Here is a 71,615-nt window from a genome sequence, read left to right on the forward strand (position 1 = left end):
GGCATTAGATATTAAATGAAAAATATGTCACGCGAGCTGGCTGGTAAAATAAATAAAACAAGTAAAAATAAATAAATATATAAAACTCAGTAGGCTATATAATATTGCATATATATGTACATATACATATATATATATATATAAATTTTTTTTTTTTTTTGTTACCTCCAGACCAAGAAAAAATAGGAGAACTCATTTATAAAAGGAAATATCGAGAAACCATCTTATTAAATAGAGAAAGCAAGACAATAATGCATGGCCTCTTAAGATTTCCGTATTATTAGCTATAAGTTAGACGAAATAATGCAAGTTCACATGACGTGAGAATATGAATTTGCCAAGAAAACAATTTCTGAGCCAGAAATTATTACATACATACGCATATACCATCATAGGCGATACAGGTAGGCTATGCTTTTCGATAAACTGTATCCATCTAATAAGAACAATTTATAGGCCAACCTGTACCCTATGAGTAGTTTAAGATCGAAATGAGAGACTGATTTTTTTAGTTAGTTTATGATTTATTGTTAAATTGTTAGTCTAATAAATAAATTCTTTGAATCCTGAAACCCAAACTGTAAAGAGGCACTAGACGCAACAAACAACTCCACTTCAATGACACAAAACATTCCTTTTTACTTGTTTTGTTAATTAACGACTACATTTATATTATGACGTTGTACCTTTCAAACCTAACAGGGAAAATGTTTCTTTAACAAACAGCACATTTGTCTTATATAATATGAACAATATTTATGTAAGTAGGCTATACTTTATTACTGTAATTATGATTACTATATACTAATTTGTAATATTTTAATATGATTTTTTTTGTGTGTAAATCTTACAAAAATACACTGTACCAAACTAACCCCATTCACACCCCTTTCTTTCTTAAAGGGATAGTTCACCCAAAAATGAAAAATCTGTTATCATTTACTCACCCTCATGTTGTTCCAAACCTGTATGAGTGTTGTACACAAAAGAAGATATTTCGAAGAATGTTGGTAACCGAACAGTTGATGGATCCCATTGACCCATAGCTTTTGTTTTGTTTTGTTTTTCACTATGGAAGTCAATGGCTACCCTCAACTGTTTGGTAACCAACTTTCTTTAAATACATTTTTTTTAGTCCAACAGAAGAAAGAAACTCCCTTTAAAAGATGTCAGACAGCCAACGTCTCTCTTATCGTATTATTACAGGCCTCCAAATATTAAATTAACTGCTTAATTGACTTTCAATATCTTGATATCAAGTTCAACGAATGTGGGTCAAGAGGGCAAACATTCAGATGTCACACTTTTGCATATCTTTTGATGCAATCTGTGAATTTCAGCACAAAATAACTTTCTCTCCCACGGGTACATGTTGTTGTTGGCACTTTCTGAAAGACTGTGGGGAGCTTGATGCAGTTTATCTAGTCCTTTGAGACAGGAAAGAGTGATAGACGGCTCTGCTCCTCTCTTCAGTCTCACCAGAGCCTTTGTTCTGTGAACATAACCCTGTCTCACCTCCTCTTTTCTGAGTCTCTTTGCACCAGATTTCAATAATGGTGTATTGTATCTGCATGCATTGTCAGAATTATATTGTCATGTAATACAAGTCCAATTCAGTACTCCCTCTATGATGTTTAATTGGTTTGATATGTTTTAAACTAGCCGTTTGATTGAGAATACTATGTTGTGGTTTATGTACTTATAATGTGCATGTACTAATAAATAATGTGCCATTATAAGTATGCATGTGATAAACCGCGCTCTCCTCACTAGGTGGTGCTATGGATCAGAAGTTTCATATTGTTCCCGACTAAATTGCTTAGGCTCAAGGGGTCATGGTAGCCTTTTAAACAGCCATTTATTCTGACTAAATAAATGTTCATGTGGTGCCATTAGCCAGTCAACATTACTCAACATACATTAGTCAACATACTGTCATGAATGTGGATTTATGGTTCAGTCGATTAGCTTAAAAGCAATTGTGTCCGGAATTGAGCCATGAACAAAGGCAACAGATTTTCATATTGCATGCTTGTAGTGAGTCTCACTTTCTTAGCTAGTCAGATGTAGTTGTGGGTCATCCAGATATTCCGTGCAAGTGATTTACATATATAATTGCATAGTCATAGGGCACCATTTGTCACCATATACAAATACCTTTGATATATCAAGAAAAAATAACTTCTGCATTGTAAACAGTTTTCTGTTTATTTATTACACTTTTCATAATATTTCTGCTATTTTATAAGGTATTTTTATCAGGTGTATCCAGCATTATTTTACTTGTAGTACAGTATATCTATGATGTTAGTACAGGTGTATTTTACAAATAAGGCAGTCACCATCAGCACATTTTGCACATCCTTGGCAACAAATTCAATCCCAATTATGGGACACAACATTGCAATACACACATTTTGCATCTTCCTCCTTTCCTGGTTAAACAATTTTTTGGTGGTTTTTTTTTTTTGCCATTGCTTTGAATTTTAGCTTCTTTTTTTAAAATATATGTCTATATCTTTTCAGGAATTATCATTAACTACATAATTCAACAACTTCTTAAAAAATATAATAAAAAATATAATATTAGAAAAATTACCCCAACATCCACCTCTGGACATATGTAAGTCCCATTTTACATTTTGTGTGGGTAAGTTAATTTGGGTCTCTATTCAGTCATACTGGACACGCATTGAAGTGAAGATGTAAATGAAATCCAGCTCAAGAATAACACAATACTATCTGGATAAGAAACTTATGTTAATCCCAGGTGTAATGGGGACCAGAATGTCTTTCTTAATGTGACAGAAACCTTATCTCTTTTAATATAAATTATAACAAATGCAAGATATTGTATGTGGACTTTGATAATAGTCACTGTAATCTCATTTCCATGTGTTTTTGGCTGCTGTTACCATCCTCAGTGGTAACAAGCCTTCCACCCATTCATTGGGAGATTCCATCATTCTCCTCCATAAAGTGACCTCCTCTGCTGTAGAGTCCATCCAGTCCACCAGTACTCCATAACTCCTGCCTGTAAAACGAGATTGACTATTAAATGCATATATATTTGTGTTAATATGTATTTTATGCGTTTATGTTTGTAGATCTCAGAACACATAAAGATCCCAACACTGCACCTGTGCCCATGCCGAGTCTCAGGCCTCCAAGCGAGTGATTGGCTAGACGGTCCCGGTCCCAAACAGTAAGCTCCACACAAGCCTCTTTTAGGTCCTCTGCCTTGAAGCCATCATACACCATAGTGTGATTAAATATGGGGTTGGCTGTTCTCTTCAGCACCCGGGTCTTCTGACGGCTCTTTTTGCTGGTGTCGGGGAGTACAAAGCTGTGCAGAGAATTCAACAATTACTTAGTGGGACCTTGAAGATGTTTTCACATCACAATAATACAAAGCAATCATATTATAATACCATTTCACATATGGGTCAATAGTTGGACTTCTGATAAGTGGGAGATTCTTGCAGTCTTTGACCCAGATATGCACTTCACCAGAGCCAGGAATGTTCTTTGCTGGATTGAAAAAATAAACACTCACACAGATCAATTGATAAATCTGTGACATTTTACTTTATTTTTGACATAATGTGCAGTCTTCGGTATATAAGCTGCATGTATGTGAATTATAATCAAGTGTAGAGTCAGTTCTGGCAGGTCACGTTAGTAAGGCTCGCATCGGCTGATCCACGTCTACCTATATGAATACGACGCCTATCGCTGTATACATACACTCACCTAAAGGATTATTAGGAACACCATACTAATACTGTGTTTGACCCCCTTTCGCCTTCAGAACTGCCTTAATTCTACGTGGCATTGATTCAACAAGGTGCTGAAAGCATTCTTTAGAAATGTTGGCCCATATTGATAGGATAGCATCTTGCAGTTGATGGAGATTTGTGGGATGCACATCCAGGGCAAAAAGATGCTCTATTGGGTTGAGATCTGGTGACTGTGGGGGCCATTTAATACAGTGAACTCATTGTCATGTTCAAAAAACCAATTTGAAATGATTCGAGCTTTGTGACATGGTGCATTATCCTGCTGGAAGTAGCCATCAGAGGATGGGTACATGGTGGTCATAAAGGGATGGACATGGTCAGAAACAATACTCAGGTAGGCCGTGGCATTTAAACGATGCCCAATTGGCACTAAGGGGCCTAAAGTGTGCCAAGAAAACATCCCCCACACCATTACACCACCACCACCAGCCTGCACAGTGGTAACAAGGCATGATGGATCCATGTTCTCATTCTGTTTACGCCAAATTCTGACTCTACCATCTGAATGTCTCAACAGAAATCGAGACTCATCAGACCAGGCAACATTTTTCCAGTCTTCAACTGTCCAATTTTGGTGAGCTCGTGCAAATTGTAGCCTCTTTTTCCTATTTGTAGTGGAGATGAGTAGTACCCGGTGGGGTCTTCTGCTGTTGTAGCCCATCCGCCTCAAGGTTGTGCGTGTTGTGGCTTCACAAATGCTTTGCTGCATTCCTCGGTTGTAACGAGTGGTTATTTCAGTCAAAGTTGCTCTTCTATCAGCTTGAATCAGTCGGCCCATTCTCCTCTGACCTCTAGCATCAACAAGGCATTTTCGCCCACAGGACTGCCGCATACTGGATGTTTTTCCCTTTTCACACCATTCTTTGTAAACCCTAGAAATGGTTGTGCGTGAAAATCCCAGTAACTGAGCAGATTGTGAAATACTCAGACCACTCAGATAATTGCATTAATGAGAAATTGAACAGGTGTTCCTAATAATCCTTTAGGTGAGTGTATATAAGCTCCTTCACTATTATCAGCAGCTATCGCATTTCTCAGGAGCGAATTACCCTCCTCCATCCCCAGCTCCTCCTCTCATCAGTCAGGATTTGGCATTCTGATTCCCCTCGAATCAGAATAAATTCTCGAATTATGTTGTACTTTAAAATCTTGAATTAATGATATCTGCAATACATTCATGTTGGTTCTGTTCTGTTTACCCTAAGGGGGGTTATTGCTGCTCTCCCTGCTCTTATTCATGCTAGGCTGCAGGAATGCGCAGGGAGTTCTCGCCCAGACCGGCACCATACCGCCAATCCAAACTGTATGCTAATTGTCAATCATATTTGACGATAGTGGTCCTGACAGAATTGTAATTAGTAAAAGATTGTAATGGTGGAGCCTTACAGTGGGAGATCTGAGGCAGGAAACGTATGGCCAGTCTCATCTGTCCTCTTAAGTCAAATGGCTGGAGGCTGTTTGTGGTCTGTGAGAAGAGATTCTGAAATCAAGACAGATTTGTATTTTCATGTATTAAATATTTTAACTTTTAAAATTGTATCACAAGTTTCACCTAAGAGAAATGATGGACACATTCATACCGTACCCTTGGTTTAAGAGGCAAAAGCTTCATCTCTGTGTCGTTAAAATCCCACAAGGAGAGGTCAAGCTCTATCTCACCCAGAAAGCTGTTACGACCAAATGTGTCATTGTGCCATGCTGAAAGGTTGAGAACCTGGGACATCAGGTACTCCATTCGGACTCTGTACTGTATGCATCAAATAATTAAATTAATGGAGATTATTTGGTATGATGCATATAGAGGACACTGGGGCTAGTTGTCACTTATTAATCCAGTGAATATCTCTCATGTTAGGGTTATTTTTCAAGTACATTTTTGTATAGACACATATATTAAAGTCGTAAAGCCTAAAATTCCACCGTTCGCACAGGAATGAGTACAGTAAATTGAACACACCCAATAATGAGGCATGCTGTCACACTATATGGGGCAAGTTGTCACAATTGAACCTGCTGTTAAACAGCCTATTATAGACATTTCAGCTCAAAATCAACAGCAAAACAATTATGAAAAATCAACGGTGTGAAATGTGATGTGCATATTTATCAAACCATTTATTTGACGTTATTGAATGTGTACAACACATGATTGCTTGCTCCAATAAAAATGTGAACACTGGCCCTGACTTATTCTGCCAGTGATTTCCTTACCCTAAGAATCTCATTGTATGTAGGATTCAGTGTTTTCTTCTTCACAGCGGTTTTTCTTTTTCCCAAATTGGCAGAATCAGGTATGAGGTAACTCTTAACATACCTAGAAAACAAAGCACAAGTTCTCTATGGAGAAAATATCTATTTAGAGGAGAAAGGGGTGGGTGGTATTGAGATCGCAGTCTTACGGGTCAGATCGATTCCTCTTCTTGTCCACTGCTGCCAGATTCTGGCACTGAACAACAAAGATATGGAACTCCCGCAACTTGTGCACATAGTTTAGTGAAAACTGGATGCTCCCTTGAACGTCAACGCTGCTATAGTCACTACTGTACACGCTTGCAACACTGCCGCTAACCTGAAGGTAATGGAAATACAATATTTAATCATTCCCAGTACATCAATGTGCTTAACGTCAAATTAAATTGAACCCTATTTGATTTGAAAGTAAATGTTCTGGTTTTACTGTGATCAATTCATCACTGTGCATAAGCAAAATTGTTTATATTCATAATCAGGATAAAATAAAGCCCAACATTACTTTTGTTCTCATTGAATATCCTGTTTCATTTGGATTCTGTCCGATTACGGATGTAAACTTGGCTGTGAATGGTGCTTCATGATTTATATCTGAGGCAAATGGGATAATTTGCTGGGTACATTTGCCTATGTATATGGAATATATATACTACTGTATATTATCTGACAGTATATGCTTGGTAAAGAACTTGGTAAATAATTTAGTATATAATATACAGTATATGAACATACAGAGGTGGAGCCTGAGTAGTTGCTGAGGTTAGTAAATTGTCTGTTATTCCACTGTGGGACGCCACTGCGGGAACTGCTCTCCGAGTCACTCTCTCCTCCATCACTCTAAAAAGACAGGACAGCGGCAGACATTTTGAGCATTTTGACCTGGCCTTTTATCTTCGATAAAAATGACAAATGAACCAACTTCTTTTTGTAGAAATGAGGGCACTGATTTGCTGAGTTGCTTCAGGTGCTCTGGGTCTGAGGTCGCAAAGGAAGTCTGGGCAACTGAGACTGAAACAAGATGGCAGAAGAAATCAAATAAATGTGCAAATATGATGCCAACAAGATTAGTGTTTCACAATAATTATAATTAAAACTGAATATAAAACATATGAGAAGTTAAGTTTGAGACTTGCCATCATAGTTGTCCTGCATGTAGTCATTTGTTTGTTTAAATTTTTGGTCTTGTCCTTAGAGAAGAGATCACAATGACAAAGTAGAACAGATTCTGTTGTCATGTGAACTCTCCATTTAAAGCCAAACAATTTAGTGTTTTACTCTGGAAGAGTAAAACTAGAAGTATACTATGAAAAAGACAGCTAAATATGGATATGGTATTTTTTGTTGAAAAACTAATGACAAAAAATATATAAATTATTTTCTGTTACAGTTTAAAGTGTTTGACATAATAGAGAATTGATGCTCACTAGGAAGAAGGCTAATGTCTTCCATGCTCTTATGGTACACAGGTCTAGATGAAGCTTGTCTCAAAGCTTTCAGAACGGGACTCTCATTTTCACCTGCAAGATTTAACAGTGGCAGTTTGATCCAATAAAGGTATAAAGAATTAATACAACAAGCAAGAAGAATGTGTTCATGAGAGAACTTGTGTTTCCTGTTCTTGTGCCATTGTGTAATGTGAGCACTTATATCTGTTTGATTTAACACTTGAAAGGAAAGCTGTGGAAACCTATTATACAACACTGATGTAAATACACTTAACTACATTAATTCATGTTAGTTAATCTTTTATGAATGCACATACATGTTTCTTGCTTATGGTTAGGAACTTTTTCTAAATCAATAATCCTAAGTATAACATTTATTATTAATTTTCTAAGCTTACAATTTACACCTAGCAGTTGATACAACTTTTGTTCCTGTTGCTTAAACAATAGAGCATGGCCATAGCAACACCAAGGTCATGTTCAATATCCAAGGAATGCATAGCTTAAATGCAACGCAAGTAACTTTTGGATAAAAATGTCTGCCAAATGTGTGAATGTAAATGTAAAATGTGTATTATTATATACATTCATGGCATGCATTTGACATACACTTTTATTTTACATTGGATTCCAAGTATTGATGAAAGGGGTCTTTGGTTAAAAACGTTTGAGAAACCTGTACAGTATGATAAGAGAAAAAGCTTCAAACTTACGGTTTGAATTCCCCTTAGTGGCATTTCCATCAGTTTGTGTGGTTGAGTGGAGTCCCAGGCTCCCTTTCCTGGTTTGGAGGTCGGGGGAACCCTGTACTGGAGTACTGGTTTTTACTGGGGAACACTTACAGCTACAGTTTGTCTCTGGAGATGATGTAAATGAAGTGCAGATAAAATTATCAACCTGCTCTGTAACTGGAGGTGGAGTGTATATACTTCTGTCTTCTGTAATTCCAAGGTAATGTTGGTAGTCCCGTGGGATGAAAGATCTAGCAAGAGGTTGAGAGTCTGAATCCTCTGAGGTACGTGATGGTCTTCTCTGAGTATTTTTGTCTCTGTCTCTCCAAGAGATTTCTGGGGATGTTTTTGGCATGGTATAGCTAGCTTCTTGTGTTTTCCTGGTCTGTGTAATGCTAGCTTCTGGTGTCTTCTTAACCTGTTGCATATTGGGTCCCTGAGACTTCTTGGACTGAAGATGTAAGTCCTGGCTTTGCTCCTCAAACGCAGAGTTCACTGAAAACATGCTGGTGGCACGTCGCATGGCACTTGCTTTTCCATTTAGACTGCCTTTGTTGCTTCTTCTACACTGCTGAGGTCTTGACTCTTGACCAGCCTGAGGTTTAGGTACCATTGTGGCTTTTGAGTTGTTCTGTGAGCCTTTCTGTGCCTGAAGAGAATGAGACACTCCATGGGATATTGCTTCGCCCCCATCTGACTGATCGTTTTTTGATTCTTGTCTTGACATAATCCTCTTCTTTGAGGGAGACTGGAATGCTCTAGTTTTGGCTGGTGAGGATGTTTTACCATTCTGGCTGTCATTAACAAAGTCTTTGACATTGGCTCTCTCTTTTGGACTTTGTGGACTTAAGGATCTCTGAATTCCACTTTCAAGGACCGGTGACCTTCGTCCAGATTTTGTAGGTGGTCCTCCCCAGAAGTCACGAAGGTTCTTAAACTGTAAAGTGCTCATACCATCCATCACAACTGGCTTTTCCTTCCGTTGCACAGGGAAATTAGGAGACAGTCTATCTCTGGCTGAAGAACTGTCCTCATCATCATCATCATCATACTCTGTACCTATTGTACTGAGATCAAACTCAGACTTTGTAAATCTTTGGTTCAGTCGAGCAGTAGTAGTCGATCTGATTTGAGCTGCAGATGTTTTAGATTCTTTCTCCCAGAAGGACTTTAGTTGCTTGATCCTCTCTGCCATGTTCTCTTGCTGGGAATTCTGCTTAACAAAAGGCACTTGATTGGTTCTTGGTGTAGTTCTTGATTTTGCCTCTAATTCTTTTGGAGAGGTGTGATCTGCATCACTACTGTGTGTGCTAACTGTGCCTCCCATGCTATCACTATTTTGACCCAATAGCAAGGATCCACTGTCAAGTGATGGAGAAGATGATTTTAAACGTGGAAGAGAACCTACTTTGTCTAAGAGAGAGCTTGCAAGTATTTGGTCATTCTTCTGATTAGCATATATCAATGGCGGATTTGAATCATCTGTAACAATGGGTACTTGTGGTTTATAGATGGTGTTAGCACTCTCCATATGCTCAAGGTCTAAATCTTCCTCAACTGTCTCTTTTTTCTGATGTCCTGGAGATGTTGCTTTCAAGCTCTGTTCACTTCTCTGTTGGTCCTGTACACATTCAGTCGGCTTTCTGCTAACATCACTAGGGATTAATTGTTCAGTTATACCAGGAGCACTAGATTTGCTGATCAAAATCTTTGGACCAATGTTTTCTTTCTCCCAGAATGATTTCAAATTGGCAATTTTTGGTCGCTGGTTCTCTTCAGCACTTGGTCTTTCTTTTGGCAGATGCCGAGTATGCTTGATGTCAGTGTTTTCAAGTTTAACTTTGGTCACTACCTCTCTCTTGATAAAAGCTTCTGTTTTGTTCTCATTTTGACTTAATTTCCCACCTACAGAAATATTCACCTCTGGGATCTTTGGAGGAACATTGTTTGCAGTAAGAGCAGAGTCAATAGAGAGATTCCTGATGAGAGGTTCTATATGAGAGACAGATTCAGATCTTCGTTCTTTTGGAATGTTTTGGGTAGGCTCATCAACACTCTGTTCCTTTCCCCAATCAGTCTGTTGTAGAAATGTCGTATCGACTTCTAATGGAATCTCTTCACTCTGGCATGGTATGATTAAGTACACATTATCCCTTGGTTTGGATCTCTGATCAACCTCATCTTCAAAGTCTATGTCATCGATCTTGGTGTCCTCCTCCATGTCCTCATGGGCATTGCTCTCTATATCAAGCCTATCACTGCTGTCTGAGCTTCTGCTAAACCACTCAAGAACTTTGGCAATGGAATCTCCATGTTCATCAGTAGGTGTCGGAATGTGTTCATCTGTCATGACCTCTAGTTTGGCATTTTCCTGTTTTGAGTTATTAGTCTTTTGTTTTATGTTGAAGACAAGGGGGTTGCTGCTAGTCTCACAGTCAGAAGAGGCATCTGTCTTATTGAATGTATCTGTTATGTTGAGGGATCTGGGAAATTGTTGACCTGTAAGACAAACAGCATAGCATTGAACGACCAAAGCAGAATCTAGGCATTTTAAATTTCAAGTAACTATTGTAAGCAATAATTTAATAAAAATATATATATAATTTAATTTATTCTAAATTTAAGATTATTTCACCCAAATATGAAAATGATGTAATTTACTAACTTTTGTGTCATTTCAAATCTGTATGTCTTTATTTCTTCTGCAGAACACAACAGTGGATACACACAGGTGAAAAGTTGATTAATATCTAGTTGGGTGAATATTCCATTTAGGTGGTAGTATCTTGAACACTGGGGTATGTTGAAGCGGCAGAAGCAGGTGAACATTTCCACCAACTACTGGACTGGAGTGTGAAAAGCTGGATGAATGTACAATTACTTGAATATCAGGTTGTTTTTCACCAGAACTGATCGGCACACTTGGAAAATGTTTGGTGAGACACATGTATATTTAGCTGACATACTTGGGTGATTTATTAAGCATTAAAGTGAGTCACAGTGTACTGCCATTATACTGTTTTTGAATTCACCCAAAATTCAACAAGATTGTCATTCATTTATCTAATTTGTGTTCTGCAGAAGAAAGTAAGTCATACAGTTTGAAAAGAGGATGGGTAAATGACACAATTAAAAAATTCTGGCAAACTACTCCTTTAAAAAAATATGGATCATACCAACAGCAGTTTTCTTCATATTTTCTTCAGTTCTTATCGCTTCCAATTTTGGAAACTGAGCCACATGATTTTCCACAATCTCAGATTTGTGCAGTGTAGGTTGAGGGGCAATGATCTCATCCAGTGGCTTTTTAGAGTTGTCAGTCAATGCAAACATTACATTCTCACGAGGAAGATATATTTCACCAGAAATGTTTTGCCCCTCCAATTCCATACTTGGTGACTGAGGAAGGCAACTATTTGTTTCTCTTCTTTGTTTTAGAGGTTCTTCTACTTTCTTTCCATCGTCTGCTCTCGTGATAGAGTTCAGACTTAGACGTGGTTGTATCTTTGGCTTCTCTTGTAAGCCCCGAGGAGGGTTTATCAGTTGCGATGACGCTCTCACTGGTAAACGTGACTTTGGCAACTTCATTGGTGAAGGGGAGCTAAATGCCTCCTTGTTTTCAGTTTTGCTACTTGATTCCTCTGTATTTCCCAGAGAAAGTCTAGATTCTTCAGGATCCTTTCCTTGGCTGGTGTTTTTGCAAACATGGCTTAGAGATACAACTGGTTGGCGCAGTTGGCTCTTGAGAGTTGGCTCATTTGAGCTGTGTTTGCGGATGCTTCTTGGTGGTGGAGACCTGATACCTGAGCCTGCTGTGGTGGACACACTCTGGCTGGACATGCTCTGGGTGGACACAGAGCTGGTGCTGTCTGAGATAGAGCCCTGGGGTTTGTTGATTTTGGTTCTCTTCTTTGGCACAGGCTTTTGACCAGGAGGTCTGTTTTGTATGGTCTCAGAGACTTCTCTTTTATCTTCACTGTTACTTGCTTCCTGATGTTTTACTGCAAATGTGAGACTTGTAAGCAAGGGAGAACACAAAACATTACAAGTTTCTTAAAACTTCTGAGTATTAATGAACATTGTACAATGTTGTCACATCAACCTTGTGAATCAGAGCCCCTGTCTAATGATTTCCTGAGTCCAGGTCCTGTGGTAAAGGGGATATCAGTCTCCTCAAAATCAAGCTCTATTGGAACACTGTTGAATGGGTTGTGTCTTGGCTGGAACCAGGTAAAGAGGCAAAGTTTGTTAAAAGAAGCAATGAAGAAATGCATTGATTATTGATGTCATATTGATTTATTTGTGATATAACATTAACTTTCACCCACAATTCACACACTAGATTGACGTGGACTTAAAAGGGATCATATCATACATTTTTGTGAAATAATTTGTTTATAATTCTTTATACTGTTACTGAAAGTGCCAAAACTAGTTTCCTCATAAAATGTATGATCATTTTCCACCCTCTCTCCGATACGTAGAATTTTTTTCAATACACCGTTTTTTTATGTATGCTTAACACTCCTGTTGGATATGACATGAGAAACAGCTGTGTTTACTCACAAGCTGCAGGTCTGCTTTAGAGTCTAGTATACTGTAGTTTGCTCTGTTCAATCCTTCAGTAACAGCCTCTTTGCCCAGCCTGTGTTATATTATGATGATCATAAATCTATAATATTTCCTCCTTGGTACCTCATATTGACCTGGCAGGCCAAGTTTCTGATTATAAATCGGTGTTTTCGTCTAAATGTAGTGGGCACCCACATGTTAATGCATTTTGTTGTAAGTAATGGAAGTTCAGTACACTTTTAAATAATAAAGGTTCTTTATTAGCATTGATGGTTCCATGAAAAACATTCAACATCCATGGACATTTTCCACCATACAAAGGGGTTTTTATAGTGGAAAAACGTTCTTTAGAATATTAAAATGTTTGTCACACCAAGAAAAATGCTCAGAACTGTTCAATGAAGGGTTCTTTGGAGAATCCAAAATAGTTCTTCTGATTCTTCTTTATTTTGAAGAGTGTAGGAGCCATTTTCCCACATAATTTTTAATAAATGGTCCATTTGGACTGGAGAGGATGTTTTGAAATTTTAATTCCATTATGATATGATCCCTTTAAGTGTTTCTCCCAAGGATATACAGTAATGGTGAATGAAGCTGACACTAATATGTTTGTATATTTCTGTGAGCACTTACATACCTTGGATGGTGATCTCATGCCTATGTTTAGGTTTTCTTGCTGGAGCTCTAATGTGTCACCATTTTCCCTGATTTCAAAACAAATAGTAACCTGTTCATTTATTGTTATGCGTGCTTGCATGTATAAGATATCCAGATGATTTGGACTCAAGTTCTTCAAGAGATCCTGTAATGACCAGGATCAATTAAGAGCATTAAAAGTACAGCGAGCAAACTCCTCTGTTGACCCTTGTCGAGTCATAAAGATATTGAAATCATGAGGTATCCACACCTGTAAAGCACACAAGCACCTGGGAGGGGTGGAGGTTGCACACACAGTGCAAACCAAAGAGTTCTGGCAAGTGTGAACAGTTATTACCCAGTTCTTCTGGATAAATTAATGAATATCAAGCTACTACTATAAGAAATGGATCACGCAGTGTAGGATTATGCCAGCAGCACTAAACAGTTGATCAGGTACTGTCAACTACTTTGCTTTTGTACATGAACATGTACCATTACCTTTCCTTTAGCTGCATTGAGGACTCAGTACTTTGTGTTTTTTTGGGTGACGTCATGATGCCATCACTATCCTTTCTGCTGATGCTTCTTGATCTGCCGCCCCATGGCTTGGTTAAAAACTCTATATAAAAGGATAGTGGGATGTTTACTGATATTTAGTGCTGTTTATAGGCTCACTAACAAAGCATTACGTCAAGGTTTCTGAAAGAGTTGCATGTGTGAACTGTAGGTGTTTTGGTCTCACCAACAACTGATGATTTTTTTTGATTCATTGATGCCAATATGATGTCAGAGCCATGAATCCTGTCCTGGTGTCTCTGTGACTTCACCTCGTAGAACCATTCTCCTGACAAATACTTGCGTCTGTCTTCCTCTGGGACGGCTTTCGGCAGCTGTCTGGAATCAAATGAGCGAAACCTTCAATTTTCGTAAGAAAAAAAAAGAAACGAGTGCAGTTCTCAGCAACATGCATCTAACATAGTCTCACCTCAACATGTCTTTTGGACAAATACCGTACATTCCATAGTGCGCAAATTAGTTTACTCCAGCAATCAAGGGAAGAAAGCACTGCAATAATCACATTTTCTGTTGTTTGCTCTCAAAATGTTAAATTATTTTTATGTACAAATGTGTCAGGCAGTCCTTTGAGTACTAGGATCATAAACTGGGCTTTCCAAATGTTGGTATCTCATTGCACTTTATTACTTTATTATGTTACACAGCTCTCCTGTATTAGAGTCTACTAAACCAATAACATTCCATATGACCAAAGAGTCTGGGCAAACTCTTCCTTCATTGGTTTATTCGGTAAACTGTCTTCAATACTGACTCTGTTTGCTTTGCAAATGCCAAATCTTTCATAATGGTTGCTTCTTAGGTACTATCAAAGTATCCAAGTAGCTGTACCCTGTTAAATTAATATAACACTACTGATGAAGAGTTTTATTGAAATTTCTTTTTTTTAAGAAAAACAACCCAAGATGTTAAGACTAATAATTATACTGTGACTTGTTTTGAGAGCTGGTTACTGTTAAATGGTACAAATGACAAAACAACCATTACAAAACAACCTTAATAGAGACATTGTGAGCATTTGGAGTGATTCAAAATGGTTTGATTAAAATCATGTGTTTGGAAACAACCATTGGAACACATCTTCACTTTTGAAGGAGTGGAAACTATGTTGGTCATGTGAAAAGGCCAAGACAATTATTCCACAAGGGTAGACTTAATCCTTTTATACAAGGTTGAGTAAGGTTGAGGCTGAACACAAGGAAATCACCCAGACATGGCCAGATTCTGCATTCTTTCTTTCATGTAGACTTCCCGTCTCCATTCAAAGCGTTAAACATGAGAACAAATAATTTGCTAGTGCAGCGGCGTTCATGTGGGTAAACACCTCACTGTTTGTCTGTGGATCAATGCCTTGTTTGTTTTTTTCATGTTGGATTTTGATGTATTTAATTGAATAAGTGTAAAATGACAATTATGTGCCTTTGGGTAGTTTACAAGTGATACAAATGTTTTACATGCATTTTTGCTGCATTTATTTGGTCAAATGTACAATAAAAACAGTAATATAGTGAAATTTTAACTACAATTTAATACAATTTATAAATAACTCAATGTTTTCCATTGTAATTAATGTATCAAATCACTCTAATATGCTGATTAAATGCTCAAGAAACATTTATTACATTTTACAAAACTTTAAGAAAGAAATTTTCATTGACATGTATTAACTTCTTATTATCAATGTTGAAAACAGTTGTGCTAATTAATCTTTTTTTTGTAAACTGATAATTGTTTTTCAATTATTTGATAATAGAAAGTTCAAAGGAGCAGCATTTATTTGATTTCATTCTTTTTGTAACATTATAAATGTATTTACTCTCACTTTTGATCAATTTAATTCATCCTTGCTGAATACAATTTTTATTTACTGACCCCAAGCTTTTGAATGGTTGTGTGTGTATATATATATATATATATATAATGTATAATGGAAAGTGTATTTCAGGTGACATAACTGGTCACCATCTATTTTTCATCATTCTATTTACCTTGTAGCATTTTGCAGTTCATTTAAAATGTATTTTTCTGAGTAAAAATATTCAGTGTAATCTGTTTATGTGAGGTCATAAAATGTCATTTATAATATTTAAACACGATGGAAACATTTCAATGGTTTCATATCATATAGTATATCACACTGCTGTCACTGCTTGATATTTTCATATCAACTACACATTTGCAATAATAGAGGAGGGTCATTTACCCTAATAAAGGTTTGTGTCTGAGCAGTCTTACTTTATTCGTTCCTCCTCGGCTTTCTTCAACTCAGCATCCCTCTTTAAAACGGTCATGATCTTCTCCTGCTCCTCCTCGCTCAGGTGGCTGAGGTCTATCATGATGGCCGTTGTTCTTCTCACTATTTGAGACTCTTGTGCAAAGGCTCAGAAGGCTATCTATTGTTGCTCCTGATTCACCTTCATTTCATTATGCGCAATTACGGCACCTGTAATGAGCACATCAAAACCTCTGAGATGCTCCATTAGTCTCTTTCAGGTCAAGTGGCTTCAAAAGAAAATAATTAGGGTAATATTAAGTCATTATTTAATGGAAAGGAAAAATGTAACTTAATTTGTATGCTGGATTTGCTGTAATTTGAAATGAAATGTGAGTTCTAAATAAGTGCACAATGAAGCCGAGTGTGGGCCAGTTTGGAGAATGCTGAGATTAGACAAAACATGTGACGGCACTGTCAGTTGACCATGAGAAGGGGCAGACTTTTAGATCAAGCACAATTTACAGAAAATTATTAAGTTTTCCATTGAGCATAAATTGCATAATGCTGATCCCACTTAAGAGTCATGTCAGAAAATGGCTCTAATATGTACTATTAATTAAATTAGATGGCTCTGATATGCACAGAAAAACAAGCACATTCCTGGATCTATCTGTAAAAAAAAAAAAAAAAACTTGTTTCCTTACATGATCATATGACCATCTATAAAACTTAAGACACCAGTGTGTCAAGTTAGCTGTGCAAATATTTGAAAACGGCTCACTGAGACACTATTTACTCTGGGTTACACCTTGATCAAAACAAGCTTCAAATAAATGACAAAGTTAGACTATACATAACATTATACAAACAACCAGCGAGCAATAACATATCAATTAGATGTTAATACTTTACATGGCTGAGGAGCTTAAAAAAGGGTGAATAGGAATACATATTCTCTAATGAGAGTTGAAATCAAGACAGAAATAATGAATAACTGTTTGGTAGAATTACACAAAACAAAACCAGTGTATCAACAGCACATGAGTAATGGATTTAACATTATAATTGATCTGCAGAATATGATGCTATAATGCCATATCCTGAATCCTGTTACTGTCCAAAAGGCTTTTGACTCATCAAATGAGGCACTTAATTGCAAATTGAATTAGGTTTAAATTGAATAAGTTCTTAGCAAATATTTTATGAGATGCAATATATTTACGTAGCCTATCACTTTTAGTAAACAGGATAAGTATTGTTACTTATCCTGTTTACTAAAAATGATAGGCCACGTAAAATTTAAGTTGTTTTTCTGGATATGTAAAATAATTTCACCACAAGAAGCCCAGTGGAATTTTACTTTTTTTTCAGTTGTTTTTCTGGAAATGTAAAATAAGTGGAATTTTACTTTTTTTTTTAAAAATCTTTTGACCTAATTGAATTTTAGAAACAAGATAATGTGGTGTATTCCTGTCTGCAATGATAAAATCACTGCTGTCTCTGGATTCATTATTCTAGTTGTTTTCTGTTGAATTTGTAGTGCATTTATATTTAAACATCATAAATGCATTACCTGTAGGCTACAATAGTGAACTCAAGAGCAGACCAACCGGAGATTAGTAGTCTCGTATTACAGTGTAAATTCTGCTTTCTATGAGTTATGTCAGTCAATTAACAAATAGCTTATTTTTCATAGTTTACTCGAGACCAAAAACACAATGACAGCCTTCAAGAATGTATTCATGAAAGCCCTAGATGTTCGTAAATATATTCTACATTGCTAAAACACTCCTCACAAACATAACGACAGGTATATGTCCAAATGAAATGTTTCAGCTCACCTTATTTCCGTGGCAGAATGTAGTCCAGCAGAGCAGAACACATCTTCACTGTGTGAGCGACGCGTCTCTCAGGGTTGGACGAACTCTTGACGTCGGCTCCTAGTCGACCAATCAAAGACTGCGTTTGTGCGGTTGACGCGACGCGCCAAGATAGAACGTTCCAATCGGGAGTATGGACGAACGATGATAACGCATTGAAATAAGTTGTTGCAAAAAGAATGTAAAAACCATAAACACAGTCCGTTTATTTTTCTTCATAAGTTTCAGTATCAGTTGAGATGACATATGTTTTGCTTCTCTGTATATTTGAAGCTCAAGTGGTTTGACATTTGCCACACTGTAGTGAATCCCTTGTTGCTTACCGTCTTGTTTTTACTGTCAATTTCACTTCCATCCATGAAAAACAATAGAATGACATTTTATTTCATAACTATTCGTTTTATTATTTTTAATAGTAATAATAATAATGTGGGGGGAAATTACTAAGTGCGCCTTGCACTTAAATCTAAAAATATTGTCTGTTGTTATACATTGATAATCTTTTGTAAGCTTGTACTTCCCAGGGAAATAATTATACAAATGCAGCCTTTTTTAGTCCCCTAGTAAGTTTATATTAGAACAAGTTTAACCTGGTTTATGTTTAACAAGAAGGAGTGAGGTTTTGAAATGGGTAGATTTCACGCAGTGTAAAAAGGGCAAGTGAGCACTAACTCTCAAATCTATTGAATATTAATACCTCTATTAAGCTTGGTATTTTTGAATCTATGACTTCTGCCTGAACTACCATTTAGATTAATTGAATACAAAATGATAATTTACAGGTTCTGATCGGCAAATAAGCTATGTTTAGCAGTATTTGTAAATCATAAAAACTAGTACATGATTAACCACTAGGCTGCAATAGCTGAAAGAACTAATGCATGCCATGAAACAAATGTTCACAAGATTTGTGGAAGCTGCACTTTATTTGTAAAAGAAAGAGTACACTAATTGTTCTTACATCTTTTAAATACATAAAACAAAACAAAACAAAAAAAAGATCCGTGAGGACAACACGTAAATTATTCAGTAAAACTTAGGTCAATTGCGATTTGATTGAATTGCTTTCATATTTCAAACCATCCTTAGCCAACCCCTGGACAAACTGCCTATGTGATATATGTATATATACATAAAAGCACCGATCAACAGTGCTCAAACTGTCTCCCAGTCAGCGATTCTCATATTTTACACTACAAATTTACAGTGATGTCAATAACCCTGTCCGCGACCAATAGCTAGAGGAGCGTCCAGCTCTCGTATCTCAGTATTCCTGGACTTTTAGAGAGCAGGGTGCTTAACTTGACAAGAAGTCTGAAACATGAGGGCAACTCTTAACATTCAGATCAGGGGCAGCCATTTCTAACGGTCCGTGTGAAATGATGGCATGCCATGCATAATGCAGAACACCTCCCTTCCCAAGTGCAACACTTCACAGTCACGGAGGAAGTGCTTTTCTACTCCAACAAATATCTCATTGCAAAACCCCTAAGCACAGTATCGACTAAACAGTATAACAAACCATTCACTAATGATTACCCTCCCAATAGCCTTGGGCTGCAAACATTTCATCCACGGGAAGTTGTTCTAGACATAAAACTTAGAGAATAGTTAGTGCTCTATCATTTAGCTTACAGGTGTATTTTTCACATAATATCTATTTTAAAAAGTCTAAACCTTCATTATACAACCCAACACCCATGAGTAAGGTTGAATTATTATTTATATTTTTTCCCCCAATGTACTTCGTAAACTCTCCTTTTTTATTTTTTAGGCATTAATCATAAATAAATACAAACGACACGCAAGAAAGGTCTACTGGTGAATACAGTTAAAAGTAAAACTAAAAGATAAAATGTAAAACAAAGTTACTGTTACTATTTCATAACACGTACTATATCAGATGCTGAGTTATACTCCGATTTAGGTCGACATTTGCCACAAGACCTCTCATCAGAAGCTCCCGGTCGAAGGAAGAAAAAAAAACAATCTAACAGGAAAATCAAACTATAGCTTCTCAGAACACAAAATATCAAAGTCTCTCAATGCCCTTACCTACCTTAACAGATTATAAAATGTATGAGGAATCCCTTTATGGGCTGAACAGCAGCATCACTTGACATCTTAAACAAATTACGAAATGATTGCAGTATGCTCCCAGTCTTTCAACACACTTGGTTTACATCTTTGACGTCGAGTATGTTGTGGGATTGGTCCTCTGAAGACCATCCCGGCACAGAGGACAGAGCTTAATGGTTTGACATCAGGGAGCAACTTCATTTTGTGTTACATAAACTGCATCTGGAACAAGAAACAATTAAACATACAATTAGAAAGGTGCTTTAAACAATGGTGTGTCAAGTCAACAAGAAACTAGATGAATGAAACTGGTTATTTGATGGAAAAAAAGTGAATAGTCTCTACCACAGGTGGTTGGAAGAGAACATTAAAAGGCCTTGGTGATGTTAACCAAACAGTTTTTGAGGGTTTGCAGGCTTTTCCAATATTGACTAGTAATGAACCGTGTTGGGGAAAGTTACTTTTAAAAGTAATGCGTCACACTATTGTGTTACTCCCTAAAAATGTAACTAATTGCGTTACTTAGTTACTTTTTATATAAAGTAATGTGTTTTTCTCACTTGGGCTGGGCTTGCTAATTTGTTTTTGTTTGTTTTTTATAAAAAGAAAAAAGAAAAAGCTCTATTTTTTGCAAATATAAAAGCCCTTTCACACCAAAATTTAAATGGATAAGTCTCAGGGTTAAGAAAATGCAAATTCACGCCTGTCAGCAGAAGTTTGATGTTTATTTAAAGTCATTTTTGCTTATTAGTATGGTTGAATTGGATCATCAAAGGTCACCAGCAAAGACATTGGTAAATAAAGTGAGATTAAATACATAAAGTATATTTGTATTTTTTAGGTTTTCATAATATTCTGAGTTTGCATTTGACTTTTTATTCATTTTGAGGAATACTGAATCTGTTTTTGTACAGGTGAGATGAGAAAATGCTCACATCAGTCTAGAATTACAATAACCATCACGTTTACTCAGCGCACACAACGCCTCTGCATCTTACTCCTGATTTCTCTCAACATGGGGACAAGAGAAGTGTCAGTCAATATATGGGAAAACCAAATAAATTGCATTACTTATTTAAAAAAAAAAAAAAAGTAACTTGGATATTTTGTTGTAAATTTAAAAGTAATTTAAAAGTTACTTGAAAAAGTAATCTTCATTACATAACACCTTACTTGTAATGTGTAACCCCCAACACTGGTACTGAACATGCAATCTACATGTCCGTTCTACATCTAGCAAGAGGCACTAGATGAAACTGAACACGACTGCATGCAAGACCATCGGTGAGCACAAACGCATGCGGTACCTAGACAAAAGACGAAGCTCTACAAGAAATCCTTGAGAGAGAGCTGTGCAAAGGGGTCTTGTCCTGGGGCTCTGAGAGGACTCTGACTGGAAGGGCTAGAGGCAGCGGAGGGCTAATGCAGAGAGAACAACACAGAGAGAGAAAGGAAAGAGCTTGGAGTGACAGGGAAAAGCACACATGGAGGAGGAGAGGAATGATCTGCAGTTTGGGAAGGTGTTCTCGGTCTCATGGCCCATTAATACACAATGGACCATGATAATGTAGAGTGTTAATAGAAATCTACATGAACACCTGGAGAGATCGTAGGGATTGTACCTGTGCGCTGGACACTGATCCGAACGGATTGGATGGCCTCATGACAGGCTGTGTGTACATCATTGTGGGCTGGGTCATCATGGTCATGGAGGGCAACTGTGGAGGCTACAAAGATCACAACCATGAGGAATACATTTTCGACAACCTCAATTCAGGCAGCTGGTTTCACAGAAGTACTAACCATGCCATATCCCATCATTCCTGTAGGTGTTGTCGCAGGGAAAGCCATGATAGATGGTGGCTATAAAACAAAGTAGGACTAATGAGAACAAGTTCATCTGATTAATTTCATTATGTTCGTTCTGTTCCAAAACCTTAAGATACCTTGTTTTAGTCAAATCCTAGAATGCACTTCAGTATACTCAGTCAATAAATGGAGGGCAAGGTAAGAAAAATGTTGGTTATGATTTAACAATCCTTTCAATACTGAAAAGCAATGATTAAAAAGGTTAAATTTGATTGAATTAGATTAGATATAATCTAGATTGATCATTTGTTCAGTCAATAGTTGACAATGTGTGATGTGCACAGACTCTTTTTTTTTTATCTTCAGATAATGATTTTATCTAGTCAGCAGAATTCAAACATGGCTGATATTTATAGCCAATTTTAGAGCGTGTATTGCTTGCGTCTCCTAGCAATAAGGTGCAAATTTTTTGTACAAGGTGCAAGTCTGGTGTAATCCTTAGTTGTTTAGTGTATGATGCCCAGTTTTCTCTGTAAACATTTACAAAGTCAGCAAGTGTGTGATGCCTAGGTCAAATTTTAAGTTGTTTAATGTATTCCAGTCTTAAGAGTTTAAATAGCTGCCTATGTAGGCAGTAGGCAGCCCACTAGGTTTTGGAACAGAGACATTTTATTAATATAAAGTACAGCTGTACCATAGAGACAGGGTTCCATGTGGTAGATGGAGCATTCTTGGGTTGCCAATTCATTCCACCAGTTAATTTTTTCTCTCCTGGTTGGTTCCAGTGGATGTCACTGTGAAAACAGTTGGCTAATGTTAACACCAAACCAGAATATGAAAATGTATTATAACAGTCAGAAAGGCTATAATGAGCATCAGATAGGGCAACATTCTTACTTTTTAGTGGTACCATTTCCAATACCCAGATCTGTAAGTGAGATATGTATTTCACAAAGGTTTTAAAGAGGTAAACTTTTAACAGAATCAAGAACAAAAAATAAGGGGCCATTCACACTGAACACATTTCCATTGTCTTTCTATGTAAACACACAAGACGGATGTCTTTGACCACTTCGCTTGCATCTTTTGCATCGTCTCACAAATAACAAGGTGGTTTAAAGAAAGAATCAGAAGGATATTGTGCGTTGGTGTGGACACTAATATAGTTATCTTTATAGTTATTGTTCTTGGTGTGAACGGGCCTTTAGACCTTGTGTTTTTTTAGGGCTGTGCAACGATTAATCGCATCCAAAATAAAAGTTTGTGTTTACATAATTTATCTGTGTACTGTATATAATTATTTTGTATATATAAATACACACACATACATGTATATTTAATGTAAAAATGCATTCTGTGTGAATGGACCCTAACAATGTACTATATCTTGATTTTAGCATAATTTTCTAACAACACTAGATATGCAAACCTCTAAATAATTAACACTTACTTCCAACAAGGTTGGCCAAGGAAGAATCCAGGTCGTCTGACACCAGTTTATCTGGGAGCTGATTGGAGGACTGATTTAAACCGGCCACGGTGGGTTTCAAAATTCCTGCTGTGGAGAAAGTGAGAAAGGCGAGTATATTTTTATAGCATATTTAATACACAGTGGTGATTCAAAATGCTTTACATAGGCATAAGGAATTGAATAAGAATTTTTTAAATTTAATACTGTAAGTTTAGAAACTGCTGATTACATTTAAAGAATTGTACAAGTTGATCTACTTTTTCCAAGTTGTTTTATTTGATTTTGAGTAAAATGTAAAATGCCTTACCATCTGTATCCAGGCTATTGGACGAGGCAGCTTTAGTACCAAAAACAGACTCAAAATCAACATGCAGCTCGCCTGAGCTCTGTGGAGGGATTTGTGGAGCTCCGTATCCTTAAAAAGGCACAAAAATCCATTTAAGCCCTCTTACAACACACACAATATAGATTAGGACACCATTTGAAGAATGGCCAGTATCAAAATTACTAAATACAAGTGGTGCCAATAAGTGGACTAGTATCCATGGTCACATGTCAGAGTTAGTGGAGGGTAAACTACAGACATGCACAAGACATCCTGCAAAAGTACAAGAACCACTACTTGCTCACAAGAACATTGTTAGGGTGCTTTCACACTGGCAATTTAGTCTGAAACGGGGCACGGTTCGCATGAAAAAAATGGTAATGTGAAAACTGTCACGGGTGCACGCTTCTTCAGAAAGTAAAGCAACCTGCGCATGCGTTTTAGCTGTTGACGATGTATTTAGTTAAATAAAACACAGGTATGGGATGATAATGTTGATGATTTACCTTAGATACGAGCCTGCAGCGTATTCGCGCATAGCGAGTGCAATCAGGGCGACAAATGAATGGCAACCACGGTCTCCTCAAAAGAGTCTGTTTGCAAGCAGCAGAAAGCCGCTTTCATGCGATGCACATACAGTAAACCCAAGTGTCATTTACTCAGCTGTGCATAATAGCACCAAATAAATAAACCAAATTAACCAGGAACAAACACGCTCGGGCTCGGACCTCAACAACCGTTCCCAGTGTGAAAGCCCCCTTAAAGGGATAGTTCACCAAAAATGCTAAATTGTGTCATAATTTACTCAATGGGTATGCCTACTGTAGATCATAAAAGGTGAATTTTTTAAAGAACTTTCTGGCCGTTCTTTTTCATATAATGACAAAGAAATAGAATTGGGGTTGTCATAATCCGAAAAGCACCATAAAAAGCATCACGAGGGTGAGTAAATGATGAAAGAATTGTCATTTTTAGGTCTTTACTAGGCCTAGATCATGTTAGATCAGACAGCATTATAGACGAAGGAAAACATATTTCACAAAGGGAGTGGGGCGGGGGTGGGGGGCAGCGTCACACAAGGCAACCTCCAGCCACAGGCTCCCTACCTCTGAATAGGCCTGCTACAGTGGAGGGCTCAGACTGGAAGGGAGAGGGGTTTGGGAGATGCTGGACCATAGACGGTTGACCAAACGAGTCTGACAGGCAGGCGGGGAGAAACAACACAGCAAGCATTACAGACATAAAGACATTATAGATTCAAATTGGATTAGTAAAGAGCGTATTTAAATAGAAATATTAAGACAAAGCCATGTGCAGAAGGCAAACATCATCCAGCAGGGATGATCACAGGATATACCCTGTACACTGCTTCAATGCCCCTATGTTTCCTGACAGAGGGGAAACATAGGTGGGATGGTTTGCCATCATGGTACCTGAGATTAAGTGCTCTATCCGAACAGTGCGTTTGTAATTGGTTGATACAGATGAACTTGAATCAATAAAGGGATTGTACTGATCTATGGTAAAAAAGGAAAAACAAGCATTCACTTATAGCTAAAGCAAAAGTAGACTGAGGTGAAAACTGGAATGAAATATGGTTTTCTAACAAACTTTTCTGGTCTATTTTTATGAATAATATATATTATGATAAGGGCTGTCAGATGATTAAATTATTTAATTGCAATTATTGTCCTTATGACGGTTCCACTCATGGGTGATATTTCACTAGCTGACCTTCGACAAATATTAAATTTCACCATACAAAGACTGATTTTTATTTTTATTTTTTATATTTAAGAAATCACATGCGTTAATGCATCACCTTTAATAGCCCTAATTTTATATACTGTATACTACCATTCAAAAGTCTGGGTTCAGTGTTTTTTTTCTTGGAAATAAATTATAACTTTTATTCAGCAGGGATATGTTAAATTGATCAAAAGTTACAGTGAAGACATATTTTTTTAAATTATATTTCAGAATATGCTGTTCTTTTGAACTTTCTATTCATCAAATAATCCTTAAAAAAACTCACGGTTTCCACAAACATTAAGCAGCTCAGCTGTTTTTGACATTGATAATAATAATAACAATAATGTGTTGCTAGTGCACCAAGTCAGCATATTAGAATGATTTCTGAAGGATCATGTGACCTTGGTGAGCATAAGAGACTTCTTTCAAATACATAAAAAAAATCTTACTGACCCCAAACTTTTGAATAGTAGTGTATGTAACCTATTGTTTCTTTACATTTAGATGTTGGAAGTTGGGCAAAGTAATCTATTCAGTATGTAGTCTACATCTTGCTTTTAACAAGCATTTAACATGCTTTTTTTTTTTCTGGGTCTCACGCTACCTACACCCACTTTAATTTCAGCTATCGAGATAAAACCTGTAATTAGTGAAACAGCCCTATTTGAACAGAGCCAAAACAAAGCTCTGTGTCTACAAACATTTCTTTAAATGTGATCTATAGTACTGCCACCTAACCTCTATTTAGTCTCCAATTACAGACTGCATTCTTACTCCGACGTCGAGTTCAACTGGACCGAACTTAATCAGAGGATTCCTGATTTGACACAACAGGATACTGTGCATGCGAAACGAGGGACTTTCAGCGACCAAAAAACTCAAACTAATAAAACACTTTGGATGGGTGGGTTGGAAGAAAGAATCTAAGGCATGTTTACCACCAAAAATCTCATGACCTGACGTCCTAGAGGAGAAACTAACACCATCTGATGACATAACGGGTAGATGAGCACCATCAACAACAAGTTTGGTTAGGAAAGGGTTTAGGTTTGGAATGGAGTCATCTACAGCTTCAGAAGAAGAGAAAGGATCTGAGCAGGCAAAAGGAGAGAGAAAGAGTCGAAGAGAAGGACATTAGGACGAGACTCAAGTTAACAGAAAAGACTACAGCATGCTGAATCTCTGACACGCAGTCACATGCAAAGGATCTCACCTCCCCATGCCGTGGCCACAGAGGGTCCAGGCTGCATGCCCGCCTGAAAGTTAGTCTGCATGTTGAAGAGGTCGCTCTCCATCTTCAGGGCACTGAGTAACAGAAAACAAAAACGCCAATTTAACCAAGAGAGGTTTAGGCAGATGTATAAAGGGTACGTTTACACGTTTACACATCTCGCGTTCAGGCGACAATGTTGTCTAAACGATGCCCGTTAACAAGGATCTGCGAAAATTAAAGAAAAAAAAAACAATGCGGTTTTATGCATGCCAGGCCAGTAGTTGGCGATGTCACTTTGTGCTATATAGACTGATCTCGTAATACACATGCGATATTGTAGTTTTCACAATTTTGCGATTTTGTAGTTTACACAGAGACAATAATGGTATTATTTTCTAAAACTTGCACTTTGAAACCCGTTTTTTTAGTTTTCATGCCCCCAAATCGACCTCGTCATGTAAATTATGTCATGTAAACACCACCTAAGATACAGGTGTTTGTACTGAAATTCGGCACACAAATTTGCTGCAACCGTTTAGTCAATTTGCCCCTGGTCGAGCACAAACCATGCTTGTTTTTATATCTCAAGCCATACAGAAAAATATCTAGAGAATCATAGCTAACCCATTGGAGCAGCTGGGAGTGGAGAACAGGTCTATGGCAGGAGCTGTGCTGATGCATGCGGCTGTGGTGGAGACTGGAGAAGTGTCTGTCGTAGCAAACGAAGGCCTCTTGGAGAGCTCCTTCAGCCTCTGTTCCTGATTAAAAAGAGCACAAGCCAAGAAACCTTTTAGACAGGAAGGAGCCATCTGATTGGCATGTAACCACTTTTCATTCATTAGTGTGATGCTAAGGGGTGGATACATTTGAAATCTGTGATAACAAGCTCATAATTGTTAAAAAAAATTATCTGAATCCTTTTTATTTTTTATTTATTTTTTGGCATAAATGCAAAACATCCTCATGTCGTTCCTAGACCGTAAGAATTTCATTCATCTTCGGAACACAAATGCAGATCTTTTTTGATGAAATCTGAGAGCTTTCTGTCCCTCCATTGACAGCTACGCAACTATCACTTTGACGCTTAAAAAGTTCATAAAGAGATCGTAAAACTAATCCATATGAATTGAGTGGTTTAGTCCGAATTTTCTGAAGAGACAAGATCGCTTTATATGATAAACAGATTGAATTTAGGCTTTTATTCATAAATAAACATTCAGCAACTCACACACCAGTTGTGGTAAACAGAAGTATCAGTTAACAAAAAAAAGTTATAAATAAATAAGTAATAAAAGTATCAGGTAACAGACTATCCCTTTAAATAAAAAATAAAAAACTGTCATACTTTGTCCCTTATAAGTGCAAAGATTTATGCTGAAACTGTCCAAAATGCTGTATTAACAGTTTTTTACTGTTAAAAAAATAAATGTAGACAGTCATTTGCAAAGTACAGCATTTTTAGAAAATACATCAACTATTATCCAGAGATTTACTTTAAATTCACACAAACACAAAATTACGTGAGTTGCACATATAACTAGAAAACAGCAATCTATAATTAACAGAACACCCACGAAGAAAAAATACTGGAAATCCTTTTCCCCGGTGGGTGAAATTATTTCTGAAATGGGTCCTGTTATGTACCTTTAGTGCTTTTAATCGCGCCTGCTCCTCCTCCAGAGCTGCCTGCTTTTCCCTTTCATCCACTTTGGTGAAAGACATGCCAGTGTTGGCCAGAGATGACACAGCATTGGAGAGTGTGCTTGCCCTACAAAAGTCGGGGACAGATAAATTGAGCTTCTGCGAGTATGAGAGAAAAATCACACTTGGAGTACATTGAACTACTGCATTTGTCAAGCACGCCGCTCTTATAGGTATACATCTATCAAGAGATTCAAGACCCATCAACACAATGCATCTGATAGCACTCATTCATTTGTATTCAGCTCTGAGCGTGACACATGAATGGCCCACCTGCTGGCGGCGGTGGAGTCCTTCACCTTCTTCCCTTCTAATGAAGCCAAGTGTTGCTCCAGGGCATCCAAAAGACTGCTGGGGGCCTGAGGGAATGCACAAACATTTACTCAAGAATAACCACCAATTAAAAGACAAAATAGCTTGACATTTATAGGCAATAAGAATTAAAAGGTGCAGAGGAGTGCAGAAAAGAGTGAGAAAAGTACTTACACACACTGTAAACTGAAGATGGACAGAAGGTGGAAAGATAAAGGGAAATACAGAATATAAAGGTGGTCTTGGTCAGATATATAATGCATGAGTTTCAAAGCAGCTATCTGCCCTTATATATGGCTATGATGGCATTTGCGCTAGATATATAATCTGTCCTTTTCAAGTGTCTGTTTAATTCATTCGTGACTTAGTCCTGAGTGTTACTGTATATAACAACCCGTTCTCACTCCCAAGGCGTCAAATACTGTTGATTGGGCAAAAGCCCTGCATGTCACAATGTAGATGCCAATAGTGAATAAACATTACTATCATCGTTATCATCATTTTGCTGGCTGAAATATGTCCATGCTGTAAATTATACTGTATATAATTGAGTGAGAACCCGTTGCAGTCAATATACTTATAATAGAATCATGACTCCCACAGTTATCTCTATAATTACTATTCTCAAATCTCCACTGAGCCCATAACACCTTTATTTGCTGTAGACAGGGAACAGTTAAGACAGAAAAGGTAAGAAATCTTTAGTGACATGCGCATCCTAATGAGCTGCATGCTTCTTTCGGAAATGCATTTGTGCAAGGTAAAGTAAAAAAAGCAGAACAGCTTCAGAAAATACTCAGGATCGTTAATAATGCAGAAAGAGTGCAGGTGTTAAAGTCAGAATAAAAGTGCGGTCTTACCTGAGACAGGTCAGGTATGTCCCCACGGTCTATTCCCACCTGCTGTGAGGCGAGCAGAACAAATATGTTACGTAACGCTCTTTTAATGAAGTACCTTGCCTCCAGAACAACACATGAGAATCTCACCTCTGCCACTTTGAGGAACTCTGAGATCCTGGTCATTCGGGTAAGAAATTTCTTGTAGATGTCCAAACCCTCTTTACACTGTACTTTTTTCATATCAAAGTACTTTTCTGTGAAAGGAAGATAAAGAAGCACCCATTACCAATCAGCACTATGCCGTTATTTGAATGTGTAAAAATAAAAATAGATCTGTCCCTTTTTTTCATATCAATTTAATCTGCAAATAGGATGAAAAAATTGCTACTGAATTTGACCTTCTTTTTTTTAGACAGGGGGAAGAACAGGAAAAGGGAAAATATGCAATCAGGGCATGATGCAGGCTGAATCTGAACCTGCGTAACTGTAAGTACAACTTCTTGTGAGCACGTGCACTACTGCACCACAACTTTTTGTTCAATTTCAAGAGCTTAAACATTCAAATCTTTAATGTACATCTTGCATTTAAAAGTAAAATGAGTGTATTTATACAATACATGGTTTATTTATTTAGTATTGAGAAGAAAGCATCATGAAGAACCTACCCAATAAGTTTATTATCCCTTCATTGTAAGCTGCAAAAAGTCGGATGGAGTCTTTGAAAAGAAGCATGAAGGCTGCATTAATAACCCCATTGGTAAGTTCATTGGCATTGACCTGGGCAAACAAACAAAAATTATTTTCATAAACATATGCCACACAAATGCTTTGCTGCTACAAAGAAAATATTATTTGCGTAAATTCATAAGCCCCTTTCAGACATACCGTTTTTACTGGTGTGATCAGGACCTATTCAAAAATACCGGTAAATTGGTTCTGGCAATTTACCCATTCGAGAATTTGTAATATTACCAGTAAATTACTAATATGATGTGTGTGAACAAGGAATGAAGATAACCGGTATGAGCATGTACAAGGTCAGAACGTGCTGATGTAAGAAGTTTGGTTTGGGCCAATCATAAAGCTCTGTTGGAGCCGTTTACGTTAAGTTCCGTGCCAATGAACTGTTTTTGTATGGGTGCTTCTCAATCAGATTCCTTGTTCAGTAGTCAGGGCATTGATCAGGGAGTCAACCATTTTAAAGGCTGTCTCAATCACAAAATCACTCTAGTGCACTAAAACGTTCACTCCCTTTAGTCCCACAAGCCACAATTAAAAACCAGGGAGCATCGATGGTCACTATGTTCCCTTAACAGAGGTTCTGAAGCGCGAAGCAAATCACGTGAGCCAATGACAGTCATCAATAGTCATCAGTATCCCATGTGTAGAGAGCCTTAGTGTCCCTACCAGTTAATTCGTGAACACATACGGATTCAGAACTTTGGAAGCTAGGGAGCTGATTGAGACGGACCCAATGTTTGTGTGAACAGCACATGTGTGTATTTACCGGAAAAGTCGTTCTGGTAATTTTACGGTAATTTACCGGCATTGCTGTGTGAAAGGGACTATAAGCAAAATGCATATGTAGATCAGCTGTCAGTTTTCTGCATTCTGACTTACATTGAAGTCAAGAAGGGCATCCATCTGGTTCTGTATAATAGGGATGGTTTTAAGGAGCTTCTCTGTGTTCATGGATCTCATCACTCCGTCCACCCTTAAGGAGAAGATTTTAAAATATAGGTCAAATGACATTGGGGGATCAGTGCATGGAGGTTTAGTGGATGATCCAGTGCAATGACTTCAAACATTTAAAGCAAGCGCTTCAAAACTAGTGCTGTTGCACAAATCCCCTTAAATGATTTAGAACAAAAACTACAGCTAAGGCTAAAAAAAATCATTGTATCAAGTGAACAATTTACTGGACAAATGAATCACTGTTGGAGTTACATAATGCACTTAATGCAAAAGTCAGCACACTAAAGAAAGCAGAAATTAGAAACTACCTTCAAAGTTGTATTATAAAATGTATTAAAAAAAATTTCCTACCCACGCTTTACTTTCGTGAAGTCAAATGCCACCTGTCGATACGAAACGGCCTTCTCATTCAGATATCGACTATACCTCCGAATGAATGTTGACATATCGTAACCTAGGGAGACACCGAAAAAGATGACTGTTAAGAAATAAATTATTTTAAAAATAATAAATGAATATAATGTTATAAACATTATCAAACTAATTCAATTAATAAAAAATAAAAAAAAAGAATGTTTATTACAAGTCAAATAGTGCATCAAAGAAGAACGAAGCCTCTGTAGAGTGTGAAATAAATGTGTATAGTTCAATACAGTACCTTGTAGGCCACTTTTGTCCAGGAAATTACTGAGGTTGAATAATGTGTTCCTTGAGGCCAAGTACTGAATAAATCGCTGGAACCAAAGTGATAAATTAAAGAATGTTTAATGCATGCAATTATTTGCAGATCTTAACTTGTAGCTTGATTAAAAAGCAGATAGATCTCCCACAGTCACGCACCTCGTTCCCATATACCATGAGGTGATGTGTTGTGATTAGGGACTTAAAGACCACCACCCAACTGGTGTTGGTGGTTCTCTCGAACAAAGAGTCTGCCAGCTGAGGAATGTTCACATTCATCTCATTGGTACAGTGTATCAGGTCTACAACAGAAACAGAGGTTTCCATTAACTAATGACATTAATAACTGGGTGAAGAATCCAGTCAACGAAACAGACTGCAATGTTATAGAGCTTAAAATGTAATAAATAAAAGGATTAACATGCATTTACAACATAAAACAGAACAATAATAATCTGTGGAGAGAGTCCACATAAATAAGCATTACGCAGGAACTGCGCAGGAATTCCACAGCCCACTATTAACTGTGCTGGTGGACTTTCTTGATGAAATGTTTAATGCACTTCTGCAAATATACTTTAGGGGAATGACATTTTTGTGGTGTAGTATTCACATAGATGGTGATGTAGTGCAGTTTCTGATGGACTTCTTCTTTCTGAATGAATGAGGTTGACTTCATTCGTGTGGTTGGTTGGTTTGGTGTGAGACAGCTGCCTCCACAGCACTGCCAACTTTGATTCACTCCTACTCCTGAGAAACAAAGCCCTCACCACAAAAGATGTCAAGATCATTTAATCTGGTCTATAGCTATAGGCCTGTCTGGCGAAAGAAGTTAATCTTTGGTTGGTTGAAAGGACCATAAGTAACCATCATTTATGTGATATATACTGTAACTTGAAGGGATAGTTTACCCACCAAAATAATGTAAAAAAAAAAAACGCATAATGACTTTCTTCTGTGGAACATAAAACATACAATGGATGTTTTGTCCATACAATGGAAGACAGTGGGCAACAAACCTGTTATCAACATTCTTCAAAACAGTGTTATTTTAGTTACTATTATAGTTGTAATTCATATTTTTGATTAGTTTTTGTTTGTTTATTTTCTGTTTTTATTTTAATTACAATTATAGAAATTTTGTTGTGTTTCTATCATTTTTATCAGATAAATAAATAGATTTTTATTCATATTCCAGTTACTTTAGTTCATCAATTTAAAGCTGCAGTCCGTAACTTTTTTGGGTTAAAAATGATCCTAAATATATTTTTACACATAACCAGCCAGTGTTCAACACTATCTGCTTGCCGTAGCTCGATTCAAAACGGTAAGCTTGTAATAATGATTTTAATTCCAGTGGTACTGGTGGATTTCCACGGGAAATTCGAGCATGTCTTTGCGTCATTACGTCTCATCTGTACACATAAGGTACCTCGGCTAGTATTGCGTGTGAGGATGTTGGAGGGTATAATTAAACTTATCAATTTGTTGGCGGATCCAGAAAGGTTCAAATGACAATCACCAGTGACAACTGGAGATTCACCCATTATAAAATGCAAAAGACTTCGGACTTCGGAGTGGCTACAGACAAAAAGAGACTGCAACCGGCCCACGCAAACAAGAATAAATATCGGAAGGGCATTAAATGTAGTCACACAATGCTGATGTTGTTAACATTAATAATTTGAGAACAAAGTATAATTTGCACGGTTTGACGTGATATGATAAGCGATCGTTAGATTTAATCGGCACGATTTACTGCAATGCGTTTTTTCCCTTAATTGGTCAGAACAAAAGTGGATTTTACTTGCTTGTTCAGATGACATTTTCCAGTGAAAATTCTTATGTTGGTCATACTTCCAAAAAGTAGAATCTGTGATTGCGAATGCCAGTATCCACACCGGCGCGGCGACTGACAGCCGCACATTCTCCTCAAAACATTGGATTCATCCGCGCCGTGCCGTGCCGAGGCACAACCCACGTAAAGTTGATAATTCCGCGAATAACTGCAATTGCAGATTTCGAACAGAGATGGCGACAAAGAGGAAAAACTACTGCAGCTTTAAACTAAATACAAATTAGAAATGGTGCCTTAGCTTTAAGGTTTTTTATATTTTATTTCAGTTAAAGATTATTTTATTTCAAGTAACAAACGTTTTTATATGGTTTTTGTTAACTATAATAACTCTGCTTCAAAATATCTCAGTCACACAGGTTTGCAACGACATGAGTGTGAGTAAATCATGACAGAATTTTCATTTTTGGCTGAACTTTCCCTTCAAGCTTTAAAAATTTTCAGTTTACCTGCATTCAAATAGACCGTTGATTAAAATTACAGAGGCATCTTTAGTTATCATAAAGTCTCAGATAAAGACAGAAAAAAAGACAGAAGTTTCTACAAAAATGATTCTGAAAAAAACAAAAACAAAAAAAAACCTTACATTCAGTTCCCTCACTAAAGTAAAAGGTGTGAATGGGTCCAGCAGGCAGACAATTTTATTTTCCTTTTTAAAAGTCCTAACTACAGTCCTTCAAACATGTCATAGCTTGTCTTATAACGCTGTAAGAACATAATGAAAGAATAGTCAGGCCTGGCTGAGACAGACGTAAATAGAGATCTATTCTGAAGACTTACAGACTTACTAGACTGGCACTAGACCAGCAGTTCTTAAAGGGTTAGCTAGTTCACACACAAATTTAAATTGTGTCATTAATGCCTAATTACTCACCCTCATGTTTTTCCAAACCCTTAATACTCTTCGGAACAAAAATGAAGATCTTTTTGATGAAATCTAAGAGCTTTCTGTCCCTCCATTGACAGCTACGCAACTACTACTGTGACGCTTCAAAACGTTCATAAAGAGATCGTAAAACTAATCCTTATGAATTGAGCGGTTTAGTCCAACATTTTTTGAAGAGATGTGATCGTTTTATGTGTTGAACAGATTTAAATAGGCTTTTATTCACATATAAACATTCATCAACTCACACATCAGTTGTAATAAACAGAAGCTCAAGCATGTTTGCTTGACGTGCGAGAACCAATGAGGTTCATTCTCGTGTTACGCAGCATGTTTGAGCTTCTGCAAGAACCAATGAGGTTTGTTCTTGTGCGTCAAGCATGTTTGGTTGAGCTTCTGTTTATTTTCACTGATCAATGTTCATATGTGAATAAAAGCATGAATTCTATTGTACTAAACCGTTCAAATCATATGGATTAGTTTTACGAATTAGGAACTTTTTTATGAACTTTTTGAAGCGTCAAATCGGTAGTTGCGTAGCTGTCAACGGAGGGACAGATTTCATCAAAATGTTATTTATTTGCGTTTCGAAGATGAACAAAAGTCTTGCGGGTTTGGAACGACATGAGGGTGAGTAATAAATAACAGAATTATACTATTATGGCGAACTATCCCTTTAAAGAAGATACACAGCATTTACTGACATCATCTGTGGGTTTGTAACCAACTGGACATGATAATCAAATCAAAATGATCTTCTAACACAAAACACCTTCCTTACATTAACCTGTTCACAACATGTTTTTCATGCAAGAAAAACAACAGCACTGATTTATTTCTCCCCAATGAGCATTAAAGGGATTTAACATTTTAACCAGTATGGCAATGCTGAGGAGGTCTACATGAGGTCCTAAACTATATTAAGAGCATTTAAAACATTTATTAATATTATTATGGAATCAAACTTAATGGAAATCCACGTATTCTTGCTTACATACAAACAGCAATAATGCACATAATACACAGTCCTGCTTCAATACAGCTGAAAGTGATTCAATGTCAGTTTGTCATAAATGGCCTGTATTTCCAATATTATTATCAGGAGTCTGTCTACAGCACATTAGCTTAGCACAGCCTGGGCCTGCCCATTGTACAATAGCCTAAAATCGTAGCCATAACAATCAAAGCAACAGCTGTACACACGTCCATCCTCGCAATTTCATTTTAAACACAGCTGCTGATACTTACAATCCAAGTGTTTCTTTTTAGGGCCCATTATTTCGTGCGTTGTTGCCTTGCAGACAGTTTTGGAAACGGCTGATCCAGTAACGCTATGCTGAGCAGCAGTTATCCTGTCTGTAATGCTCTGCCCAGACATTTTCAAAGCTTTCCAGCGACCAAGAATCCAATAATATGTATGATGAATATTGAAATTCAAACTGCAACTAAATAGTGTTCACAGTTCCCGGTCGACCTCCTGCCGTACGATACTAGTATACGGGGGGAGACAAAGATTGGTCGGACAAGAGGAGGCAGATGGGAAGCCTTGCACACAGTTATCCGCTGCGCGAGACGATGATGAATCCAGAAATGATGTTAGCGAATATCTCGCGCGGAATTCTTACATTGTTACGGGCTTCAATCGCGCGTTGTAAAGGCTCGTGACTCATCTCTCATGTCTCGGACACTAATCCCGCTGTTCAACCGCCGCCTGTCTTATTCGTGTAAGCCCGCAGGATTGAAGAGCAGCGAAGGCAAATGGCGGGCCTGTGCTGTTCCATGAGAGCTGGAGGAATATAGGACACTGACCGCTGATGCTGCTGATCCAGGATCAGGCTGAACACCTTCATTACAAATGCACTTGGAATAAAGGGACAATCAACAATATATTCGTATCTTTTTCCACTTGGTGACCGTTTAAAGTTTGATATTACTTCAATTTATATTTGAATATCTTAACATTTAAAAATATTTAATATATATATTTATTATAAATCTCAGTAATTACTAAATGCATATAGGTAAATAGCAATTAAATGCAACAGTTCATATGTTCCTGATTTTTCAAGTGTAGGGTCCTTTGCACAATTTGTATTAACATGTTTCCTTTTTTCTGGCTGAAACATGCAATTTTGAAGGCACTGGCAGTCCTTTCAGGTGTGGTTCGGAATTCGAATATAGGGTGTTAGCGTGTGTGTGTGTGTGTGTGTGTGTGTGTGTGTGTGTGTGTCATTTTATATATATTTTTGCTTCTTCCATTTTCTCGCAAAATGTGTTATCACTTACAGTGGGTCACTAAAACACCAAATTATATCAAATATTCCTGAAAAATCGATATGCATATTGACGTCACTCATAGCAGGTGAAATATGAAACCTACATATAATAATTGTGTATGCGTGTGTGTATGTATATGCAAACATACGTATGTCAAGAGTCAAGTCAAGAGGCTTTATTTGTCATTTGCACAATTAACACCGGGGAAAAATTGGGATAGAAATACTTGTGACGAGGCTCAGACATAGGCTACAGTTATTAACATGACCAAATACACAAATTTAGTAGATATTTATTTATTTATTTATATATATATACACACACACACTCACTCACTCACTGGCCACTTTATTAGGTACACCTGTTCAACTGCTTGTTAACACAAACATCTGACATGTAACAGCAACTCAATGCATTTAGGCATGTATATATGCTCAAGACGATCTGCAGAAGTTCAAACTGAGCATCTAAATGGAGAAGAAAGGTGATTTATGTGACTTTGAAAGTGCACATGGTTGTTAGTGCCAGCCGGGCTGGTCTGTTTATTTTTAGAAACTGTTGATCGACTGTGACTTTCACGCACAACCATCTCTTGGGTTTACAGAGAATGATTTGAAAAAGAGAAAATATCTATTGAGCACCAGTTCTGTGGGTGGAAATGCCTTGTTGATGCCAGAGGTCAGAGGAGAATGGCCACTGACCTCTGATCATGACTGGTTCAAGCTGATAGAAAGAACTCAAATAATCACTTGTTACAACCGAGGAATGCAGAAGATAATCTCTGAACGCACAACACATCGAACCTTGAAGCAGATGGACAGCAGCAGACGAACACACCGGGTGCCACTCCTGACAGCTATACAGAAAACTGAGGCTAAAATGTACAAGGGCCCACCAAAATTGGACAATAACATTGAAAAAAAAAACGTTAACTGGTCTGATGAGTCTCATTTAGATGGTAGGGTCAGAATTTGGTGTAAACTAATTTTTTTTGAACATGACAAAAGTTCACTGTACTCGAATGGCCTCCACAGATGTTGTGGAAATGGAGATTCACATCATGGATGCTCAGCTGACAAATCTGCAGCAACTGCTTTATGCTGTCATGTTAATATGGATCAAAATCTCTGAGGAATGTTTCCAGCACCTTTTTGAACCTATGCCACAACTAGGGCTGGGTGTCGTTTCAGATGTTCCAATTCGATTCGATTTCGATTCTAAATTCGATTCTAAATTCGATTTCGATTCCCGATTCAATTCTCGATTCGACTCAATGAATATAGATTTAATACAAATCCTATATTTATCAAAAATAACAGTGAACATAAGTTTACAAGTGGTTAATTAATAAAAGAAATTAAGAGCCACAAACCTGTATATTAAACTCTTTTTATTTTAGATACACTTGGGTACATTAAAACAGAACCCATCTGTATATTTCAAATGCATACAATGAATAGACAGGATTTTTATGCGATATGAAAAATGTATGCTGAAAACTGGATCAGTCAGAACAGTCGTGTGCTTTGATCAAACAGGATCAGGTTACTTTATGTTTAAGATAAAACAACATAACATCTCTCAGCATTAGCTGTAACTTGGAGGCTGCAAGCTTATGAACAGTGTAGGAAAACTAATACTGGCTTTTGGGTGATAGGTAAATAAATATGGGAAAAAATCAATTTGTGGCCTTTGAGAATCGATTTTGAATCGACCACATTTTAGTTAATCGAAAAAAAATTTTTTTTTGCCCAGCCCGTGATATATATATATTATATATATATACTGTGTGTATATATATATATATATATATATATATATATATATATATATATATACACATACATACATGTACACTGTAAAAAGTGTTCAGTTCTTTTAGTAAAACAGTTGCCTTAAATTTATTAAGTAAATAAACTTAATGCTTAATTGAAAAAATTAAGTTATGTGAACTTGACAATTCCACATTACTTAATTTTTTCGATTAAGCATGAAAATGATTTACTTAATAATTTTAAGGCAACAGGTTTCCTCGATTTTTTTTAAGTTAAGTCAACTGATCACTTTTTACAGTGTGTGTGTGTGTGTGTGTGTGTGTGTGTGTGTGTGTGTGTGTGTGTGTGTGTGTGTGTGTGTGTGTGTGTGTGTGTGTGTGTGTGTGTGTGTGTGTGTGTGTGTGTGTGTGTGTGTGTGTGTGTGTGTGTGTGTGTGTATAGGCCTTCTTTCTACTTTGTTTTATATTTTATACGATTAATGTCCTCAGCTTGCGTTATATAGTGTGTGGTTTTAATGGTGGTGAGGGATAATGTAATGTTATAACATTTGACAAAATGAAGAGGAAAAAATCAAATGAAATGGCTAAGAATGTTGAAAATGTAGTGATCATTATTTTTATTTCAAAGAGGATTTTGTTAATTTTCTGTAATAGCAATGTGAACTTTGATTAACTAAATTGAGTTAAACACCTGAATCGATTATTGCAGTATTTCATCTTCTAAATAATAAAGTAGTTCAGTTAAAAGATGGGTTTGCATGTTTGGGCTATGTATCATTTACTCTCAAGTTGTTCCAAACCTGTATGAATTTCTTTCTTCTGCTGAACACAAAAGAAGATATTTTGAAGAATGTTGGTAACCAAACAGTTGATGAACCCCATTGGCTTCCATAGTATTTTCCCAATTTCCCAGGTTTGGAACAACTTGAGGGTAGTAAACGATGACAGAAATTTCATTTTTAGGTGAACTATCCCTAAGCCTGATCTGAACACTAGAGGGCGCGGTCGAAGCATTATGCCGATGGCACCGGAGATGCGCCTGTGATGCAACATTTGAAGATCATTTTCTCTCCCTTTTATGTGAGAGATAAAAAAACATAGGCCTATGATTAGGCCTTATTATTAATTATTAAACTATAATTAGTTTAATACATCGTGATCTATGAAACGTTTTTTTAAATGACTAAACCAATGAGTTTTAATCATATAGCCCACGGAACAACAAAACAGTTCTTATTTTCTTTCCTTCTGAACAATGAGCAGCTGATGACTTAAATTGAAATAATTTAATTACATAAATTTACATTTAATTTAAATAAAATCACATTCCGTTTCCTCTTTAATTTATGAAAATGTTTAGCAGCCTACACTCATGCTTTTCCGCTCTTGTTGAGAAATATTTTGTGATTTAATATACAAGCATCTTAACAAATAAAACTGTTCTATACCTTTAATAAACAAATACCCTACTTTTTCTTCAGAAAACAAAACAATATTGTAAAATATAGAAGGGTCCAACATCAGTGAGCTTGGATGACCTGAAATGTTAGCTGCATCTCTTGTCCTCCTTTGAAACTTTAGTCACATTTCTATTATCATTTTAATACAAACATAAACTGAATGAAAGTCCCTTACTATCAGTTGTTTCAGATAGTTTTCACTCTGGGTGAGTGGGCCAAGTAAGTATAGTGTACATAACTTTAAAAAATAGAAATACCCTATAACTTTAAAATAAAGGTTCCAAAATGGGGTTTTTACAGCAATGTTTTTGGTACCTCAAAGTCTCTTTTCAGTGAACAGTTCTTAAAAGAACCATTTTTATTTTGTGTGGAGAACATTTTCATGATCTATACTCTTTTTTTCATAATTATGTTTATTGAATTTACATTATATAAAATAAAATAAAAAGTCAAAACAAAAAGGAACTGATAAGAATGTAAACCTTGAAATGCAATGTAGTCGCTATGGATAAAAGCGTCTGCCAAATGCATAAATGTAAATGTAAATGAACGCAAATAGCTCAGTATGTATATAAAACAGCACTATACCACCATAAAACATAATAAGAAAAAAACAATAACATAGCCTAGGTATCAAAAAAGATGAAGAGGACAAAAAAGTTCTAATCTACACTCTTAGAAGAAAAGGTTAAGGTTATATAGAACCTGTCAGGCGCTTTATATAGGCTAGAACATTTTAGGGATTCCATCATGTCATGGATTTAGCTCTAATTAATCAATTTTGTTTTAATTATTTTTTATTTTAATTAAACTATGAATTAAACAACTTGTAAACGTACTTTATTACTATAAAAAAAAATTAAATAACCTGTTAAACATGAAAGTATTATGCAATCATTTAAGACATTTCTCTTTATATTGATCCTTTTTGGCATAAAGGGTTCTTTAAAATTGAGTCAAGAACCGGTTCTATAAAGAACCCCATTGAACCTTTTTTCCCCTTTTGTCCCTTGAAAAGCTTCCATGTTAAAGGTTTTTCATGGGACCATCAATGCCAGGCTTAAGGCTATTCAATATAAAAGTTTATCAGTAATAAAAACAAAGTTCTGTCATGAAACTCTAGATGGTTCAGGCTGTTAGCTCCTTAACTCAATCTGCTTGCAATCATATTATTCTCTATATAGGGCACAGCTGATTGGTTCCTGCTGTATCAGTAGCCAATGAGATCGCTGCTCAGCCTTCAAATACTGGTCAGCATTTGCTGTAGCAGTTGCAGGGCACTTTCAGAAACCCTCCACCTTCCCCAGCTCCACCTCTAAAGTTCTACTACGGGCAATCCGTGTATGCTATATTGTACAGCAGCAGCATGTCTTTCTTGCTCACAGCAGCGTATCGTGTATATTGGCAGTACCAAGTCCAGTATACTTTCTCTGCAGCAGCAGCAATAACCAACAGCAGCGTAGCAGATCTATTCTGCCAAGAACAAACATATCAACGTTGTCATCGATTACCATTCCAAACACTCAGAGTTGTCATGACATAACAGAAGTTGTATTAAAACTCAATAAGTGAATTAGTAGCAATCTATTTCTTGATTTGATGGTTACACATCTTTATTTGTGTAAAATGAATGGGGATAATAATAAGCATTGGTTATTGGCTCAGAAGAAATGAATTGCTATGCCATTATATGCAATACATCAAATTAGATGATGTTTATCTGGTTGATCTGAGTATAATATAAATGTCTCTGAAGAGGATGTGAACTGCATGAGTTATTATACTGTGTGCGCTGTATATTCTTATTATATATACACCTGTGCTGTGTAAATATGTAACTTTGCGATTTTAACTCAGAGAACGATTAAATGATAAACCTAGACACTACAAATGATTGTATGAGAATATAGGCTACTGTGTCCTCTCAGTTCTGACATTACCAGCTGCTCAGAACATCAATCACTAAAAACAATAGAATGTCATCTAATCCTTCAGGATGAATCAGAGTATATGGTCTCCTCACTACTGTACATCTGGGTCATTTCATGGGCGGGTGTTGTAATGTACAGTAGATGGTTGTGGTTTCAGGATTTATTCTTCATTTCAGGTTAAAAGGGCCATTTGATCCCATTTTGCCTGGAATAGTAGCCCTGTCAAATATATTTGATTTCAGCACGGCCTAATAAGTGCAAGATTCTTCATAATATGCAGCTATAGTCCATCCATCCCCTGAAATTATTGAAACCTTTTTGTGACAATTAGCATCTCAACAAATTGAATAGGGCCTAGGCTGGTCACAATTATTGCTAAATTTTTTTCTAACCACATTCATTTGAGATCAGCGTAATAAGGGAAATCATATTGTGGTCATATTATATTATAAATTATTAATTAAATAAATATTATTAATTGTCACAGCATTCTAGGAAATCATTGGGGCCTTTTTTTATTATAAATTGTATTATTATATTATTTAGGATTCCAGACAAAAAATAAATAATCTAAGGCTTACACTGTAAGTGACATGAACATTTGCAATTTGTAATTAGAGCATATATTTTAACAACTTGCATGCAAACAATAAACTACTGTTCTAAGGTTTGTGGTCAGTAAGATTTTAGTTTGTATGTTTTTGTGAAAGACATTAATGCTTTTATTCAGAAAAAAGAATTAAAAAAAAGAATTATTACTGCATTTTAGTACATTTGAACACATCTCACTGTTAGTTAAATATGAACTGATTAAATTAGAGTATTAGACATGGTAGCTGTTATCCATTAGCTGTATTATTTAATGTAAAAAAATGGGCAGTTTGTGATTGTATCTTCATTTAGTGCATCAGTGTGTCTGGTTGAGTGAAGTGCGAGGAACCGGGAGGCCAGAGTGACAATAACAGCACACTCGCTATCAACCCTGATGGACTGACAGAGAGAATAGGCCCTTTAGTCACTTCAGCCGCCGATGAAAACATAATTCCTGCCTTCAGTCCCACACTGAGTTCAGACATTATTGAGCGATGACAGAGGCAGACCAAGCCATGAGGAGACGAGTGGGAAATCGTAAAAGCGGCTCATGTTTCTGCCTCCATAAAAAAGATTTGTTCAGCGCATTGAGATTGTGATGGATTTTCCCATGTTGTCCAGGACAGCTCTTTTTGTTTAAGGCTTCTGATAATGGCTCATTGTTTTGGCTGCAGTAGAGGCCCGTGGTGCGGGCGGCCCTGTGGAGATGCCAGGCTGCCCATTCACTCACCGGCAGCAGGCCGAAACGCATGGAGCGCAGCTCACCTGCATCAGGGGACTGAGGTAATGGGGGATCTCAACACTTTATGCTATTAGATTGTTAAGACAATAAACATTACTGTTATTCCAGTCATTATAGTTATGCTATGGCAGAAAAATTTCTGTTTTCCTTCCTTTCCAGGTGTTGAAATGGAGTGGATATGTGTTCCTCTTCTACTTTTCGGTGGGATTCGTTTAGCTTTTACACAATTCAATGGATTCAACTGTGATCCAAACCACCACAGCAGATTCCCTGGTAAGAAATTTAGAGTCAGAATTTATATGTTGCAGAATGTAAACAATAATACACTACTGTTAAAAAGTTTGGGGTCAGTAAGATTTCAGAAGTTTAGGGTCAGTAAAGAAATTAATACTTTTATTCAGTAAGGATGCATTAAATTGTTCGAAAGTTGACAATAAAGACATTTATTATGTTACAAAAAAAAAATTATTTTGAAAAAGTCATTTGTATATCATTTGATAATAATAATCAGCATATTAGAATGATTTCTGAAGGATCATGTGACACTGAAGACTGGGGTAATGATGCTGAAAATTCAGCTTTGCCATCAAAGGAATAAATTACATTTTACATTGTAATAATATTTCACAATATTACTGTATACTACTGTATTTTTTTATTCAGCCATGATGAGCTTTTTTTCAAAAAGAAAAAAAAATCTTACTGATCCCATAAATCACTTTTAAATAGTACATAATTATTTATTTTAAACAATAACAACAATTTATTGTTCTATATGAATAATTTGTTTATTAATGCCTTATATTAGAGACATTTTTATTTTATATAGTGGGGTCCAAAAGATGGATTCTGCACTGGAAATCTGGGATTTACAATTTCATTTAAACCTGGACATTTTAGGATTTTGAAAAATGTATAACAAAGAAATGTTATGATGTAAAATTAATAAGTATTTCTAGCTCCAAAAGGTCAGAGATGTTCTTGCTTGTGGAGTTCATGGAGTTTGTCATTAAAGCAAAATACAATAATTTTTTTAAATTCATAGTTATTCTATGCACTTAAATTGTCATGCTGATAACATAATAATACACCCCACTGTGGAGATGCCATATCATTTACGTGTTGTGTTGTCTTTCCCTCAAGGCGACAGAGATATCAGTGTATACTGTGGTGTTCAGACAATCACACTAAAGATTAACCTCTGTCCTGTGCTGTACTCTGGATACACTGATGCCGACCTGGCACTGAACGGACGTCATGGAGAAGTCCATTGCCGAGGCTTCATAAACAACAACACTTTCCCCACAGCAGTGCTCTTCAGTATCAGCCTGAGCACACTGGAGTCCTGTGGGAACACGCTGGTGGTAAGGGATACATTCACTTACACATTTATCACGGTATCATTGTGGGGTTTGGATATGGTGTATAATTAATTATGCAATACCATTGAACTGTGTATCTGAACTACCACCAGCTTCACCTTTGCCCAAGCTATTCTGTTTGTTTTAATACTGTATTACATATGTTGCGTCCCATAGCTCAAAAGGGATGCAACAAATGGGGCCTCGTCCGGGATTTGAACATAACATAACTGATCTGGGACTTTAACCCGTGGTTTCACAGACAAGACTTAAGATTAGTCCCAGACTAAAATGCATGTTTGAGCTGTTTTAACTGAAAGGATCTTGCACTGATATATCTTAAAATAGGTCAGTGCCATTGTTTTGTCTCACACTTTTCTAAGGCATGTTTATAAAAGCTATTTTAATGTCCTAATCGAAGGCCTAATCCTGGCTTAATCTAAGCCCTGTCTGTGAAACCGGGCCTAATTTTTAACCTTAAGAACAAAACAATTAGATTTTCCTATAGTGAAAATAAGATTTACATTTAGGTAACATATTTTAATCTATCTGTGTTCAGGTTTCTACAACTCAAGGTTTCAATGCTTATGGGAACATCTCTATGGTGCAGATGGGGAATATATCGGGCTACATTGACACCCCAGACCCTCCGACTGTCATCAGTTACCTGCCAGGTTTACAGTATAAATTCAGCTGTAGTTATCCTCTGGAGTACCTGCTCAACAACAGCCAGCTGGCATCGTGAGTTAGTTATTTCTGACGTGACAACCCACTTCTCTCTTCTATGGTTCTACAACTATTTAAATCCAAGTAATAAGTGATTTGCTGATATTTTCTGCAGTGAATACACAGTGATAATGTCTTGTTCTGATCTCATCCTCCTTTACCAGCTCATCCGCTGCAATATCAGTGAAAGACAACAATGGCACTTTCCTGAGCACACTCAGTTTGGTGCTTTACAATGTGAGTGATCTCTGTAGATCATAAAATAAAATACATTTTAAAGTATATTTATAAATATTTATCATACATTTGTTGTTCCAAAACTATATTTTCATGAGATCACAGTTAATTAGCTGTTACAACTTTTTAAAATAAATTATTCTTTTATTAAACTGTATTTATTTCCATTTTTAATGTTTATAATTGTATACTAAAGATTAATGAAACTATAAAAAATTAAATTATGATATTTGACTAAAGAGTATAAACAATTTCCCCTTAGGATCTATTATTTTCCCTTTCATATTGTAAACGTGTACAGAAATGTGTTTGTAGTTCTCAAAGTTCAATTAAAACGTTAAAATGGCATGTTTGTGTATTGAAGAATGGCTTAGACCGCCATTACAGTATAGCTAATTTTCTTTCTCATCTTTTACAGGATTCAACATTCAGTCAGTTGATCTCTATACCGATGTCTGGCCTGTCCTTGAAAACTCGTGTGTTTGCAGCAGTTAAAGCTACAAATCTGGACAGGAGGTATATCATGGAGAGAACTATTATGTTTTTAAAACACTATTAATTTATTTTTATTTTTTTACAATTATTTCATATCATAATGTTTTAGTTATCTTATGTAAAGACAGGTTACTAGAATAAATTGTGACATATTACTAGTATAAGTAAGTGTGAGATTTTGTGAGGAAAAATGAATTGTGAGAAATATTCTCTTCTTGGGTAACTATTCAGATCATGAGCCCCTATTAACTCATTCTTTTTACTTCTTGAGATTAGAGATTCAATTCCCATTAATAGCAGAAATGTCTGTGTTTTCCCCACAGGTGGAATGTTCTGATGGATCACTGTTACGCCACCCCCTCTGGGAACCCTAATGATGAGATACGCTATGACCTTTTCTTTGGGTAATTTAGTATTTTCTGAAATTATGTGCGCATTAACTCGGTGAGTCCTCATTACCTGCTCAACTGACTACAATTCAATGCACAAAGGCCTTTTAGAGGAAATGATTTGTGTGTGTATGAGTGTGTGCGCGTTAGTGTTTGTTTGGGTATGACTGAAGATAATCAGTTTATCAGCAGATCTGATGTTTAAAGAGGCCTTATTTTTGGTGGCGGGGGTTTAAATAGGTGCTACAAGGATCCACAGACAACTGTTTTTGAGAATGGAAAAAGTCAAATGGGCCGCTTTGCATTTGAAGTCTTCCGTTTTGTGAAACATAAGAACCAGAAGATGTCCACTGTGTTTCTGCATTGTGTCACAAAGCTGTGTCGAGCAGATGACTGTGGGATACTATTGCCGGTAAACAGTCTTAATGCTGAAATATTTGATGGTTAATAATGTATTTTAGGTGTCTTAACTGAATGAGAGCACTGACTGTAATACCTCTCATGGCAGATCTGTGGAAATCGCAGGAGGAGAGACACTGTGGATGAACATGCAGTATCAGGTTCATCCTCAGGGGATGCCGTCATAACCGCAGGTCCCATAATCACTAGGAGTGGTAAGAGCCCTCAATCTCAGCTTTATAGTCTGTTTCATGCACACTGATAAAAATGATTTTGTGGTAAAGTAAATACTACCGAAAAAAAACGATGTAATTTACATGAAAAAGTTAGTTCAGGCAAGAGTTAAAAAACAATTAAGTAAATTCTATATTAGTACTCAATTCAAGCGTGTAGAAATGAAAGCGTAAATATCAACGTTATAAAATTAAGTAAAATTACTTTTCTGATACTGGTGTTCCCATCATGCACTGGGCCTTGAATAATTAATGAGGTTGATTTTTCACTGTTTTCAAACTGTATTTACACTGTTTCATCATTGCTTTTGTTTGATAGGATTAGTAACGTGCCATTTTGTGACATTTGGAGTTCATTTTCTACTCAAAATTACACATTCAAACGACCCATCAAATGTTACCGTCATTGTGTATTGTCTACCAAGTATTGAGGTCTCTGCGTTCACATGACCCTTAACATCATACTTAACTCAATATTATATTGTTCAAGTGAAATATATTGCAAAGGAAACTTCAACTAAATAAGTATTACTCAACCTTTTACTAGCCAAGTTAAAATGACTTATTTTCTTTGTTACTTTCACTTAACTTAGTTAAGTAGAGTTTACTTAATTCCATATGTGAAATTTACTTAAAAAATATGCGTGTGAAATTTACTTTAAAAATATTTGTTCAAAAACTTGCCAAAGAAAAATGTAGTAAATTTTACTTATTGTTTTTTTCAGTGCACTGAAAAAATAAGATTTACTTACTTTCTAAGTTTTTGTTATTGTTATAAGTAAATGTAACTATTAATGGTATAAAAGTTAGTAAATTATTGTGCTGCTTAATATTTTTCTGGGACTGTGATACATTTTTTTCAGGATTCTTTGATGAATAGAAAGTTCAGCGTTTATTTGAAATAGAAATATTTTGTAACATTATTTAATGTCCTGGCTGAGGTATAAATAAAGAAAAAAAAGACTTTAAAAGTTAAATTGAATTGTAATATTTCAAAGTCATATAAAGCATATATTTTCATTTCTGTGAGACAACATCGGCTTATAATATATGTCTGAGACACAAGAGATGCAGACAGTCTCACAGACCTCAACATTTGGTACACAAGGAATGATAATACCAACAATCAATAGATATTTTTTCTAAGCAGGACAACAAAATCAATAACATGGTGTAACCAAACAGTAAAACCATGCAACCTAGTTAATTAGTCATGCCACAGTGCATGCTGGAAGTAGATTTACATATTTCTACACCTTTGTATCTTTTTTTTCCTCTCAATAACAAAATAAACACAAAAAATAACAGCAGTTAAGAAAGCATCTGATTATAGCAATGTGGATATATTTGCACAAGGCACAATTCACTGGCATTATGTTGAAAGATGAGGTAAATACAATTACACTGTTATGATAACTAAGATGAAACTATAGACTTTAAAGCGTGTAAACGTTACATCCTTTTGATTTTCCCGGCGTCCCGAGTCCTCCACATAAAACATCAATCTACAGGCTTTCATAGACAATCTAAGAAGTCGGGGAAGGTCTCGTTTTATACAAGTTTAAGTTTCATTACAAGCTGTTCACACATTGGCAAAACAAAAAGTGATTAATACATGAAAATTCAGACACAAAGCACTTTTAAAGCATGAAATCTTGTATGCTTTATTTATGTACATCTTGTGTGTTTTCTGCAGATGAAACTCCAACCAACAACTCGCAACCCGGTAAGATTTTCTTTTTTAGGAGGTCAAGAAAGTGTAACTAGCCTACTAAATGTTATTCATTAGAAGACGTCCCCCCACACACACACCACTGTGTCCTTTCTGTGAGACATCAGCTTTGTTTTCACAGTGAAACAATGGACACCAGTGTCAAATTCCATGACAACCGTGGTAGCCATTTACAGAAACATCTTGTCTGTGTTTTTGACCCCCATTCCACCCAACCCCATTCACCCCCACAAACCCCTGCTTACCCCCATTCACCCCTCTCTGTGCTTCTGCAGTGAGCAGTTCCTCCAAGCACCTGAATGCTGTAACCAGTGCCTTGATATCGGGTTTGGTTGTGCTGGGTGTGACGAGCCTGGGCCTCTTCGTGCTCTCCCTCAGGCTGCTCAGGAAGCCCAGCCCTTCTAGTCTGACAGGGGTCCGGAACCCCAGCTTCAGATGACCTTCATTCTTGGACCATGAGTGCATTCAATTCTGTCAACAATATTTGGTCATATTCCTATCATTGCATTTTAATCAGATCCTCAGTGCTGCTTTCTTATGTCCCCAAATTGGCTTTGGGCTGCTTTGTCAAAAATGTTTCCCTATTTGATAATATATGAATCTAATAGTCCCTAATAATATCAATGTTGAAAACAGTTATTCTGCTTAATATTTTTTGGGATGAACAGAAAATTCAATAGAACAGCCTTTGTTTGAAAGAAATCTTTTGTAACATTATAAATGTATCTGTCACTTTTGATCAATTCCTTGCTGAAGAAAAGTATAATTTTTTCTTCTTTAAAAAAAAATCTTACTGACTCCAAAATGTTAGTGTATAAAATGTACATTTCAAAATACCTCAGTTTGTTACTTTCTGTTTCAGGGTCTGTGATCCTTTATGTCTTGAAGTGCAGAGCACAAAATAAATGTAACCAACCTTATTTCACAATTTTGTTCATTTGTTTTTGATTTGTGGGATATAGTACAGTTTAAATTATTTTTAGATGTATATTTTATGGTGTGGGTTTTTTTGCTCAAGGTGCCATTATAACCTGTTTCACATTTATTTGAGCTCTTTTAATCAAATTGTATATATGTACAACCTGAGATTTCGTCAACTGCATGTAATGGAAATTTTTTTATATGTGATAATATAAACATTTATCCAAATTTTGCTCCTTTTTGGATCATTTATCTGCATTTTTATCCGTTTTCAGCATATTCTTTATGTACCTAAAATCGCACAGCCTTTTTTCATTCAGCCACAAGAAATGACATTTAACAAAGACACAAACCACCCATTTAATTCACACAGTGCCAACGTAGATCTCCACAATCTGCATCATTTTTCAACATAATCCCGGATTACTGCAGTGAGTCAAAAGCCAGAAAATATCTGATCTAGTGCTTCCCCCTCTCACTTCTTATCTTAGCAAAACAAGAGCAAAGACCTCAGCTAACATATTTAACTGACTACGTCAAGGCCATCATCATATTATGATGAGGTCTGTAACATTTCCCATGGTTTTGTGTCGTTGACAATAGAAGAAGGCCAACACCCAGCACTCTGATTTGACTCGAATCAGAAAATTGTTGTCCTTCCCAGGTAGCTCAGCTGACAGGTTCATATTACAATTCCATTGGTTTTTTCTGTGATTTTTGTACCTCGTTTTCACATTAAACGCAACCCAATTTATACCACCAATTGGCCAGTCACAGATTTCACCTCATTCGCTGTTGACTCAAGAATCAACAAGAATCCAGAAATGTTTTTGACGTTTTGAAACTCTAGTATTTTTATGGAAACTTTACTGTTTGAAAAAATTCAGAATTACTAAGTCAGTATAGAGTCACATGTTGCTTTGGACCCCATTGCCTTTCATTGGACAAAGAATGATCTTTTACTTAACTTACTGAATTAATACTTTATTTGTCCCTTTAAGGGAAAATTTACCCACATCAATAACAATCACACAGTCGTGTCCTTTGCACTAGAGTTTAACAGCCATGTAGACAAATTAACAAAAATCATTTTTATAGCGGTTGTATCTAAGCCTTGGGATACGGAAACGTCGACCAAATGGAAGTGGTTCGAATTCTATATAAAGCATTCAAACCACTTCCGTCTGGTTGACGTTTTCGTATCCCAAGGTTTAGATATAACCGCCATAAAAATTGTGTTGCACAATTAATTCTTCAGCATATCCCTTTGACAATCATTGTCACAACCATCAAATAGGTTATTATGAAACATCATGTGTGATTTCATGCAGTGTCCATCAAGACTTTCAGGTTACAAACCTCCAAAAAGGTCAGAGGTTACACTGACAGACTTGTACTTTTAGGTCCGAAGAGAAGATGAGACCTATTGTGTGCTTCTTCAAAGGAATTTGTACCAAGTACATTAAATTACATGTTGATATGTTTCAGGGTGTACAAAATGACAAAGACAGTGGTCATTGTTTATGGTCTAACTTTAAAGGTGATGTGTAAGGTTTCAAGTTTTGCCTCAAGGTAATGGTACCTTATCCACAAAAGTGAATTGTTCTGGAGAACTCAAACAACCATACCAAATGGCAAATGACCTTGTTTTGGTCCAATCCAGCGGAAACTAACTTTTTTCTGCACACACACACACACATATATATATAAAGCACAAACTGAAGCCTGTCAGAGTTAATCCAACAGGGACTTTGAGACGATAACGAATCTTTAGCAGTAAGGATACCTTCAGGAGCTCTTCAAGATTTTCTCTGGGGTGCTGAGAGTCATACGAAGGTTATTTTTGGACATTGATGAAGAGCAGATCTGACATGGCTCTACTCGGCCTCTTGATTTTGGGCGCGTTGGTTCAAGGCCACCTGGCTCTTACTTCTAGTGAGTGTGGAGCTTCCCTCAGGCGTCCAGGTAATACCCTGCTTATGATTATTGTGGGCTAATTGCTTTTAAACAAACTAAAATAAGTGTTATAAGAAATAGCCTACATCAGGGAACTTGTCTTTGTTTTACAGAGTACACCGACATCGCAGTGTATTGTGGGACTGAATCTATAAATTTGGCAATCCAGGTTTGCCCGGTCATTTACACTGGCTATAACGAGTCCTTGTTGATTTTGAATCAAATGGCAAATGACCCGTTGTGTCGGGGAACACTGGATGCAACTGTGACTCCTCCGGTCGTGCGCTTCACCTTTCCGCTTAGACAATTGGACGCCTGTGGCAGCATCTTCCGCGTGAGTATTACTGCATCTTAAACTGCATTGATGATGCCTTCCCTGATTAAAAAAAAAAGTTTAAATCAAACTGATCTTGCAGTCTGAGGAGTTGAGAAGTGCCCAAGCTAGCAAACCATTGTGGTTACCAACAGAGGGCAGTGTTACTCCTACTCTCATTAAAGGGATAGTTCACCCAAAAATGAAAATGTTGTCATCATTCACTCACCCTCAAGTTGTTACAAACCTATGACTTTCTTTCTTCTGCTGAATACAAAAGAAGATATTTTAAAAAATATGGGTATGCAACAATTGATGGTCCCCATTGACTTCCATAGTATGGGAAAGAAAATACTATGGAAGTCAATGGGGCCCATCAACTGAGATTCTTCAAAATATCATCTTTTCTGTTCAGCAGAACAAAGAAATTCATTCAGGTTTGGAACAACTTGAGGGTGAGTAAATGATGACAGAATTTTCATTTTTGGGTGAGCTATCCCTTTAAGAACATCATTTAGTTGAATAGTAGTCAAAACACTCTCTGTATTTCGTTCTCTCTGTGCAAGTCTTTTTCATTTTATTGGCTCACTTTCTAGACCACCAGCGCTCCAGGCACCGGTCCCTTCTCGGACTTCTCTAACATCCAGACGGTCAACATCAGTGGGGTGGTCAGATCTTTCGACCCCACATTAGGAACAGTGACCTACAACACTGAGCTGAAGTATTTTTACTCCTGTGCATATCCACTCGAGTACCTGGTCAACAATACACAAGTTGATGTGTAAGATCTTTTAACTCTCTTAATAGATTAATCCTGATGAAATAAAAATAAATAAAAAATCTTAAACCATTTGGTCTCCCAGTTTAGTCATTTTAGTCTGACTTTTTTTGTCTCAATCAGCTAAAAGGCTTAGGCCAGTTTACATATTTACATAAACATAAGCAAGGTTCATAGACTTTAACTTTTGGACTGAAACACATACATTCTGACATACATACTTTTATTCAGTAATGATGCATTCAATTGATCAAAAGTGTATTTATATACTGATTAATAATGTTACAAAAGATTTAAATTTCAAATAAATGCTGTTCTTTTGTACATTCTATTAATCAGATAATCCTAGTTTAAACGTATAATTGTTTCCATAAATATCTTAAGCAGAACAACTGTTCTCAAACTTGATAATAATAAGAAATGTTTCTTGAGCAGCAAATCTGCATATTAGAATGATTTCTGAAGGATCATGTGACACTGAAGACTGGAGTAATGGCTGATGAAAAATCAGCTTTGCATCACAGGAATCAATTGAATTTTAATATAGTATATTCAAATAGAAAACAGTTCTTTTAAATTTGAATAATATTTCACAATATTACAATTTTAATGTCTTTTTAATCAAATAAATGCAAAATGCAATAAATGACTCCAAACTTTTAAACAGTAGTGTATACAGTATTAAACATCTGAAAATGCAGCTTGTTGACAGTCTTAAATTAATAATTATTATAACCAAATGTTAGATTCCAAGAAAAGTTGAAGTATGTGGCCCTTGTAAAATGGAACCTTTCCTCCCTCTACAGGTCATCCTCCTCCATTGCAGTGAAGGACAACAACGGAAGCTTCATCAGCACTTTAAGCATGCAGCTCTTCAAAGTACGTACAAACACACACACACACAAAAATTTTTTTTTTCCCAATTTCCAAAACCTGTAGCTTTTTCTGTTCTCCGCCAGTTTTCTGGCCCTGAACCCGTATTTTAATTGTGCCTCTAGGATGTAAACTACACTGCTCCGCTCGTTATCCCATCTGTGGGCATTGAGCTCAGAACCAAAATCTATGTGCAAGTCATAGCAGCAAACCTGACTTCACAGTGAGTAACATTTGCTGATGTTTCTTCAAAGAAATGCCTCTTAGTTTATGTAGAAATTGACTGATTCTGTCCTCTTTCTCCACAGGTATCATGTTCTGCTGGATCGATGCTATGCCTCTCTCTCAGCCCTACCCTCCAATTCAACCTTTTTCAATCTTTTTGTCCCGTAAGTCCAAAAAAAGAAAGGGCAAAAAGTCATGTTAAACATATAGATTATTTTATGTTTTTGATGATCTATATTTGTCAAATTATTATTTTTTAAATTAATCATTTTAAGAATATTTCAATAATTAGAATTGTTTTTTTTACAAAAAATTTTTTTTAAAACAATTGGTCAAAGCCACGGAAATTCACTGGTCATCTAGTCCTGCACTGTAAGAAATAAATCCTTCGAAAAAACGGAAAAGCTACTGGAAATTTTCTGCTATAGGACATTATCAGATCATTTTAATCTGATTTTGAAACCCCAAAACACAACACGTAATATGAAAAATTCCTTCTTATCAACAGTGCATTGGGCCCTGTTTGTACAGGCTTTACTTAGAGTGTGTAACATACTTGAGATTTACCTTTACTCAAAAGGTGCTCGAAGGATCTGTTCACCACCATGTTGGAGAATGGAAACAGTCAGAAGGCTCGCTTCAGCTTCCCAGCTTTCCGCTTTACCGAGCAGCAGAACCAGACCATTTCCACCTACTTCCTCCACTGCATCACCAGGCTCTGTGAAACCAGCACCTGCGCCCAGTTCAAGGTACAAGCTGGGGGTCTTAACTGAATGAATAGAATGTTCAAATAGAGATAAGTGTAAGGCAAGCCATTTTGACTTTTATTCATTCCCAGGATGTGAATTCTTGTGAATTCTAGTGAAAATACAATTACAAGATTTCGTATTTCTGCGAGTGGATGAACAACTTCATTGTTGATATCAAGAATTTTTACTATTGGAAATGTCATTCCTGATATCAAAAATTGCCATTGTTACTAGTAGACATCTAATTCCTAAATTTCTATAATATCAAGAATTAGCATTTTAGTATAGTGAAAATTAAATTGTTTATATCAAGAATTCATATCCTGGGAATGTATACAAGTCAAAAAGGCTTGCCTTAAAAATGTGCCCAGCTGTTTTGTTTAACCCTCATTCCCTCTTCATTGATCAGCAATGCAGGAGGAAGAGACGGGACATACAGACAACGACAATTACAGATGGCCTCTCAGACACCACCCTCATCACCTCAGGACCTATTAGGACTCGAGCGGACACCCGTATGGCTCTCTTCTACTTGATTTCTTGTCATAGTTTATTATACTGATGGAAAAAAAATGAAGAAGCATAAATGTAGTCAGATATTAACTCATAATTGTTCTTTCTTTCAGCTCCTACTACTAATGAAGGAGGTAAGTCTCCCTCATCAATGCAGTTCATTTACAGAAGAGTGCCAGAAATCAAGTCATTTTGGTAATAACGTGCTGTCTCGTGTATTCCTCTACAGCCAAGAGCAGTGCACAGAAGGACAGTGGTAACGGGGCGTCTGTAGGACTGGGCATTGCTCTGGCTGCCCTCGTCGTTGTGGGCACCATCGCTGCCCTCATGGCCGTGTCATTTTACCGCAAACTCAGGATGCTACGTTAACTGTCTGTGATCCCAGAGAATAAAACAGCGCGGGTGGAGGTGGGAACTGGGGATCCATAATATATTATTATTACTTGACAACACAATTGCCATTTAAAATGCAAATATTGCAACCAAAAAAATCAATATATATATATATTATTTAAAAATCGCTGAATTTATTCATTCATTTATTTACACTTATATACTTCAGATACACATTTTTAATGGAGCTATACATTTTAAAGCAAAATATGTACAGAATAGGCTGAAGCATTTGGTGTAAGAAAGAGGATTACACAGGGAGCAATTGCAAACAAGTGATTTTTGTAAGGATAAAACGTATTTATCATAATGGATCTGTGCTAAAGTTGTGCCACATTAAAGCAGGATTGAAGGCTTTAGGATTGACAGGTTTAAAAGAACAGGTGAAAGAAAACATGCTTCATAAAGTTGTCTTAACTGCTGCATGAAGAGCCTTGCTTTGATTTAGCACACTTGTATCTTATTAATGTGGAAGGAAAGTGTCGTTTTGGAAAAGGGATTACAGGCATGCTTATTTTATTTTGGATACTTCAGCTTATGTAATTCAGACAGTTGATCTTGTGGAACCTGTTTGTTTTCAAGAATCACATTGTTTCTGAATTGTATTTTTTACTCTTATTGCATGCAGTGTCATTAATAAAGGCTTGTAGCATTGTGAACATTTTTGATGATTTCCTCTCGTGTTAACACGCAACACCACTAGAGGGAGCCTCACTATTTGAAAAAACAACAACAACACACAGCAACCTTCCATAGACAGAATAATATTTTTAGTCGTGTTGCAAAAGTCATGTTTCTTTCTGGTTATCTGAAAGAGAATTTTACAAAGCACTTTTCTAGGTTTAAAGGCTCCCACAACTGAGGCTTAAACCAAATAAAGTCTAGTGGTGTCTCAAAACAAGTGGCCTAGGCTAGCCTACATGTTGTTGTTTTTTTACGTACTAGCCTACTTACATATATGCCTAGGCTACTTTCTAAATATAATTTCGTTTCTGCATGGTTTCAGTAACTACAAAAGTTATTCAAGGTTTGTATTTTCACAAAGCACTAAGTCGCTTGTTAAACGCTAGTAAACAGAAGTCGCTTTCGACTGTGAAGGGAATGGCCATATTCACGTGATTGGAAAATGCTGTTTGGCGATTTACTTTTCCGATTATTGTGTTAGTGAGGACAATTGTTTGATTATTGAAGTCTATGTAAGCAAAGCTCTTGTTTCAGATGAAAGCACAATAGGCATATTCTGCAGTAGGCCTACAGCCAACTCTCTATTCACTGTGGTAAATGAAAAATTGTAAATTACTGTTTGTTCATGTGAAAAGCATTTAGTACAGTATTTTAGAATTAGATTAGATTTTAAGGATTTTTTTATTTTTATTCTAGATTAGATTTTAAGAATTCCTTGCTCTAATGTCAGAGCCACTGCATATTAAAAATGTACATGGTGCTAAGTAGGTCATGATAAATGCAACGAAAAATGACTTTCATTATATGATGATGAGGATAGTTAATACGTGACTCGTGAGAATGATATATGAGGAGGGACAGTCGGGTAAATACGCCAGTCCTCCATTGGGTAAAACTCTAATTAATTTGAGAGTGGGGTTTCATCAGAACAATACCTGATAAATGGGAATCTCTGCTACAAGACAAAAGGGCTCTTCAGAGGATGAGGGTGTGGCCTTATTAGTTAGAAAGATGACTTAATTTCAACTGCAACGCAATGTGCTAATTGCAATGGCTAAAAGTAATCTGTGAGCTGTGATTTATTGTGTCATAATGGAATTCTCTATGATGCAATTTAATGTAATGTTAAATTGCATGGCAGGGTTAAACTAATTAATGGAATAGATATATTTAAAATAGACAAGTAATGTCATTTTGGGAGATGGAGTTTGCAAGAAATTACCAGACAGGAAAGGAAGCATCAAACATTTATGCACTGTACCATATCTAGACAGATGGGCCTATCTATCTCTGGAGACTGTGGGTAAAACATTAGCAGCAAATGAAACTCTCAGTCTAGATACAGTGCAATATTACTTTGATGTTGGGATATGTTTTTTTTTTTTTTTTTTTTTTTTTTATAATGGCGATTGTTTTTTTGTTTTTTTGTCAGAGGAAATGGAAAAATTAGCTCAGGAAAATTAACTGTTTTAACCTACCAAAAAATGAAGGGCCAAATCTGCAGATGGAGAGTCCTAAATAACAGTGTGAATGAAGAGTTACAATTTTCCTGAAAACAGCCCACAGTTTAAAAACTTTCCTTTAAGCATGATTTTAAAGGATTAGTTAACTTCAAAATGAAAATTATAATAATGGAAGTCAATGGGGTAGGCTACATCAACTGTCCGGTTACCGACATTCTTCAAAATATCTTCCTTTGTGTTCAGCAGAAGAAAGAAATTCATACAGGTTTGAAACAACTTGAGGGTGAGTAAATGATGACATCATTTTCATTTTGAAGTGAACTGTTCCTTTAAGAGAGAAAAAAATAAAACACGTACTGGCCCTAAACTTTTGAATGGTACACTCTCAGAAAAAAGGTACAAAAGCTGTCACTGGGGTGGTAACCTTTCAAAAGGTACACCTTTGCATCTAAAGAGTGCATATTAGTACCTAAATGTACCAGTGACAGCTTTTGTACCAAGAGTGTATTATAATTTTGTGTAAATGCATTTATGTGCCCCTGTGCAGCATGGTATAAATGTACCTTTTCATTGTTACCTTTTCAATGTAAAAATGACATTACTCAAATTCAGCTATAGGGACAAATGCCTTTTAAAGCATTACAAATGCACCACAGTCTCTGCAATCATTTTATATTACAAGACACAAAGTTATGATGATGGCAAGATTACTAATAAAACATACTTTTAAATATTGCAATCACATTCCGCAATGCAGAAAAACTGGTAGTTGTGTAACACTAACAGGCTTGTTGGAACATAATGTCTATCACCAATTGGTATTTACAGTTATGAACAACACAGGAAATGCCACAGATTTTTTACAGATCAGACCCTTTTCTTTTTGATCTTTGATTTTGGAAATCAGCAGCATGTTTTACCAGTGGAATGCAGGGCCATTTTTACACCCTCTGACCCAGATACAAAGGAGAGTTCAGGGCTGAAGCGCCAGACCGTGCCAGCAGTAGGGGATGGGACGGTTGAGTGAGTCCTATAGCAGACCCCCTGCTGAGCACAGACCAGCCCCAGCCACACGTCTCTCGACCTGCTCCAGCTGTAGAGGTGCTGCTCATCTTTCATAATTCATTACAGGGGCCGAGACACAAAGCAGGCTGCCTGGAGGCTGTGCTATGATGTAAAATGTGCTGCATTATGCATAGGATATGTTATGTTCTCTGCTTCAGACCCAGCAAAGGTCTGCCCTTTGAATCACTGAGTGATTGGCAAAGAGGGCAAATGTCAATGTGTATTGTGGTGACCCGAATGATTTGTGAAAATGCTCCTCACAAATTACACACCAGGTCAGCATTAGACTGTCACCACATTGAAATCTACGCAAGGACGGGCATGCTAACAAAAATATGTTTGAAGTACTATTTGCTAATTTTCCCATTAAGTTTTGAAAACAAATCTCTGAACATTCCAAACGTACAGTTTTATTTTTTAAAGAAATGTTTTAAAAATGTTTTTTTCTTGGTAATGCGAACTTTAGGGGAATATTACTTTTTATCATTTTGCAAACATTATGGGAATGTCACTTTTAAATCTTCTGAACCTTCTGAAACAAGTAGCCTGACGTTTGAAAAACATTAGACAAACGTCAATAAAACGTTTCTGAAAAAGACAAGAAAAGTTCCATGAACACGATGTATAATGATTTTGTGCTAACGTTTTGAGAACATTATTAAAGACCAGATAACTCTGAACGATCGTTCTATTAACGTTACTGTAAAATGTTTGTTTCAAAACTTTGACTTTTCATTGTATGGACTAGATACTACATTTCTCCGCCGATACTGATAGCCGATAATTCTGAATGGTATCTGACTGCCAATGCCAATATCGACAGTTTAAAATTTTCTTAAGAAAAAAAAAAAAACTCTCCCAAATAATGCTGTAAACTACAGGAAACCCTTGTTACACTAATATTAGCGGTTACAGTTAAAGCAGGGCTCAGCAGTTTCGGGATTTCTTCGCTGTATTCTCGCTTTTTGCTCGCAGGTTTCTCTCTAGAGCTCCCCCCACAGCTTCGGAATAGATATTTGACAACACTGTTGTAAAAACTCGTTGGCGATTCTCAGACACCAGAGGCTTGTAGATCAACGACATCAAAGCAGATGGGACATTCTTTAAAACGTCTTCTTCATTCGGGTTCGAACAGCGTGAGGGAGCGCAATAATGACAGCATTTTAGCAGATTTCTTTTGGCCGTAAAGCAATTGTTTACATCGCGAGACCTGATATCACGTGATACTTCCTGACGCGGCGGCCGGCGGCCCGCCGCCTCAAAGTTGCAAGTGCGTATTTTCCGCTCACGGGCACCAGGGGGGTGCGAAACGACCACCATTCAACCCGAAATAAGTAATATAACCATTCCAATGACTCCGAAGCTGTTCAGTTAAGGTAAAAAAGTTACTTAGAGCACCTTTAACAACAGAGCTATTATATTAAACTGCTATTTATATTCATATTACACTCAAATAAAAAAAAATAAAAAAAATGTATAGTAGCCTAGGCCTAATTAGTGGCCTAATTAGTAGCCTAACTCCTAACACTAATTTGTAGTAGCCTCTCAGTTGCAATAGTTTTCGTAAGCACGTATCTTCATGGCAAATTTATTCAAACATGCATAGGCCTATATAGGCCCTAATTAACAGTAAATAAACACCTCTTTCCTGAGGTAAAAGCAACGTTAAGTGACATATTGTTCACAAACTGTTTTATTTGCATCTTTCCGCGGTTGAAACACAGATTGAGTGATTACATGAGACATGATTTCGGTAAATTGTACTGTATCTTTCAACATACCTCCTGTTATTCATGCACGTTTTTCAAGATAGCCTGCCCGAAAGTGGAGGAAAAGACTCGCGATCGAAACTGCTGCTTAACTGAGGCGTTACATATCTGTAACGTCACATTTAAGAGAGTCAAAACGGCAATCATTGTTTGAATTTCGTAATAAAATATACAGATTTTTAAGGATGAGACTGTTCTTATCATAAGTAACAAAGTAACATAAGTAACAAACAGTTAATGTTTGGTGCAGGGAAAAATCCTGGCAAACCTGGCTTCAGGGTGATAGGGTCAAATAGAGCCGGCTTTATTATTTTTTTACTTGCCCTAAATTCTTCACACACAGTATGAATTGCAGGCCGACCAGTTTGCACCTTTTTGACTTACAAGAATCAGGATATCCGGCCCTGATCATCGTTTGTTTTTAAACAATCGACCAATGGTTGATATAGTGAAAATAATAGCTTTTATCGGCCTATGCCGATTATTGGCCGATACATCGGTGCATCTCTAATATGGAAAAAAACAGCTGAAACATACTTTGAAATATCTTCTTTTGTGTTCCAATGAAAATATTAAGTCACAGGTTTGGAATGAGGGTGAGTAAATGATGACAGATTGTCTTCAGGCAAAAGTGGCCTACATCCAGTTGGCTTCTTTTTCCTGTAAGTAACATTCTTTACATTAAATTAGTCAACTATACTGGGGTGCGTTTCCCGAACAATGATGTAACTCCCTCCTTAACTATACGATGCATCGTTGAAGAAATCTAGCTAGTCACAACTGTTTCAACAATAATTGTCACAAATTTGTGGTTTAACCACATTGGTTAATGATGTCACGCGGGTGGTGGAATAATAACGTCTTATAATGAATCCGTTCAAGATCTAATTAATGCTAGATTTTTATTTATTTATTTATTTTTTGCTATAAATTATGGATATGGCATCTGAGGACTTATTCTAAATTTTTCAGTTATTTTGCTTTATTTCCAGATTGAATCATAGGCTCGTTCTTACGCAACCACACGACTTTGCCATGCTGTTTGCGAACGTTTGTTGGAACTATAAGGTTTTGGCAAAACACAGAGTCGTTGAAATGAAAGCTTTAGCATAAGTTCTGCCGGGAAGACTCAATTGTTAGTTACATCACTTTACCTTCTCATCTATCCAATCACATTCTAATACTCGTGGTATAAAAGATTGGTACTTACACACGTTTGAGTTCGCAGATGCTGACGCTTCCATTCACCTCCATCCTCCCCACCACCTCCAAGATGGATCCTTCCCTCCATCCTCCCCACCACCACCACCACCACCAGGATGGTCCCTTCCCTCCATCCTCCCCACCACCACCACCACCAGGATGGTCCCTTCCTATACCTCACAGGGGGTCGGCTGCGCCCCTGCCTTTGTCTTCAGGCAGGATATGCAGAGTCCGGACCCTCAGATTGTGAGCTACGGACAGGGCCTACGCCAAAGAACTTTATTGCTTGCTGGGCTGTTAATAAATGTATAATTGTCACAGTATTTATTCTCCCGGGTTTTCTATGCTGAGAACGACGGAAGTTGCGACCATAGTTGGCTAAAAATGCTTTCGGGAAACGCAACCCTGCATAGTTCTGAGCAGTAACATGCAGTCATTATGAGTCACTCAAAACATGTCTTACCAGTTCACATAGTGGCTTAGACACTCTTTTATTTTGAGGAGTGAAGGGATCTGAGCCCTTTGAGTCAGCGATAACCTTTTCATTAAAGATTTATAGCCTCAAGAGATGCAAAGACATTTCAGTTTAGAGTACAAACACCAGTATTGTCCAGCATACCCACGAAAGAATATGTGCTCCATATTACAGAGTTTCTTGCAGATGTACTCCTATTTGTTGTCCCAAAGTTTTAGATAGTCTATACATTATGGAAGAGGAAATTGTCTGTTTATGTGGACGTATATCTATCTATAATGATTATGTTTGTAATGGACACTGTGAAAAACTACAGAGAGGGAGCATTAAAGACAGGGAGGGCCGTTTACAGGACACCGTTTTCAACTAAAAACGAAATTCTTTTTATGCGTTTTGGCCGTTCATTTACACAAAAATTGGCGTTTTGGGGGCCTGCTAACTCAAACTTTTGAAAACGGATTTCAAAGTGCAAGATTTTAATAAAACGATACCATTATCATCTCTGTGTAAACTACAAAACGCGAATTTGTGACGTAATGCATGCATATTGCGTGTTCAGTCTATGGGTTTCTATACAAAGTAACATCGCCAACTACTGGCCTGACATTCATAATACATTGTTTTGTTGTCGTTTTCACCTAAAATGTACACTTATTGAGTAACAATTGACAATTGTGATGATGTCTGGGCAGATCTTTGGCTGCGAATGTGTTTGAGGTATGGAAATTTTGAGTGGTTTGACCCCGCTTGGAATGTGACAGCGCAAAGCGCAGTTTTTTTGTCTGAAAATTTGCCAGGGGGCTTATGAAATTCAGTCAATGGCATAACAGGATCTCAAACAGACCTCCACAGTTCCACAACAGAGACCTGCAAAGAACTACAAACCCAACAGGACGAGACACGCCTCAGCAGAACAGCATCTTTCTCTAATCTCTGCAACATTTTCATGCTATTTTGTCTGAGTTATTTTTGTATTATTCATATAGTATTATATTATTTATATGAGCTTTCATTTTAGGATTTTCAGTTTTTCTTTTATATTAAATTTTATTTATTTTTTTTGTGATTTTGTCATTTTTATTACTTGTGTATATATATATATATATATATATTTCTAAATAACTTTATTTTATGTTTGGTAATAGTACTTCAGATTACATTTATTTCAGCTGCCAAGGCAACATTTAAGAAGTGTTTTATCTAATATTTATATTTTATTTTATTTCAGCTTTGTTTCAATTACCAAAAATGTTTTTTTTAAATAGTTTTAATTACAAATAACAGCAATGTCTATATTGTATTTCATCAGACAGTCTGCGGTCTCTGCTCTGCTATCTCAGTTTTTGTGTCACTGCATTTGAAAGAACAAAATTCCAGTGTTATCAAAACAGAAAAATGTACCCATTAATCTCTTATCATTTGAGTTAGTTCTGCATCTCACTAATTGAATGGGAGGAAACTTACTGCATTCATATTTTCAAAGAAATTCTTCAACCTCCCACCATGAATAAATTCATGGCATTAAACAGGAACAACAAGCTGTTTGACAAGTTGCCTTGTTGCTTGCATTGTAGACGCTCATTTCATTTGTGTTATGACTGAAGCTAGTTAATAATTCATTTCAGGCCTTTTTATCTTGGTTTTCAGTGCTTTCCATTTTCTATAATGCATTTATTTTGGTAGAAGAAAGAGAGCAGGATAATGGATAACCCAGCCTGTCAATGAAGTTTTTTGCTAGTTTTATTATCTTAGCTACACTCAGTTATCTCATCTGATACTCCAAATGGTTAAACACACCATTACAAAGTAGTATTTGATACAACTACTGATCACTCGAGGTTCTCCTGTCTAGACCTTTGTGATCAGCGTGCTTGTCGTCTCTGTTGTGTCGGTCTTGGTTTCTGTCACTAAAAAAGGCGGTGCTAATCAAAGAAAAACAACAACAACAACAACACCCTCTAACTGATACTGCTTTACTTGTTTATCTGGGCCTTGGTCTGTTTTTTGTCAGATCTTGGTTTCAGATACTGGGTCTTTGTCTGGACCTCGTCTGGTCTTGGTTTGACAGACTCCAGGATTCCAGTTATCAGGAAACCAGAGCATCTGAAATCTCTCATATGCTTTGATGCATAATGAAAGTGATAAACGTTATCCGGGGTAAGTGTGTGGGATAAAGGAGACTGATATGTCATCTGAGTGTTTCATTAGAATGATTCAAAAATGGGTTTTGGTGGCTCTGGAGAATATTATAAAATGAAAATGGGGTATAAAAACAGCAAAAAAAGAGAAAGAAACATAAACACGAAGGAACAAACGCAGATATACAAAACTCCCCTCACACAATCCTTTTGAGGTTTTCTCACAAAACAAGGCTTTAAAAAAAAACTTGTTTGGATGTGGAGAAGAAGCAGCAGTTAGCCATAAGCATTTGTTCAAGTGTTTCTGCTAAACAGGGTTTCAGACAAATACAGATTTAACTTCAGTACTTTGGTTGTCATCTTGAGTATGTCAAATATTAGTTCAAATGAAATATACTGTTTTTAGACTAGCAATCATCACAATGTTCACAAAACAAGTCTGTGTACATGTTGAGAGTATTTAAGAGCACTTATAAACACCACACATGGTCAGTGAGGCAGAGATTAGTCTTTTTAACTTACAGCAACAATGTTCAGCTAAATCTTGGCAGAACAGAAATAACAAAGAGTCATCTCCACAAACACTGTTGTTTCGTTAAGGGATTGTGATTTCCATGCATTACGGCATTAATAAATTATTGAAGGATTAATGTTTTACTATTTTATGCTTTTATGATTGTTCTTATCATCACGGTTAGGTGTTGATGTTCATTGCTCATATTTTTCGCTTTATTATATATACAACATCTTCATGTTGTAAAAAGCCTTTTCTTATGGGCAGACAATTGTTTTATATTGATCATGTTAAAGAGAAATGTCAGAGTTGATTCGCTGAACAAGAGGTCTGTTGTTGAATTTATGCTAAAGAAGATTTAGCAATTTAAGGTGTTGCCTTTGTTTTTTTACTTTTCTGAACTATTTTTGTTTCACTGCACAAAGCTAAACATTTTACTTCTGTGTAGCACTTTAAGGTTGACAAAACTGTAGCTGTGATATTTTGAGTTTAATTTATTTAATGTATTTATGACAGTGTGTTGAAAGGTTAGTATAGTGTGAAATATAATATATTATGCAGTTTAAGGTTAATGTTATGACTATAGGAAAGATTATACGGCAGGATGATGTCTTTAAAGTATCAGAACATCAAAGAAATCAAAGGTTCTCTACATGTGGTCTGCCTTTTAGGTCCTTTCAGAAGTTATCAAATATTTACATGCCCATACCATCATAATCCTTTCATAAAGGTTCTCATATATTACCTCACCACAAAAAAACAAACAATAAAAACACAAATTCTTTGCCCTTTCGAATTTTACAAAAGAATTGCAAGCTGTTTTATGTTACATGAAATCGTTAAACCTTTTTTAAAATGCTAAATAAATGAAAAGACAGAAAAGGAAAACACCTCATAATTGTAGTGCAAGTGCAGGTACAATAAAAAGCCCTCATTGGAAATGTTATAATGGCACAGTTTGATATGCCACAATCTACAAAGAAAGGGGGGGGGGGGGGGGGAAAGAACCCTGGGGGAAAGTGGGGCTATAAACTCATAGTCTATAGAGTATGAGAAGGCGGGGGCTCTTAACCGACACACTCTGTGTTAATGGACGCTTTGCATTTGCTGGGTCATGCTGAAGCTCTCACAAATTATGAGATGGTCTCCAACCATTACAGACCACAAATTGATTGATTCCTGTAAGCATTAGGAAGCTTAAATTACTTAAGTACTGAAAAGGGCACACATGCAACAATTACTACCTCACTTTCCTTATGAGTTCTTAAGTCAATACTGTAAAATTCACATAGTGAATATGGATTCACTCACCTTAATGGTGTTTTGAACACATTCATGTATTTGTTTTAGATAACTTCACTTAAGTTATAGAGCCATGAACACTCTGACCCGACTGTTCCGGTTTCCTCATTCCTCATTAACATGCTTAAATGTTATACACAATCTGTTGAATTTGTATGCAGGAGAGACACCTTGTTATTCAAAGCATGAGGCTGAGAGTCGTTCTCGCTGCGACTGGAATATCTTCTAAAGATGACCCAAGGCTGTGGGCTCTATCTCTGAGATGTGCGCATCACCTGGACCAGGTCTTGTGCTGGATCTGTCCCCCAGAGCCACAACGGCAAGAAATAAAAACAGTAACAGCTTAGCACAGGCAGGTAATGTCATGAAACTGTCCAATGAACCTGTCATTTTTCATCTCTTTGAAATAATGTGATTATTTTAAGCCCCTCAAATCTTCAAACCACATCACAATAAGGAGAAAAAAGAACCAAAACTCCCTGCCCCAAAGAAAGTATCAAAATTATGGGTAAGTAACATGTTATTCTCCTATTTATGTCTTTATGCTCTTTTTTTTGGTTTGTTTTAACAGGTCTCTGCCTCAAAGGTCTGAAATATTATCTGATTATAAAGGTTCAGTGAAAATGATCTGTTTCACTATTTTCAGGCCCAGTGAGGTCATTTTCTTTTTACGCATGGATGACGCAATGACCTGAATAGTCACAAAAACTTTCATTTAAATACCCATTTCATTATGAACAAGCTCATGAACAGGGTTGTGAAAGTTCGGAATAAATAAGTAAATTGTATAGGCTATAATAAATAGTATCGGCTAAAAATATAAAAACAAATATTATGTTGAAAAAAAAAAAAAATATATAATATGTATTAGCATATAGAACCACTACTTCATAATGATATGTGGGACAAGATTAAAAAAATAAAAATAATAATAATAGAAAAAAAATTTAAATTAATAAAAAAAATACAACTATTGCTAAATGCAAATGCAAAGTAAAGACCAAGCCAATCTGCTATGTTCTCACTGCCAAGCCCAGTCAGATGAACTAATGAAGCATTCATGCATTTGAGTTTGGCTATTGACTGACACTGAGCAGGTCATTAAGGGCATCCACACCTCCCACAGACCTGTAGATTACGTCAGGGTCAAAATGTCATCCTCCACTCTCGGCCCCCACCCTCCATTACATTCAATGATACATACATTTAATGAGGCTCTGCTGCTTAGAGACTCTCATTCACACTCTCTGTCTCTTTGAGCATATTGGAGGACAGCTTCCCTCTCTCACACTTATAATTGCAGACAATCTTATGTGAAGCTCACGCATGTTTTTGGGCCCCTTATTGTTCTAATTTGAGGCTATAGCTTCTCATCAGCATCATTTCACCCTGTCTGAGGTGTCACCATTAACATTTTCGACAACTATTCATGGGACTTTGCAACATCTGCTGAATGCATGCAATAAGCAAAAAACATAATCATTTGTGAAATGACGTCTCTTAGCAAGGGGTTCACCACTATAATAACAACACAACAAACCCCTAAAACAAAAATGTGCATTAAGATAAATAATGTGCCCTGTTTATGAACTCTCTCTGAACTATATAGGCTCTCCTTTGAGAGTGAGAATCGTCGTGGTTTGCCTTTGTTCCCCATGCATTCAGTCTCGTATCTATCAGGCAGGCCATTAGGAGGTGTGAGGTAGAACAATGCAAGCCGAATGAAATGAGGGAACACCCCACCCTGTGTGCCCACCTGCCACTGAGATGTGTGTGTGTGTGTGTGAGAGAGAGAGAGAGAGAGAGAGAGAGAGAGAGAGAGAGAGAGAGAGAGAGAGAAAGAGAGAGAGAGAGAGAGAGATGGGGGATTTCAGCTAATATTGGGGCAATAAAATGCAAAGGAGGAGAAAAAAAGTGGTTTGGTGGCTAACAGGGAGGAGGGGTAGATAATGAGAGAGAGAAAAAAAGAAAAATGCAAATGATTCACTTGATTTACCAGGTTTACTGTTCAATCAGGCTTTGAAGGAGATTCTCTAAAGGCTCTTTCATTCCCGGTTTAACCTGTTCGGCTGATTTTATGTATTGCACATAATTTGATTAATGAAATAACATTAGCATGCATAGCTAATATTATTAGCTCTATATTACTGCAGCCTTGCAGTCACACACAGCTGCAATGTCTAAAATGTATGTCAAGGCACGTGTAAATAACCATTGGAAAAAAAAATTGTGCTTGTTGGTTTGTCACCAACAAAGCAATGGCCTAAATAGCCTATTGATTGTTTTTGACATATAAACTTAATAATACTCAGATTTTGCTTAATATCCATAGACTAGTGGTCTATTCTGACTCTAAGGCTCTCATCGTTCAAAACGATAGGCCTATTCAAATTTTTGTCTGGTTTAAAAATTGCTGAATGTGGGAAGAAAATTGCAGAAGTGGGATGGCAAATCATATGCTTCAGGCCATTTAGGTCTGATTTATTGTGGGTTTTAGTATTTTAAATAAGTTAAATCATTTGTAAGTCCTTTTGTAGCTCTCTTGGAAGTTTACAGATAATCATTCCTTAACTTTCTGAGGTAGTCCTAAGCATTCAAGCAAGGACACAAAAATTTATAGTGCATTTCATATGAACCAATGTTGTCTTCCATCCATCACAGCCATGGTTTGATGTTGCCAAATCAAACATTACTCAAATAATACTATAGCAGGCTAGCCTAAAGTTAGAGCCACAGAACTTAGATAACAGGACAAGATAAGAGATGTGTCATAAAGTGTTTTCTAGTAGGTTATGTCCACAGCGCAGGGAGGAGCTTGAAGGACAGACCTATAACCGCCCATCACAGCTTCAACAGATGAGACACGTGGGGAACAACCTCAAAGTTTGAATTTTACTGACGTAGCCTACGCTGCCTATACTGTAATTTCTACATCATTATCCAGCAAGGACGCTCTAACGCAAGGATATTATTTCTCAAGATTAAGTGCAACACAGTCCCAGACTGCCGAAAGATGCACTGTACCGCCTTTTTAACGTGTCTGCTCACCGTATGCCTGATAAATCAAGGTAATTCATTTTTACATATATTTATTTTATTAAAATTTTAGAACGTTCGCAAACGTAATTTTAGACGAAATGGACAAGTGAAAGAACTGAGCAGTTTTACTTTTAAGATCATTTGTAAGAGCTTAGAGAATGATCGCACCACGTTATGAAATTATCACGTCCTTTTTAAGAGAAAACGTGCGCGTCAGTTTCACTTGGAATTCTTTCCAAAGCTTTGACAAAACTATTATTTACTTCCTTTATCAGCAACATAATATCACTTCATTTATATGGTCTTCTCCGTATAAAAGTAACATTTATTTCGATACACGCTTTTTGTCGTCCCGCCCCCACCTTTTGCTACTTTTTGCTTGCACCTGTTTCGCTTGTGAAAAAAAAAAAAAACTGTCGGATATTATGCGGTGCAAGTTAAACCTTTATCGGTAGTTAAAATCCGTTAATAATTAATTTAAGCCAATATCTAAGTGTGCCTGTGTATGTTTAATTTTCGTGTGTCTCTCTGTTTGTCTGTCGCGTGTTTAAATACTGGGGCACTGGTTTTCATAGCGCATGTTGTCGTATAGTGCAGCAGTAGCATTCAGGTAAGGAAATAAAGGACACAAAACAAAGGCTCGTCAACATCTATTATTGTTAAGGACCAGAACAGTGCAACTTTATAGAGACTCATTCGCCTTTTGGGCTGGAAAACCAAAAGCATAATGATAGTGTGTCATGTGCTGAAAGATTGTTGGGTTGGAAGACAAGCCTAAACGTTGAGTGAGTTGTGGCGGTTTTGTCCTTAGTTGTAACAAGAGAGAGAGAGAGAGGATTTTTTTTTTTTATTCTATAAACCAGTACTGGATAAGTTGGACTGTAATCATTAAAAGCAGTGGTTAATTCTACTTCGAATACAATTAGTTGTTAAACAGATTCTTACTAATTTTCTTCCCAGAGGAAAATTTGTCACGATTTGGTCATGTGTCTGTTTGAGTCATTATTAGTAGTCAGTTTTATTTCATTTACACCCGTGACTGTTTGAGTCATTCTTAGTAGTCAGTGTTATTTCATTTACACCCGTGACTGTTTGGTTACTAGATTGACCAAACTGAGTTTACAACCAGTAGTTTAGTGCAGCATCTGTTTTTTGTTCTCTCTCTCCACCCCTCCCCCACAACCCCCCTCAAAACACACCATCTGCAATGTCACACCCTGTGTTTCTAGTTTAGCTGGTGGGTTTCTGTCAGTTTGCTGCAAAAATTTCACATTTTTTTCTAAGAAACATGCCCTTCAGTGATAAACTGAAGTTAAGACAGATTTTGTTGAAAATGCAGTACTGAGGTCTCCAAGGTCAGACTTATTTTTGGTGAGAAATTGTCTTCAAGCAACTTTGCTTTTTGTATTGCAGAACTAATTTGCATATTCTCATTATCTTTATGGGCATATGTTGAATGGAAGTTTAATTCTAATTCTGATTTCAGTAAATTTAGACTATATAAAGAATTTTATTTATGTATTTATATGAGACTTTTTTGAATCTTTTATTCAAAGGTGAATCACCCACTTAGAGTTACCCGTCTGCATTATTGCACCATCAAATATTGCTCCGTTTTATTGTCCCATTATAAAAGAAAGCAAATATAGTGCATCAAAGGGCTGTTTACTTTGTTTAGAGGTCCTCTGTGCAATTTATAGGGCTGGTCCATTCATGCATTTATTAATATGCTTCCCTCAGTGAAAGTACTACTGTGGAAATACTATTGTCATCCTCTAGCTTGTACTCTTCTCTTTACTGCAGAAGTACCTCTTTTTCATAGTGGCCTTCATAGGAACCAGTTTATCTGTCATCAGGCAAGACAAGGGAGCAATTGTCCAGTCAAAAGAGAGGAGACACATTGTTTTACAACAGGATAGGCGTGTGTGTGCTTAACAGTGGCACTCTTGACTTGCAGAAATGCGTCCATTGAGATGCATGAAGTCCCCCACGGTTCTCTGTAACCTCCAGTGCACTTTCTGGGGTCTACCCTGCATTTTGGGACAAAAAGTCAGGTTGTTTCACTCTTGTTATTCGGCTTCGCCAAGACCTCCTTCGAACCCCTGCTGACTATATTGTTCGGCAGGTTTTTTTAACTAATGCGTGTACGATTGTGACATCTCCCACAGACTC

General features: G+C 36.7%; 5 protein-coding genes across 17 annotated transcripts in view; 3 read left to right on the plus strand and 2 right to left on the minus strand.

Annotated features, from left to right (window-relative positions):
- Window positions 1-2,189: 2,189 nt before the first annotated feature.
- Window positions 2,190-18,888, minus strand: sytl2b (synaptotagmin-like 2b). 3 transcript variants are annotated; one of them, XM_082179045.1, is made up of 19 exons: window positions 18,067-18,888; window positions 16,246-16,453; window positions 14,180-14,352; window positions 13,936-14,056; window positions 13,436-13,502; window positions 12,329-12,446; window positions 11,403-12,227; window positions 8,209-10,725; window positions 7,475-7,567; window positions 7,184-7,237; window positions 6,970-7,058; window positions 6,783-6,887; window positions 6,200-6,369; window positions 6,012-6,114; window positions 5,386-5,547; window positions 5,187-5,280; window positions 3,432-3,531; window positions 3,141-3,346; window positions 2,190-3,034 (listed from the first exon to the last, which is right to left on the minus strand). In XM_082179045.1, the coding sequence occupies exons 2-19, from the start codon at window positions 16,344-16,346 to the stop codon at window positions 2,886-2,888; spliced, it is 5,247 nt and encodes a 1,748-aa protein (XP_082035171.1). In that variant the 5' UTR covers window positions 16,347-16,453; window positions 18,067-18,888; the 3' UTR covers window positions 2,190-2,885. The 3 variants fall into 3 exon arrangements, with proteins under 3 accessions (XP_082035171.1, XP_082035170.1, XP_082035172.1); XM_082179044.1 differs by lacking the exon at window positions 18,067-18,888 and having other exon boundaries at window positions 16,246-17,475; XM_082179046.1 differs by lacking the exon at window positions 18,067-18,888 and having other exon boundaries at window positions 14,180-14,331; window positions 16,246-17,473.
- Window positions 18,889-19,012: 124 nt separating this feature from the next.
- On the minus strand, window positions 19,013-36,547 carry picalmb (phosphatidylinositol binding clathrin assembly protein b). 10 transcript variants are annotated; one of them, XM_082179049.1, is made up of 23 exons: window positions 32,596-36,547; window positions 32,142-32,284; window positions 31,960-32,035; window positions 31,653-31,755; window positions 31,227-31,320; window positions 30,272-30,383; window positions 29,754-29,860; window positions 29,628-29,669; window positions 28,729-28,814; window positions 28,399-28,522; window positions 27,379-27,506; window positions 26,755-26,846; window positions 26,480-26,632; window positions 25,223-25,306; window positions 24,896-24,985; window positions 23,772-23,879; window positions 23,444-23,551; window positions 22,891-22,921; window positions 22,688-22,787; window positions 21,988-22,047; window positions 21,807-21,911; window positions 21,492-21,603; window positions 19,013-20,406 (listed from the first exon to the last, which is right to left on the minus strand). In XM_082179049.1, exons 1-22 carry the CDS (start codon window positions 32,771-32,773, stop codon window positions 21,511-21,513), a joined length of 2,217 nt encoding a protein of 738 aa, XP_082035175.1. In that variant the 5' UTR covers window positions 32,774-36,547; the 3' UTR covers window positions 19,013-20,406; window positions 21,492-21,510. The 10 variants fall into 10 exon arrangements, with proteins under 10 accessions (XP_082035175.1, XP_082035177.1, XP_082035173.1 ...); XM_082179051.1 differs by having other exon boundaries at window positions 35,972-36,546; XM_082179047.1 differs by having other exon boundaries at window positions 27,379-27,512; window positions 32,596-36,546.
- Window positions 36,548-36,810: 263 nt separating this feature from the next.
- Window positions 36,811-50,167, plus strand: zpld1b (zona pellucida-like domain containing 1b). Its single transcript, XM_082179057.1, has 12 exons — window positions 36,811-36,880; window positions 43,069-43,539; window positions 43,658-43,771; window positions 44,642-44,862; window positions 45,419-45,600; window positions 45,750-45,822; window positions 46,241-46,338; window positions 46,641-46,721; window positions 46,947-47,118; window positions 47,215-47,320; window positions 49,035-49,064; window positions 49,346-50,167. Exons 3-12 carry the CDS (start codon window positions 43,666-43,668, stop codon window positions 49,507-49,509), a joined length of 1,233 nt encoding a protein of 410 aa, XP_082035183.1. The 5' UTR covers window positions 36,811-36,880; window positions 43,069-43,539; window positions 43,658-43,665; the 3' UTR covers window positions 49,510-50,167.
- A 1,630-nt stretch (window positions 50,168-51,797) lies between these two features.
- LOC309507157 (zona pellucida-like domain-containing protein 1) lies at window positions 51,798-56,436 on the plus strand. The gene is made up of 10 exons (XM_082181272.1): window positions 51,798-51,956; window positions 52,061-52,281; window positions 52,857-53,041; window positions 53,845-53,917; window positions 54,037-54,134; window positions 54,220-54,300; window positions 54,717-54,885; window positions 55,295-55,400; window positions 55,512-55,532; window positions 55,628-56,436. The coding sequence occupies exons 1-10, from the start codon at window positions 51,845-51,847 to the stop codon at window positions 55,765-55,767; spliced, it is 1,206 nt and encodes a 401-aa protein (XP_082037398.1). The 5' UTR covers window positions 51,798-51,844; the 3' UTR covers window positions 55,768-56,436.
- Window positions 56,437-69,251: 12,815 nt separating this feature from the next.
- Window positions 69,252-71,615, plus strand: part of alcamb (activated leukocyte cell adhesion molecule b) — a 24,534-nt gene continuing 22,170 nt past the window's right edge. The window contains exon 1 of one of the 2 annotated variants that reach the window (XM_082179798.1): window positions 69,252-69,472. In XM_082179798.1, the coding sequence (XP_082035924.1) occupies window positions 69,418-69,472 (55 nt within the window). In that variant the 5' untranslated portion in view covers window positions 69,252-69,417. Of the gene's footprint in view, window positions 69,473-69,554; window positions 70,043-71,615 lie in introns of those variants that run through there. The other variant, XM_082179799.1, reaches the window with a different exon arrangement.

This window comes from Leuciscus leuciscus (assembly GCF_965113295.1).
Source record: "Leuciscus leuciscus genome assembly, chromosome: 9".
Lineage (NCBI taxonomy): Eukaryota > Metazoa > Chordata > Actinopteri > Cypriniformes > Leuciscidae > Leuciscus > Leuciscus leuciscus.

Bases quoted from the DNA above. Each gene is read 5' to 3' on its own strand.
- sytl2b (XM_082179045.1), bottom strand. From the start codon at position 16,346: ATGATAGACCTCAGCCACCTGAGCGAGGAGGAGCAGGAGAAGATCATG. The intron at 12,228-12,328 runs GTTGATGTGACA...TCACATTTGCAG, and splicing joins CAGGGGCTCTGATTCACAAG to TAAAACATCAGGAAGCAAGT. The intron at 5,548-6,011 runs GTAAGGAAATCA...TGATGCATACAG, and splicing joins CATACAATGAGATTCTTAGG to TACAGAGTCCGAATGGAGTA.
- LOC309507157 (XM_082181272.1), top strand. From the start codon at position 51,845: ATGAAGAGCAGATCTGACATGGCTCTACTCGGCCTCTTGATTTTGGGC. The intron at 53,042-53,844 runs GTAAGATCTTTT...CTCCCTCTACAG, and splicing joins AACAATACACAAGTTGATGT to GTCATCCTCCTCCATTGCAG. The intron at 55,401-55,511 runs GTATGGCTCTCT...TCTTTCTTTCAG, and splicing joins TAGGACTCGAGCGGACACCC to CTCCTACTACTAATGAAGGA.
- picalmb (XM_082179047.1), bottom strand. From the start codon at position 32,773: ATGATCTTGACATCTTTTGTGGTGAGGGCTTTGTTTCTCAGGAGTAGG. The intron at 28,523-28,728 runs GTGGGCCATTCA...CGACTTTTGTAG, and splicing joins GACTCCACCGCCGCCAGCAG to GGCAAGCACACTCTCCAATG. The intron at 22,922-23,443 runs GTAAGTGTTAAT...TCTCACTTACAG, and splicing joins CTTGGCCAACCTTGTTGGAA to ATCTGGGTATTGGAAATGGT.
- zpld1b (XM_082179057.1), top strand. From the start codon at position 43,666: ATGGAGTGGATATGTGTTCCTCTTCTACTTTTCGGTGGGATTCGTTTA. The intron at 46,722-46,946 runs GTAATTTAGTAT...GGGTTTAAATAG, and splicing joins CGCTATGACCTTTTCTTTGG to GTGCTACAAGGATCCACAGA. The intron at 47,321-49,034 runs GTAAGAGCCCTC...TGTTTTCTGCAG, and splicing joins TCCCATAATCACTAGGAGTG to ATGAAACTCCAACCAACAAC.